A 54,336-nucleotide genomic window follows, 5' to 3' on the forward strand; every position below is an offset into this window, starting at 1 on the left:
CCCATTTATATAAATATTCTTATATATAAAAGTCCATAATCAGGGATGACAGCACTTTCTTATTTTAGAGACTTCCTCCAGCACACACATTCCACTTACAACACCATTATTACCCCACCAAATTTTCCAGTTTCTCTCCAAGTGAAAACATACCTTAGCTGAAAGCTCCACTGCCATCTGAGGAAGCAGCTCCAAGCTCCCAGCAGAGCCTCAGCTGCTGACCTCAATTGCATCTAGTGTGACCACTCCGGAAAGTCTTAGTTTTGGAATGCTATGTTTCTAAGATGGTGGCATCAAGGGGGGCCAGACAGTTTTATGACAATGCTTTACTCATCTTTGCAGGCAGCAGCTGAGGTGGAGCAGGCCCTGGGGCTTTGCCGGAGCAGGGACAAAAGGGACTCAGGGCTCCTAGGAGAGGGCAAGGAGCCCCTCTGCACAGGGCTCCTTGCAAAGCCACCTGGATGCTCCAGGGCTGTGAGGGATCAGAATTCACCCCAGGGCTCCCTGGGGAGCACTGGATTTAATGCCTCTGGCTGGGTCCAGCAGTGCCCTTGGAGCTGCATCCCCTGAAGGAGAAGTGCCTTTTTCCCTGGATGGTGCTGCCCTTCCCTTGGGCCCTGGCACCAGCACAGCCCCGCTTGCACCCAAACCCTGCAAATGAGCCCTCGTCCAAGGAGGAGTGTCCCCTCTCACTGAGCAGGTCAAACAAGGCACACAGCAGCTGCCACAGCCACACACTCCTCCCCAGAATCATTTACCTGGAAGACAGAAGTGCTTCTGCGGTGCCAGTGCAGCAGAGCACGTCAGCGAGGGCTTAGGGAAGAAACATCATCTCACTAGGAAACAGGGCTGCAGCAAACTCTGCGAGCTCTCCCCACCCAGGACAGGGGTGTGAGGGTGGGCTGGCCCCCAGCTGGGGTCTGTCAGCCCCTCACCTGCCCTCCAGCTGACCCAGTCCTCTGGAAGCAGCCAGGGCCAGACCCTGCTCACCTGCCAGGATGCTGCCGAGCTGTGGGGCACTGACTGGCCCCCCACACCCTCCACGGTCACTCTGTGTTTGCTGGGGGCCAGGCAAAGGGCAGGGTGACCACACAGGCTACCCCAAAAAACAGCCAGGGTCAATAAAATAAACTTTCCCAGGGAGCTGCTTCCCCCTCAACACACCTCTGTAATACAGAGCAGGCTGGGGAAACAACAACTTCTTCCACATGAAACCCCAAGTCCCCAGGGAGTCACTGCTACTCCAGTGCAAGAAAGAGAGCGGAGCCTCCACCTGCTGTTTGCCGTTTATTTTAGCAGAGAGGAAAATAACATGGACAAGAGGCATTTTGCATAACTTAACAGAAAACAACACTTTTCCTCCACTCTTTGCAGATCAACAGGCAAAAGCATTTCCTACACATGGCTATTTTTGGGTGCTAACAGTTTGGTGTATTGGTAAAATCATGGGCTTCCTCTAACACGCTGTGATAGTCGATCTGAAATCCAAAGCCAGACTCAGGCTTGGGGGCTCCTTTGCTGTTGAATGTAGCTCCTGTCAGTGCTGAGTGCCAGGTTCATCCCCACCACACTCCCAGGAGGGATTTTGCAGCCAGGGACTGGCTGGGGATCCAAGCAGCTCCAAGGCTCTCCCAACCCATGCCATGCCCTGACTGCTCTTGCCTGGCACAGCTGGAGAGGTGACCCAAAATGAAGGGGAATGTGGGCAGCACCAGCAGCCTCAGTCCAGGGCCAGTGAGGGAATCTTGCAGACGAAGGGGAAGGCTCTGCCACAGGCGTTGTCGTTCCAGGAGCGCAGTGCTACCCCCCAAAAAACAAGGCATTAGCTGAAAAAAGGCAAAAGGAGGGAACCCTGCACTGCCCTTGGGACCAGGACCCCCTGCCATTGTGGGAGGCTTTCTCTGGATGTGCTCCCATTTGTGCCACTCACAGTCATGCTTCCTTCCAGCATCCCCCTCCCCATCTGGGGGATGTGGGAGGGGAGGCCAGGCCCCAGCTTGGACTCGGTAGTGGAGGGGCAGCTGGAAATGCAGTCCTGTGCCCCCAAAATTATCAGCAGGCTGCCCGTGGACAGGACATTCAGGTACAGCTGGGGGGTCTGGACACACCTGGCTGGTGAAATGGGATTTTTGCACAGGCAGGGTCTTGTCCCACTTCAGGGAGATGCCCTGGCCCCAGCGTAGGAGACAAAAGCTGGCAAACCAATGAGTGTTTCCACGGGTTTCCCGTGTGGGAGGGGAAATGGGAAAATCTGACCTTCGACTAAATTTGGTAATTCTTCAAGGCAGCTGATGCTCCTGTCCTGCTGCTAATATGGGAGAGGGAGATGGGCTGGGAGCAGAGGGAAAATGAGTATGTGTGCATGTATGTACATGGTGAAAGGGAAAATACACGTTTTCACTGTAAAGAAAAAAGAAAATAATACTAAAAAATTAAAATGCAAATCCTCTGCCTGCCAGCAACCTCTTCAGAAAAGCAGGAGCCACGGTGGATTGAATTTATTGACATGCAAATAACACTGAGGGTGCCCTGGGCACTCACCGCTGCTGTGCCTGTACCAGATCTGCACGCAGTCCTCCTCCTCCGGGATGGAGTGGATCCCATCGTCAGGCTGGCTGCCATCCCAGTAGTGGTAGTCGTAGGAGGAGCCATCTGTCCACTCAAAGTGACCCTCCTGGCATGAGACCAGTGGAGAAAGGCCGTCTGCAGAGGGTGGGAGGCCTACTCCCATGTAGTCCCCACCCCATTCCCAGTGAAACACAGCCCAGGGACATGGGGAGAGACTGTCACCACTCAGCAAAGGCCAAACAGCTCCTTTGGGTTTTACAACTGGAAACTTGCCAAGAACAGCCCCAGATTTTGAAGTGCTCTCACCAGGGGAAGCCCAGAAATTAAATCTATGTATTTTTTAACACCCCCACCCAGTTCTGTGCTCCTTGTCCTCTTCATTTTCCATTCCTTTTCCAGTATCTACAAAAAATTTGCTGACAAGAGACTGTTCTCCTGATGGTCTCCATTTTTCTTTCTAACATATTAGACTATATATTTCCAACATGTCAGCTTTCAAAAGTCACAGAGTATCACAAGAGGGCAATGGAACTTGGTGATTTTTGACACTGAAGACCTTTTCAGTTTATTTGCTCTTCTTAGACCAGCAGAACAATACTCTTTCTGTTAATCCAGTAATAAAACGTGGTATGAATAATTACTGATTAATCTACTAATTCTAATAAGACTTCTCTTTTAAAAGCAGACTGGAATGGGTGAAATGACAACTTTCTCTCTGTGCTGCACCACAGACTCTGTGCCACCTCCTGATTAAAGAGGGTATAAGGGGCAAAGAAGAAAACACAGAGAGGTGAATTTTTCAAAGCCATTTCCCACATGACTACAGGGAGTTCCCACCTGCCGAAGGTCGTTGAGCCCCGTCCAGATGTCGGTGGGGATGCCGGGCACGCGGCTGTTCACCAGGTCGTACACAAAGACGTTTTCTTCCCAGCTGGCAAACAGAGCGATACAGGGCCATCAAGAGATGTGTCAGCAAATGGTCAGGCGTGTCCCTAAGCGTTCCCCCTACCACAGGACCCGGGGCCAAATGGGTCCCCCTCTTACTGCTGGCGATTACTTTCCTGGGTCTGTGCAAGAGGAGCGTAGTGTTGGTGAGAGCTGGGGGAGAGGGCATAGGGAAAAAGCCTGTGTAATTGTGTTGTACTTCTATCCCTTTTTCAAGAGTGAAAAACACAGTTCGAGGAAACTTAGGGAGTATTATGCCAGTTTTCCTGCCAGTCCAGAAATAGGCACTTATTTTCTATGTCGCCTTTGTGTGACCAGTGCACCAGACTTGACTGGGCCGCTGCTGCAGAGGGATTTGTAGGCTGGAACATGAGCCTGCAGCTCACACAGAGGTTGTGCTGAGGGAATGGGACTTTGCCCCCAATTTCCTCCCTCCCCAGGCTGTGTCAGTGTGGGATGACATGCTTCTGCACACCTCACCTGTGGATGGAGGCCAGCTTGGCTGATCTGATGCCAATGGAGAACTCGGCGCAGTAGAGGTCGGCTTCAGCCCAGGTTTTATTGACGGGGAAGTACCGGTAGCAGTGACCCTCGTACTCTGTCCAGAAGAGTGGGCAGGAGTAGGCGTGGACAGGCTCGGGCATGGCTGGGGGCAGAGCACAGGACATCCAGCAGCTGGTGGTGAGACAGCTTGGCCGGACAGCTGAGCAGGTGGTGGAGGCAGCAGTGCCCAGCCCTGCTCCCCCACCTCAGCCAGGCAAATAACCACCAAACGCATGCAGGGAAAACCCAACTGATGCAGGAGACGCGCAAAAGTTTGCAAAAGTCAAAACACATTTAGAACAAGTTGTGGGTTCCTCAATTCTAGCATTTGTCTAAACCAGGAAGGGCATTCCAAGCCAGTCTGACATCACTTTAGGTAGAGGATGCTTAAAATAAAGGCACCGACATTTGCTACTGGGAAAACCAAGATAAGGGTTCCTCTCTCCTCTATCAGCAGCAGCAGAGCCGCCGTGCTGGGATGGGGGCTGACAGCCAGGGCTGCAGGGCCATGGCCATGTTCTGCCCTCCTGCAAGGACAGCCTGCAGCTCCTCCCTCCAAGGAACCCCCCCATGCCCTGTGGCTGGGCTGGGATGCAGCCGTGCACGTAGGCACTGGATCCCAGCCCCAGGAGCAGCCGGCCAGGCGCGTGTGCCGCCGGCAGCGGTGCCAGCCTATCTGCCTCCCGCCAACAGATAAGAGCCGGGGCCACGCAGCTGCTCCTCCTCCCCTGCCGCTTGTCAGCACAGTGGGGAAGCTGCCCCAAAAGAGGCCGTTGTGGGGGCAGCACGTCCTTCTGCAGCCTTTGCAGTTGCCGCTGTCGCAACACGGCAGCGGCATTAACACCTTGCTCCAACCTCCTCCATGTCCTGCTCCCCCTCCTGTGGGGAGGATGCAGCACTCGGGAGCCTCAAATCTTGGGGCACATAGACTTAACTCTCTCAGCTGCTGGTTTGTGAATGTGGGGGAACTGCCAGCTCCCCCTGAGCCAGCTCCCACATCGCCACGGAGTCGTGGTCCGGGGTCAGGGCTGCTGTCGAAGCGAGTGGGGCAGTGGGCAGGGTGGGTGTGCAGGGGGTGCTGGCAGACGTCAGATGCCATCAGACTATCCAAGCAGGTAACAGGCTCAAGCCCAGAGAGGTCAGGGTGGTGCCTCCGGTACTGAGGGGCCGGGGGAATGGCTTTCCCCAAGGGTGGGAAGAGCAAAACCCTGCCAACAGCAGCAAGGGATGTGGCTGTGGCAAGGGAAGCAACAGTGTGGAGAAAAAGAGAGGCAAGGTGAATCCAAAGCAGCTGTTGTGAGCATTCATAGAGCCAAATCCCTCCCTGTGCCAGTGCTAGCAGCTCTGGGTGGTAATTTCATCTTTCATCAGCTCTTTCCACATGGGGATCTCTGAGTGCTCCACAAACAGCCGCCAGCCAGCCCACAGGTCCCTGCTGTCACACCCCCCCAGGAGACAAACCGCAAATGCAAAGTCTTTTTTTCCTCCTGAGCAAGGCCAAGTCAACTGCCAAGCCCTGTGGGGGTGTCACCCCATCAACCTGCCTTGGGACCCCCAGCCATCCCTGCAGAGGAGCTGAGACTGGGGGCAGCTCTGCACCCTACAGCAACAAACCCCTGAGGGGCTCAAGGGGCTCTCCCATCCTCATCAGCACTAATTATGGGCTATGGGGGAAAAAGATAAGGCCTGCTGAGCTGGAAGAGCTTTTGGGGAGAGTGGGTAAGATGCAGCCAGCTCTGTGGTGGTGCAGAGTTCAGCTCTGTGAGTCACACCTGGCCACACTTGCACTGGGAAAAACCTTAGAACAGCCCTAGGAAATGCAAATTATTTTACTGTAGCAATAGAGCTGGACCAGGAACTCCGAGAGCTGATGTGATTCCTGGGAGCCAAGCCCCCCTCCCCCCATGATGCTGGCCAGGGTTCCCTGTCTCCCCCAAAACCAAAGCAGAACAAGGGAAGAGGGTCAAACCTACAGTATGAGGCTTCAGCTTTACAACCAGGTCACAGGTGAGGCATGTACCCCCATTAAGGACAGGGCTGGGACCTGGTCCTGGCTTGCAGAAACTCCAGGTTACTGTTCCTTCCTGCCGAGGACAGCCTAGAGGTCTGTGCCAGACAGGCACCACCAGCTGCCCCAGCAACTGGGATTTTATTATAGTGCCTTGACAAAATCCTCACCTCTGTCAGCGTGGTGGCAAAATTCACAGGGCTTAACTCAGCAGCATCCCCAGCAAACGGAGCATTCACTCCTGAGTGCTAATTGCAGTGGGTGTCCCAGTGTCCTGGCTCAAGGCCAGCCCATGGGCACCCCAATTGCCAGGGAAAATCACCCTCATGTTTGTTCAGAGCAGCTGAAACCGAGTCAGAAACTGAGACAGTCCTTCTTTGTTATTCCATACTGGTTCCCATTAGGTAGCATTAATTTGACGAGCTTCAGTGAACCAGAGGTGCCTGAAGGAATTTAAGGTTAAATATACCAAAAAGGAAAATATGGGAGGTCAGCTTTTAATTAGCATCTTTTCTGTTAGGTCAGGATCAGAGGCTTTGGCTGTCTCTTTGGAGGAGAACTACTGGTCCCAGTTTTTCAGGCAGGAACAACCAGGGGAGCTGCTTTATTTGGAAGATTTGTAGCAGAAAGATCATAAGAAATCTGATGTAGGATTGTGAGTACAGGGGCTTACTCATGGCTCTCCAGGAAAGCCTCGCAACCCAAGCCAGCAGCTGTGTGTGGTATTTTCATCTAGAAGGGGACAGGGGAAGCATTTGGGGGCTTTTTAGACCCGATCCTCACTTTTAAGCACACCAGCAAAACATCACCCTGGCAGCATCAGCTCCTCCAAACTGGGCAGGAGCAGCACAGCCAGTGCCTGCAGGATGGCAGGTCAGTCCATCCCTTTGTCTCCAAATTCCTGGTGAAAAATGATGGCAAGAATCCTTTCTCCCTTTGCTTATTTACAGTGCAGCAGTTTTAAGGGCAGGACCATGTTTTAATGCAGCACCAGCAAAATAGATGTCCAGACTTGGCTGAGGATAAGATTCAGATCAAGCAGCTGTTACTAACTCAGAAAAGCTGGAAAACAAATATTTGGGGTCACAAATAAAGTTTTGTGCTCTCTGCATTTGTGTCAGTGCCAAATTGGAGCTTTTTTATTTATTTAGTGTAGAACCACCAGAAAAAACACTTATCAAAATCTTACAGAAGCTGGCACTGCTCTGCCAAAAAAGTTTCACTTCCCCAACTGGCCTATTTCCAACTAGAAATAATTAACTGAGAAAATCCTAGCCAGTTTCACAACGGTTTCTTTTCATTTCAGGATGCTACTGGGAAAAAACCTACCACCAGCTGCATGACTCCCCATGGACTCAGCTGGTGAAGAGCAGGTTTACCCCTGAAAACTTCATCCCAAGGAGCAATGCTGCCTCACTTCCAGGGATTTGTAGGTTTGAGATGCGAAATCTGGGGCTAGGACAAGGCTGGCAAGAGATGCCCAGGCAAGGAGGGCTCCTGAGGGGCTCCAGCTCTGTCAAAGAGTTTTGGACAGCAGACCAGCTCAGGTCAGTGCTGGCAGCAGATGCTCTTCTTGTTGCAGAGCATCAAAGAGCTCCATTTCATGAACAGCTGACAGCTTTCCTCAAACCTTAGAGGTGCTAGGAGACACCCCCCTTGGCACATCCATAAGCTAATGCTGCCATCTGACCTGAAAAGGCAAGTGAACCTCTTCAGCTCCTGGCAAGCAGCTGGGTTTGGAGAGTGTCCATCAATGCCCCACAGGCTCGTCTGAAATTAATGTCAACGGAGAAGAGCTGAGGAGATCCCAGTCATGTGGAAGTCTGGGTCCTTCCCAGGGCAGAGCCCCTCCACCGGGATCTGAGGGCTGTGGTAGTGAGAGTGAGGGATGGGCAGTGCTCCCGGCTGGCAGAGCTGGGGCTCAGCACCAGGACCCTGGTGCTCACCAACACCGAGCCACCTCTCACCAGCTCAGGCCACGGGGAGGGCCAGCAGCAGGGCTTTACCCAGGGCTGGCACTGCTGGAGCTCTGGGGAGTGAGAGGGGATGGGTGAGACAACAGGGCTGGGACAGGGGACCCCCAGAACCCACCCCCAGGATGACTTCAGCAGGAACTGCCTGTGGCTAAGCTGGGGTGAGCCAGATGTCCATCCCACCACATCCTCTTGTTATAAACATAGATTATAATATTGGCTTCTCGCAAAGTATAAAGGTAGGTACTATATAATGTTAGAAATGCTTTTTTGCTGTGTGGATGTAGTTTTCTCTCTTTTTAGCAAGAATGTTAGCAAGTGTGAGCAAGTAAGAGAACCTCCAACAGAGGATGAGGCCCGAGAAGCTGCTAATCAACACTTTGTCCAGAGAACAAAAGGGCCCAAAGGCTGCTCCGCCCGGAGAACGGGCAGCCAGGAGAGCCCAGAGCCGCTATCACCGCTCTGCCCGGGGAGCAAAGAGGCCCAAAGCTGCAATCAGCCCTGACTGTCTGGAGAATTGAGAGATCCACCCCACCATCGACTCTTACCTAGCGGGCCCAACCCCAAGAATCAAAAGAAATAAAACCACAAGGTTTTATAGCATGCTCTAAAAAGGCGGACCCAAGGAGTGGCCATGCAGAACAGCTCCGGGAAAAGTTTGAATATGAACAGAGAACAGACAGTAAAAATGGTATAAAAAGGACTCACCTCGAGCATCAGGTGTGCTCTTGGCAGAGCGCCACGGCACCCGGCCGTTATCCCTTTGCTTTATTTTATGTGTCTCTTATTGTGTTTTTATTAAACTTTTTAAATTCTCACAGGAGAGTGAACCTCGTTTTTCACACTATTGAGTAAACCCACAGAATAAGCATTTAAACAGGGGGGTTGGTGGGCAGGAGCATGTGGCAGGGGCTAAGACAGTGCTGCTGTGTGATGTTGGGGTGCCTCAACTCACCCACGGCTTTAGAAGCAAGTCCTCAAGCCCTGACATTATAGTCAGCATGGACAAACAATGCCACCTTCATGTTACTTGCAATATTTGTCTTTCATTAACAGATGAAAGAGCCTCACACTGAGCACCCACCTTCGAAGGAAGCGATGAGGAGGACTCTGGTCTCCGTGTATCTGGGGGTTGTTTGGAGCTGCAGGGGATGGTACGTCCACTGATGGACACGAATCTCATAACTGGGCAATAGTTTACACACCCAGAAGTGTTTTTAAGGCACATGTCACAAGTTTCCAAGTAAAATATTAAACATCAGTTGAAGCACATTGCAAGGGACATCCTCTCACACCGAGGGCTTCGCTTTTTCAAATTCTTTAATGAACCCAAGCTGGTTTTACCACTTCAAATCCTCTGCCAGGTATGTTTGGAGTTGTGAGGCTACAGCCAATACTGGCAGCAGCACGCCTGCAGCTGGCACTGACAGATAGGAGTTATCTTGCAGAGCTTTTCCCTCCTTAATTAGTTTTGGCAAAGCTCCCACAGATTAGGCGTCTGGCAGGAAAGCCAGGCTTGTATCGATCCCTTTTCTCACGATCTCACTGCACAGCACTTAAGGACTCCCTTTCCACTCACAGTTCCAATAAACCTAACAGGGTTCAAACAAACTTGGAGCAGCAACTCTCACTTGCACCAACGCCGTGAAAAAGTTTGGAAGAAACCTAAGTGACATACAGCAGCAGCTCGGAGCAAAGAAGGGGAATAAGGGAGAATCCCGTATTTGTTGCACACGCAGTTAAGTGTGAATAAACGAGGAGCCCCGATGGCCCTCGGCCTGTCCGGCGGGGCCGCATGGCCACAGCCCCGCACCCTTCGTGTGCGTGCCCGGCGCAGCGGCTCCGAGCCACGGCAGCGCCTGCTGCCAAAGACCACAGAGCTGACCCGACACACCGAAACAAAGCCAGCCCGGAGACCTTTGGCATCCCGAGGAGAAGGACCGCAGTTGCCCTTGGCACGTCCCCATGGTGAAGAAGAAAGCTGATTTCAAAGAAAGTCAGGGATTTCTGGAGCGGCCGGAGAAGGGGGAAGCCAGCTGCCGGCTCTGCGGGAGGCACACACGCTCCTTCCCCACGGCCACCATGGCCGACTAAATCCCCGCGGCCACCGCCGAGCACCCACCTTGGCTGATCTTGATGTTGGTCTGGGGGAAGGCCTGGGCGGCCAGCAGGGCGGCGGCCAGCAGCGCGCACACCGCCCGCTGCCCGCTGCCCATGGCCGGAGCGCCGGGCACCGCCTGCGCTGCCGGCTCCGCCGCGGGGCCCGTCGGGCGCGGGGGTCGCGCCGGGCTCGGGGGTCCCGTCGGGCGTGCGGGTTCCGGGGAGGTCCGGCCGGCGCTGGGGTCGCGTTCGGGCCGGGCCCCGCGGGTTCTGGGGCGGCGGCCGGGCGGGGCGGATATAGGGGCCGCGCTGCCCCCTCCCCCGAGCGGCGGCTCCTCCGCAGCCCGCCCCCGGCCCCGCTCAGCGCATCCCCGAGGGGGCCCGCACCCGGGGCGCTGCCCCAGGCCGCCCCCGGCCCCGCTCAGCGCATCCCCGAGGGGGCCCGCACCCGGGGCGCTGCCCCAGCCCGCCCCCGGCCCCGCTCAGCGCATCCCCGAGGGGCCGGGGCTCCGTGCGCTGCCCGCAGCCCGGCTCGGGCGGACGCTGCTCGCCCAGAGCTGCTGTCACCCCCCGGGGCCGCAGGCCAGCACGGACATCATCCCTGCTCGCCCCGCCAGGTGCATCCCGAGGGGGTTCAGTGTCCCCATCCCGCAGCGCCCCTCGGGTGCGGGCGGAGGAGGCCGGGGCAGCCCCTCAGGCCGGGGGTGACAGCCGGGACCCCGCTGCGGGCAGGGCCCGGGCAGGGCGGCGGCGAAGGGCGAGGGCCGTGCTGGCACCGGGGAGCGGCGGCCGCGGCAGGGAGGGCACCTGGGGAGGGAGGCAGGGGAGAGGCTCCGGAGCTGCAGGGCAGTGGGGGCAGTGGGGTTTGACACGTCCGAGCCCCTTGAGTGGTGCTTTTTTTTTGGTTTGGTTTCGTTTCGGGGGGGTGGGGTTTGTTGGGTTTTTCCCTGTGTTTGGTTTGGGGTTTTTTTCCCAGAGCAAAGCAATGCTCTGACACACTTCAACAGCCTGGAGCAGGGAACCCCCAGCTGTGCCCGGGGCTCCCAGGCTGCTTCAGGAATTCACTCCGTGCCCATCTGCCAGGTCCGTGCTGGGTCCACGCCGTCACGTAACAGCAGAAAACCTGACATGATACAGCACTCTGTACCAATCCAGCACGTCTCCTTCCTGTGGTCAGCATTTTGTTAGACATTAACTTCAGATTTTTAAAAATACTGTATAAAGTCCTCTTATATCTGTTGCGCTCGTAAGGGAAATAGTACAGGCACAAATACTATAGAATTTTGTGGTCCTGCTCCATTTCCAATTTATGCCTCAAATCAGGGCTGAAGGAACTGCTTAGGATCACTCTCAATGCTGTTCCCTTTTTATTCTTAGCTACAGATTAAAATTTTCAGCATTTTCAACCCATTTTTAGAGATTCAAGTATAAACAATTTGGGGTGACACCAAGCTTTCAGTACAGTAAAACATCCAGACTTACTCCAGAGACAGTAACTCATTCAATCAACTTTTCTATATTAAGTTTTCTTTGTATTAAATAAAGCCTTCTAAGAACATCCCCCCGCCCCCTCCCATACATTGATCTGAAATTATTAGGCTCAAGGAAAAGCTGACTGCTACAAAAGACCACTAAAAATGAAGGAGCTGGGATTATTAGAAGTCAAGGCATGCCTCCTCCCTTCTTTCCTGTGTGCCATCCTGAGATAAAGCCAGCGTTATAAACAACTTTCAGCAAACTATGGAACAAAAATCTTTGAGCATATTAATCTACTCCCAAAGCACAAATACTCATGTTAAAGAGGGAGCAGAGATCCTGAATAATTTTTATCCTGGTTTCTAACAGCCAGACTCATGGCAGCAGCATCCCCCCCAGCACAGCTGAGTCCCCCGTGCTGCCCCTGAGCCCCAGCCCTGAGCCTGGCACAGCAGCTGGGCACCAGCTTCGCTCCCAGCACTGGGACAGCACAAGCACGTTGTGCACGCAGTGCCAGCTGGAGCTGCAGCTGCACTTTGGGTTACCTTCCAACTCCACCAAACATGAGATGTGCTTCACCTGCTGGGTGCAGCCCCAGGAGCACGGCCACAGTCCATCCCTCCTGCTCCTCTCCCTCCCACGCTGTGTTCTGTTCGCTCTGCAGGCCAGCAGCTCCCCAGTATGCTTCTGTTCTGCTCTCACTGACCTTTCCTCTGGGCTCCATCACCAGTTTTTGGCATCCTGTGAACACAACTGTTCCTCCCTGTGGAACAGACACCTCATGACTTCAAGGACAGACTCAGGCAAGAGTGCCTTCTGTTCACATTTTGTCCCCAGTGTTGAGCAAAGCATGTGGCTGGGCTCAGGCCAGCTCTCACGGATGTCCTGAGCTCATTCTGCTGTCCACAGGCCCCACATGGAAGAATATTAATGTCAACCACAGAAATTGCTGAAACCACAGCCCCTTGCCTGAGCCTTCTTGAGTTACAGGAAGAGTTCAGCCTCCTACAGCACGTGTTTGCCCAGGACTCCCTGTGACTTTTTGATGAGACAAACCAGGAGGAAGCCAGAGAAGAGAGATTTGCCATCGACTTTGCTGCAGGACAGAGAGGAAATTGCACCTTGCAGAGAGGCAGGTTAGAATCGATAGCCAGCACACCCCAGTATGCTGGGAAAGAGAACGCCCAGCCCTGCAGGCACCACTGCCCCGCTGCTGTGTGCTGCTCACACAGAGCAGCTGTGCTGGAGAGCAGCAGGGAGCCAGGTGCCATGGCCAAAGTGCTGAAGGGATGCTGATACCGGAGCTACAACACACACCTTCCCTGGAGCAGGAGCACCTGGACAGCAGCAGGGATTATTGACCCACACACTGACACCTGCCAAAACAAGCACTGAGCTTTTCTGGTTTGTGGTTTTTTTGGTGTGGTTGGGTTTTCTGTTTTGTTTTGCTTTTTAAGACTCACCTGTCCCTAACTGTAGCAGCTAAATAACAAATGGGTGAAATAGGCATATGTATTTTTTTCTTCCTCTTTAAAAATCAAAATATTAAAAGCACAGGAGGTAGTGGGGTTTCCTTTTGGGCTTCATTTAATAAAAAGAGGAGGGAGATGAGTGCTGCCCATCCTGCCACATGCCAGCTCTGGAGTTTCACAGGTCCAACCCACAGGGTGCTGGGTGGGCTTGGGCTGGGAACCACCATGGCCAGACCAAGGCATCCAGCTCGCTCTCCAGACCAACCTCCAGCAGCAGGTGCCCAGTTTCTCTCAAACTGCTCCCAGTTCACCTGCAGTGAGTAACAATGGGGTAACTGCCAACACTTTGGCTTTTTTTCTGCCATAAGCATAACTGAAGGAGCTCAACACAAAGGTGAATTCAACAAGTATCACCCCAATCTCTCTGGCACAATTAAATAGAATTTTATTTTCAATAAATATACAATCTGCATCATACCAGACAACACACTGTGGAAAAATAAAATGTGCAGAAGCAACCAACAGGACAGCTTGACTGTAGCTAAGTTCACTTGGTGACCTGAAGAACTACCTGGGTAAACACACACAACACAGAAAGAGCCACTGCAGTCTGTGAGAGAATTAAAATTGTGTTTTCTGGGTCTTCTTAACCGCCAAAGTCCCTGGAGCAGGTTTCTTTTGCACAGCACAGGTTTGAAAGGACACGAGCTGGTTTTCCCAGTACAAATGCTATTGGAAATGTCGATTTTGCTATATCATCACTGAATCTACTACGCACACAGACTGCTATCGAGACTGGCAGGTCACCGCTGCCGGGACACGGGATCCGTCCGACGCGGGGCCACACGCGTGTCCCGGCACACAAACGCACACACTAACAGCAGCTTAACTCTGTTAAAACTAGTACAAGGACAAAACTGGACTCAGAATCGATTTCACCACAGGTTCTACCATTTAAAAAAATATTCTAGCCTAATTACCACGTTCACCAATGAGAGCACACGGGTACTTTATATCTCCGAGAGGATGAGCCATGGATTTGGACTGGAAGGACAGCAGAGGCAGCTCCCAGCTCCTCCGCCCACTCCGTGCTCACCACGGCACGTCCACGCGCAGCCCGTGCCGCCCGGCGCCGCGCTCCTCCCGCGGGGCGCAAACAGCTCAGCGGTGCCGGGGGCAAGCAGCCAGAGCTCCGGCCCCAGGGGAACAGCCAGGACCCAGCGGGACGTGGGTCACCGAGGCCAGCACGGCCGGCTGGGCGCTGGCAGCCGCGTTAATCCGACGGAGCTGCCGCGGGGTGCGTGTAGGGTGTGAGGTGGGGTGTTTCAGTCGTTGGTTTATTTTTTATCTCGTCCGCCCGCTCGCTCTGGCTGCCGTCGGTTTCCCACCTCATGTCACCTCCAGGGAGGCGGGCGAGACGCGGTCGCACTCCTCGCGGGAGCGCAGGCTGTGCCACTGCTCCACGGCCGTGCGGTGCGCGTTCAGCATGCGGCGCCAGTGGTTGGACTCGGGCGCGCCTGTCGAGTACTGCCCGATCACAATTCTCCCAATGAAGTCGTTGCTGCTCTTCACGTTGTGCCCGTACACTGGGGAGAGCAGAAACAGAGAGGGGTCAAGGCAAAAGCACCGCTCGTCCACCCAGAGCCCTGCCCCGGGAACCCGAATGTCCTACAAACGTCCACCCACACCCGGTGCCAGATGCCAGCATTTTTGGTATGTAACTCGGCATCCGAAAAATGTTAAACAGGGGCTTGGAAGGAATAAAATAAGCTGTACTACAGCCAAATACAATTCAAATAAATAAGACACAAATGCACAGTTACCACGGTATTTAGCATGAATAGGTAAAGTAGAATCATAAAATGATTTGGGTTGGAAGGGACCACAAAGATCATCCTGTTCCAACCCCTCTGCCACAGGCAGGGACACCTTTCACTAGAGCAGGTTGCTCAAAGTCCTGTCCAGCCTGGCCTTGAAGGAGAATTGCATCATGTAAAGAAGTGCCAAAAGCTCTACCTGGGCATCATGAAATCACAAAAGCAGCCCAGCAGCCTGACCCTGGGGAAATGCAGATGATCTCAAACTGTCCTCCTCCACATGCACATCACACAAACCACTCCAGTGCTAATCAACAGCCTTCCCTGCTCAGAGACAGGAATTACACATGTCCAGGCTGTCAGGAGGATGTTTACACAGAAACTATTTGCCATAATTATCACTGCAGCTACTTGTTAAATGTCCAGGAAAGCAACTGAGGGAGAGACATCAACCCAACACCCTGTCCTTTGGATTAGCCCAGTCTCCTGGAACAAAAGGTTGCAGCCAGCAGCAAACCCTAATGAAGGGCCTGATCGCGGGAAAGGCTGAACGCTCCCACCAGACAGGAGCAGGAGCACTTTGTGTGTTGCAAACTGAAGCCCTGCCTCATTACAAAGTTGAAACGAAGTCTTTGCAAGCTGAAGCCAGGATATCCACAGGCACTGCCCGGAATATTAAGGATTAAAAAATCTCCTCAGGAAAGAGAGGGATTTTTAAGGACAAATGTCTACAGGAGCTCCAAATCCAGCTGGGCTTGTGCAGCAAGAGCATGTTCAGCCTGGCATAGAGCCCCTGCCAGCAGCACCAGCTCTCCAGGGCTGCTGAAAACCAGCACTGGCAGCAAAACCACGTCTGAGATCCCCATGGCATCACCCCGATGCTGTGCACAGCCTCACAGGCAGGCAGGACACCGGGCACAACGTGCTCAGCCTCACTTTTGAGCACACACCTTTGTCAAGGCTGTGCATTTCCTATTATAACACACACCCCCCAGCTGATTAGCATTACTTTAACCTGTCCCTCTGCCATCTCCACACTCTGCAAAGGCTGGTTCCTCACCTCTGTACCAGTCTGGGATCTTGCTCTGGGTGACTCAGGCACCACCTGCCAGCGCAATCCTAAAATCAAGCAGTGCCAGGTTACATCTCACTTTATCCCTTCTGACAGCTCTGCCACGCACAGTTTATGGGCAGAGATGCTTCTGCTCACCAAATTACCCGTGGGTATTTTAGGTGACAGCAAACCTTCAAATGCCCAAGTAATTTGTTCAAATAATTGCTCTGAAAACCTACCCTGCAGCTCAGAGCCCTGTAAGTCTATCTTCAAACGACACTTAGAAATGATTTGGGGTTCACCACCCCAGCAGGAAGACTGCACCTCTTCTGCCTGCCACCATCAGTTATCTAGGGCTGGTGCCATCAGGACGTGTTGTCAAGGGGCCAGGCTGGTGTTTTTTGGGAAGGCCACCTTCTGAGGAGGCAGTGAGGAATTCTAAGCCATCCGTCTCCAAGTAGTACACAGCTTGTCAGGGTTATTAACGAGTTCTCCTACAAGGCAATGGATCACGAGTGTAGCTAGCTATACTAAATGTTTCGCTATGATTTATTAGCCTACAGAAATCAAATACTGTGATGAAACCACGTAAAAATACCCCAAAACCAAAATTTTCAACAAGGTGTTTTTTCCCTTTTTTTTGTTTTGTTTTTGGGGGGGGGGTTTGTTTGTTTTTGGGGTTTTTTTTGTTTTCACTCTTTTTTTCCAGAATTAAAGAAGATGAAGCCTAATCCTGGGAGACAGTACCAAGTAAATTTAAACCAAGAAGTCTTGCAGGCCATCAATTAATCACAGGATAAATTAACAGTGGAGAAGTACCCCAGGCATACTGATTCTTCAAAAATACTCCATGACAGGACTGTAAAACAAGCAGGTGTGCTATCTAAGGGCACCTGTTATTCTACTGTTGATCCAAGTATTTTGAATTCTTGTAATGCAATTTGCTAATCTCATTGTGTCAGGTAATTAGCATGCTGAGTCCTTTGGGGTATTAATGGGCTAATTATACAAGCATTGTTGCTTCTATCATTAACTACTGTAGATAGCACAGAGACTTATTGCTGAAGAACAGGGAAGACATTTTCCAAGGCCAAATGCTTACTCACACACAGACCGTAAGAGGTAGCACTAGACTGACCTCAGGTCTACAAACTCACAGCTTCACCACAGCTCTCAAAAGCTGAGAGGTCTTTATGTACCAAAAATTCAGCTTTACCCGTCAGTTCAGAAGCCCTTTAAACTCAAGGACATGCCTCTCTGGGAGGCTAACTGCTGTGTTCCACTGCTAAACACCAGGATTTGCTGAGCAATCTGCTGGTGGCTGAGTTGCACCAAGCTCTGGAACGGGCCTTAGCCAAGAAGGGGCTGGAGCTGGCATTCTTTGCTCACACTCAGGAGCATTTTCCCTGTCGCTGCCACCAGTACTTCCAAGACCAGCTTGGAAAAGAGAACTGGAGGAGCCCACAGGCCCAGGTGAGCAGCTGGAAGCAGAGACTGGTGCTCGCCTCGCCCGGGGCTCCCGTGCTGACACAGAGAGGGGGAGCAGCTCCCCGGTCCTGCGGCTGCAGCGAGCGCTTCTCGAATAGGGGAGGAAGCCTTTCCTCGAGCACCACCAAGCACAGCCACTGCTGCACCGTTTGCACTCAGGTCTGACAGTCAGCCTGCTCCACAGCCCTGCAGAGCAGTACCAGCACTCCTCAGTACAGACCCAGACCCCTGGGGACCCTCACGGACCCACCGGGACTGCGGGTGCTCAGGCACCACCCCACAACCACAGCTGCCCAAGGCACTCCGCTGCGGGGCTGGCCCTGCCCTGGTGCAAGGTGACCTCCTGGTGCAGCAGTGCCCGTGGGGAGACCCGGGAGCCCCTCGGAGCAGGAAAGCCCCGCAGGAGAGCTGGGGCAGCAGGAGCAGACAGGAGCCTGTGCCAGAGCCCTCTGCTTCTGCACACAGACGCACACAGTGGCACACGTACCACGGCTGCATTCCCACCTGCACGGAGCCAGTTCCACACAAACCCACACCTTCAGCCGTGGGAGGGGGTTAAAAGCTCCTGCTCTTTCCTTCCAGCTCGTTCCACAACAGGCGAAGGTGGAGAAGCTCCATGGGCAGCAGTAGAGCACTGTGCCACACACTGAGTCCAGGTGTCTCTACAAGTGGACTGAGCTGTGTTCCCTGATGTATGAACATCTCCTGACAGAGTCTGAAAGGAGCTCATAGTAAATTTCAGATTGAATTTGCCCTTGGCCACAAAAACAGCGACTCCATGGAGCTGCTCCACAGCAGAAAATTAAGTAATTAACATTTGGGATTTTCAGACTGACCCAGACTCTGGTTATGAACAGGTAGATGCTGCTTTCCATTTAAGAAGCGTATTTTCCTGACAGAAACTACACCCCTGAGCTCATGAGCTCTTTTTCCACCGTTGCAGTAATTTACACAATAGCAACATCCATTTCTAGGCAAACACAGAGCAAAAAGCAATTAAAGAAGCAGAGGTGAAACCAATTCATTCTGCAGCTGCTCTTCACTGAGGGACACATTTGGAAACAGAAAGGCTTCTTAAAAAGACATTCTTTATAATAGAAATGCTGAAATACAGAAGAAAATTGTGTTCACTTATGTCCATTAAAAGGGTCAAATTCTTGAGGACAAGGTACATGAGGTAAATAAAACATTTCCATGTGATGGGCTTATTGATGCTGTGCTCCTAAATGATCCATATCCAACAGATGGGGGCCTGGGTGCCACATGAAATGTTTCTTTGGGGTAGGGTCCCCTGTACCCCACAGGGGTCCTGCACAGGGGGGAAGGCTGAGACCCCCAGGCTGGCTGCCTGTCCCTGCAGGGCTGGGGGCATGGCCATGCCAGGCACTGCACAGCCCAGAGCTGCTGCCCAGCAGGGCAGCACCTTCCAGGGGATGCAGTGGGCCTTGGAGCTCCAACACCTGGCTCTGGGGACAGCTCCAGCCTGAGCTCTCCCTGTCTCCTACCAACCTCAGTCACGTGGAATCACTTTTTGCCGGTCATCTCTTTCCCATGTCACTATGAAATTAAGCCATGGGGCTGCCTGGGTGGCATCTGCCCTGGCACCAGATGCAGCCAAAATGCCTTTTACTTTTCCCTCTCCTTTGCCTCTACACTGAGGCTTGCACACTGAGTAGCTGTGCAGAGCACGACCGCACATCACTGTCATCCATGAGTTATGTGCAACAGTAAAATTGAAGCTGGGATTTCAGAGACTAACTCATCCTTTGATTGAACACACTAGCATCCTTGGAACGACCAGAGAGGAGCACTAACTCAGACAATTTCCTTAAGCCAGCTTGAAGGTTATCAGTATCATTTACGGGATGGGGACAAGCTTGAGCCTTGCAGCTGGGGCCACGAAACATCTGCATCTGCTGCAAACGCTGTGCCAGGTGTGCTGAGCAGTTACTCAGCAGTTCCTGAGCGGTTCAGGCTGCGCTGCACCTCCCCGCACGGCCACAGAGCGCCTCTGCTGCTGCCTCTCCGGGAGGAACAGCAGGGCAATCTCAGCGTTCTGCAATAGCAGAGAGCTCCACCACAAATCATTAACTCCTCTTCAGTCACCTACACCGTCACCTGCAACGCAGTTAGAACCATTTAACTCAGAGAAAAGAAAAATTTGCAAGAACATGCCCAAGGCTGTACACAGGCAAGTGAGGGGCAGAGGCCCCCTGAGGACACAGGTCTAATGGGACCGTGTGGTCAGCCTGGCAGAAGCACAACCCTGTTGGCACTGACCATCAACACTTCCTGCACTTCCCATTCAGCCTCAGCACTTGGCGAGGTCTCAGAAAGTGCTCCCTTCACATACCTGCCCGCTCAGGCAGGCAGTGCCTCACCCCAGCCTGGGCAGGCAGGAGCCAGTGGCCAGGAGCCAGTGGCCAGGAGCCAGTGGCCAGCACTGCCTCAGCCAGTGAGGCTGAGCTGCCAGGCTAAGTAGGACTGAAAACTGCCTCTGAACTGCTTGACATCAATATTAAAAGGCTGTTTAGCACAAAGAGGAGCTACGAGGAGCAGCAGCAGCCGGGCTAATGATGCACACTGAGAAGGTCACAGGCACGGCCCAAATCCTGCCCCTTGCTCCTCGAGCATGGCCGGTCATATTTAGTGGAGAGGAGAGAAAAGCACGGGAGAAGATGCCGTGGTTTCCCCTTTATCAGTTTAATCTCCATCAGGCTCTGATGTGCACGCTGAACTCTCCTTCCTTCCAGCCTTTCCTCTGTGTGACCGCTCCCTGCAGCGGCTGCACCTGCCCAGCTCCAGAGGGAACTGGAACTGCTGGGGTACACGGCCATGCACAGACCCAGCTCCAGCTGCTGCTCCATGGGAAGGTGCCACCACACCAGGAGACTCTCAGAAACCTCTACAAGGGCAGCCCCTGTGCTCTGCCTGGGGCAGCCAGGGAAGGGGACCCTGCACGTGCACCCCAAACCCGGCGTCTCCCGAGTCAGGGTCTGCTCTCAGACAGGGAGAGGAAAGTCCTGCAGCAGACAGCCGGGATCCAGGGTGCAGGGAAAGTGCCAATGAGCGAGTGTGCCTTGCAGAGATCTCGAGGGAATGCAGGGATGACACCTCATGAAATTACCTCATCAGGAGAAACTGGAATTATGGGCTGGATGCATCTATCACAACAGCCCAGAGGATACTGAAAAGGAGTATCTATGGCTGGCTTTTCCCACCTCCAATCCCTCTTTTTTGAAAATTGCATCTTAATTCTCTGCACTATGAGCCCCAGATCCAACAAGGCACACAGATGACCTCGTGCACATTTACACACCTCACAGGGAGAGGCTCCAGCACCAGTGCCATGCAGCACCTGCACAGGCAGGCAGGGACAGCCACGCAGGGGAGGCAGCCTCTGCCTGCACCATCATCCATCTCCTGTGACAGCCACGGGGCCAGGCACAGGCATTCCACTTCCAGACACTGCCCTGCCACCCACAGCAGCTCCCGCCACCGAGACTTTTCTTCATTTGATACACAGGCAGATTATGGCCCTGCAAGACGTTTGAACAATTCCTTTCACTACAGCGTGAGCCAAACAAGATGAAGGGCTGAGGGCAGGAGAGCCATGGCACTGCTTTAATCAAGGTGCTTGGCAAAAGGAGCAAGCACCCATCATCAGCCTGGAGAAAGGAGGGTTTGCTCTTTTCTTTAGGGGAGAAAGATTCCCAAAAAATTCCAGAGAACTCCAGGACAGGCAGTTTCTGCCACATCTGCTGCAGTACATTTATTAACTAAGTCAGGCCACTTGATGATGAATTTAATTTTGCCTTCTAAGCAAGCAACAGATCGGATCAGGAAGCATCAGCATCTTGTTGCTCTCACCCTGATTAACGGCATCTCACTCCTCCTCGTTAAAGCAGTCAGTCTGCTGCAAAAAGCCAAATCCATCCCCAGAGCATCTTCCCTGAGTGACCCCAAAACAGGGCTGGGCCTGCAGGACCCCACTCAGCATCTCCACCTGCTCCGGGCTGACCAACAGCACCTGCCATGGGGACCAGGAGTCACAGAGGGGGACTGAGAATGGAGAGCAGTGGGGCCCTTCCTCCTCCCAGAGGGGATTTGCACATCGTACCCGCTGTGAGGAGGCTCTGCCAGGCAGGCTGGGCTCCAGGGCTCGCCCCTGCCAGCACATCTCCCCGAGCCCCTCTCCCAGGGTCCTCACAGGACCTGCTGGGCCCCCTCGAGTGGCCACCGGCCCTGGAGCAAGGGCTGGCAGGGCAGGAGGCACCAGCCAGGAGCTCACTGCTCCCCCAGACCTGGGCATGGACCATATGGTGTCTGCTGCATAAATGAATGAAGAGTTTTATAATGCCAGACACAAAGGCCAAATTCTGATCCAAGTTAAACAGGTATAAATCCCCAGAAAACACTGTGCTGACATCAGTGGGTTTTTCCATTTTTTCTCATTTGGCTAAGATAGGATTACACAGGTTTAACCAGGGATTAGATTTTGCTTCTCAGCTCCAGATATGGGAAATACACAGACAGTCCAATACTTCCAAAAGACACAAGATGACAAGAAACAATTTTCTAGCAATGAGTTGCCTAATTATCTGTCCATCTAAGAGATGTTACGGTGCCCAACCTGATAGTATTTCAAAACAGAAACCACTTCCTCCTCCTTCATTCCAGCATGGGAAAAAAACAGTTTAATTTGACTCATATATTAGAGAAGATTTCTTCCCTATATCTGTCTGCAAAAGACAAAGTGCCTGAATGTTTGTTGGGTTTTCTTGTGGGAAAGCAAAAGCAATAGGAGAAAGGAGAGATGAGCAAGTCAAAATGTAGATGTGTGATGTCTCCAGACACAAGGTGGTTTCCAGCCCTGCAAACAGCATCTAGAGATGATGCTGGTATCTCAAGGTCACACTTCCACAAAGCCAGGGAGACCAAAATTCAGATATATTTCTGAAGAAGCCTCAGGAAAAAAAACTTTATCAACCTTCAACCTGCTCAGCTAATTGGGACATTTGGAAATCAGTCTGTTAATTAAAAAAATACCACTGAAAAGCCTCACTATCTCTGCATCCTGTTGAAACAGGCAGCATTGCTTCAAAAAGAAAACATTTCAGTGAAAGCAACCCAAACCCAGAACTACACCATTATCAATATTTTGATACCAACAATTACTTTTTTTTCCCCTTTAGAAATACAAACATCATTAAATGGTCCCCACACTTTCCTAAAGGCCAGGGGGAAATGAGCCAACAGAGGAACCAGGTATATTGCTATTGAACAGCAATCTGTTACTTTAATCAAGGACTGCCTATTAACTGGAAGTTAATTAGAGCTCCGGGATAAAGCATTAAAGTTATCCAGGGGTCTGAAGACACGTGCTGTTACAGCACTTGGGGCATGGAGGTGGCTGATGGCATTGCCACGGCCCCTCTGCTGTAGCCAGGTACAGGTCTGCAAAGTCTCAACACTCTCTCAGAACAAAAATATGCCAAAAAAAGAAATAAAATGGAAAAACTGGTTCTAAGTCTTTACAGAAAACAGAGACATTGTCCATTTTTAAAACACACTGAAAAGTGAAGAGAATCACAAAATTCTACCAGGAGACAGAGTGCCCCTGAGCTGCACCCTCAGCCAGGACTGACTGGGAAGTTCTCACCAGTGAAGGTCCCACACGAATCAAGGCCAATCTCCCCATCAGCAAGCACACCCTGGCCCAGCCTGCTTCCCTCTCCCAGGCAGAGCATCCTGCCCTGCAGAGCCATGGCCACCCTCCACACAGGAAGGGAGCAGTGGGATGAGCCCCAGCCCTGCTCTCCACCAGACACCACCAGCCCCAGCTCTGCCCCAGCTCCAGCTACTCTCTCAGCCAGGTCAGAAGGCAAAGCAGAGCTTCCCCTCTACAATTGCACAGACAGTACCCAGAGCATGAAGATGATTTCTCCCTCTTTGGGGACTCTGCTTGTGTCACAAGCCCTAAAGATCCTGCCATGCAAACATGTCCAAGAGCTCATTTAAATGGAGAAAGACACACAGTCACCACAAGGACCTTGGGGAGACAAATATCCCCTCACTGTGAGTACTGAAGGTTGTCTTTTTCATGGTAAGTGATGAAAAGATGCTAAGGAGTCCCCAAGACACAGTTTGCCCTGGAGTGCTGGTGGTTTTTATTGGGCCATCTGGGCTTTACTGCAGTGCAAACAGCATTACTGACTATTGTTATTAACAACGTTATAATCATTAACAAAATACTGCAGTGCTCAGGTTTCAGGTGTTGTCTGCCTTCCTGCTGCCCAGGCCCAGCTTTCTGATGGTTAGGCTGAGATTTGGAGGACAGCCCAAAATCCCTCAGTGGGGAGAGCCCAGCGTCTCCGGGTGCCCAGCATCCGGCCCTCCCAAGCACAGAACCTGCACTTGCATCTCAAATATTCTTTTTTCCTCTTGGAAACGACCTTGGGCAGCAGCTGCTGTCAGGGCAAACTCCACCTTCCCCCCTTGCCATCAGCCAGAGTAACACCTTTGTTCACAGGTGCACAGGGTTAGGAGAACAGCCTGCCTTTCAGAGCCTGCCCCATTTCTCTGCAGGAGCTGAGCCCATGACTTGCCTGCACTCCAGCAGAATTTGGCACATGGGGCATTGTGTCAGGTTGCCAAAAAAACCCCAGAAAGTGGAAAAAAGAACCACTCAAACCAGTGCATTTCTTTTACATTATGTATATGGCTGCTCATTACCCAGACAACATGTTTGATGAAGTAAATGAAAATCAAACATCCTCTCCACCAGCTGTTGTCTCACTCGTCATCTTTTTTTTTTTGGTCAGGACATTAGACTTGTTATGAGTATCAGTGGCTTTCCTGGTTTCAGCCTCTTTTGGGGAGAAGCTGTGAACAGACAACACTTGCCTTTTCCTGGAGAGGACATTTCAACCAGAGCTCATCCCACCTCATTTCAGGCACTGACCTGGGACATGGGACTCAGTGACAGCTCCAGTAAGCATCTGAGGAAGGAGCAGAGGGAAAGGCAGGAAGACAGCTTGTACAGGTGTCCTGCACCAGGGTGGAAGGAGAAGCATTTTGGTCTGTAAATGCCAATAATTTACAGTATTGACTCCTTGTATGCCTAAGGAGGAGGAAAGACCAAAGAAGCAGCCCAATCACCCCCTCCTCCAATCCTGGCTAACGCAGAGCTCTCCCTGTGCACATCCTCTTGGAGGCACGCAGGGCCCCTCTCCAAACCCAGCTGTGCTTCAGCCCTGAGTTTGTTCTGGAGTTCAGCTCTCCAGAGCACCACCAGGAAAGCAGGGATGGTGCTTTACCATGTCCTCAATGTTTGCACACACAACCCTTGCTAAATCACAGCAAAACAGTGGAGAAACCCGTACCAGAATGCACTAAACACAGCTTGATTCAAGATGCACAGGAGAAAAACACACAGGGGGGAAAACAAAATTAATCTTACTTTGTCTGGATAGGGCCTTACTTTGCAGTGTGGTACCAGCCCCACTGGGAGCCAGGAGCCCCAGCTGATGGGAACTGGCAGAGTTCCAGGGCTTTCCAGTGAAGCCAAGCCAATGTAAAGACAGCTGCAGACTGGGTCCAAAATATGAAGCCACAATAAAGGTTCCTTTAAATTATTGAAGACATACTCACTTCTGGCTCCCATGAATGCTTTCACAGCTCTCTCTCTCTCCATTCAAAGCATCATCACCCACCCTTCAAGCAGGATTATTTTGCTTTTCAATTGGACTTTGACTCAACAGCAAATTTAATTAACTGACCTAATGGACTAGAGCTGTGGATTAGAAGAGAAAAGAAATAAAAAACAATTCCAAAGGAAACACACAACAGAAAGAACCACCACTGCAGCAAAAAAGAACCCCAAAGCACCTAAGTTAAAAAACCAACAAAACAAAACTACACCCCTGCCATGGAGAGATGCAAAACAGAGATCCTCACAGTGCAAGATAATCAAGAACAAATGCTTGGCAGTTTGGGTATCTTTTAACAGAAGATCCCAAAGCCCTTCATGAGTCCTTAAGCTGCGTAATACTGTTAGGTGCCAAGGATCTCTGTGGGGAACACCACAACCCCCTTCCCAGAACTTCAGATACTCCTTTAAGCAGAACCCCACAGATGCACACAGGAATAAAACATGTCTCCACCAACCTCAGGAGCAGATCTGTCACTTGGACGAGCACTGAATGTGGCTCAGCATCCTCACCAGCAGCACCACGTCCCCTGAGCCAGAGTCCTCATGACAAACAGTGCAGGCACTGAGCCAGCAGAAGGCTGTGCACACATGACCAGCAGCCCTGGCTCCAGCTCTCTGTTGGCTACACAAACCACACATCTCACACCAGAGCGTCCCAGGCACAGCAGAAGCAGCAGCCCAGGGAGCCCAGGCTGCACCTCACCCTTCAGTCCAAGGGCAGCAGGGCAGCCTGGCCCCACTGCTCCTCCCAAAGCTCTGCACGTTCCTTCCCAGCTTTGGAGCTGCTGGGGACATTTCTGGCCTGGGATTATTCATTGCAACGTTCAAAGCAAGCAGTGTGTCACTCAGAAAATGCAGCCCTGCTTGCGAGGCTCAGCGCTGAAATCTGACTGGGTGATGGATCAGCCAACCTCCCATTGGCTCATTTGGGAATACATCCCTTTGCACAGAAGAAAAAAATACTCAGAGACCCACTCATTAACCCTAAGCTCATTCACTGTGGTGAGGAGCAGCGTGCTCCCCTCACCCTCCCAACTGCACAGAGCTGCTTCTCTGTTTGCCTTCTCAGCTTCCAGCAGGAAGAGGGGAAAACAGAGTCACAAGATCACCTGATGGAAGCTTCCAAGAACAAATTCATCACTGCACATGCAAGGTACAGTCAGGGTGACATGCATGCAAAGCAGTGATTAATTACAGGTGTTTTGCTGAGGAAATTTCTGAGCACGAAGGGCAAAATTTAAATTGCTGATCAGCATCACTTTTTGTTATAACATGTTTGAAAACAAACTGATGGGTTGGAATAAGCCTCCTTGAACCAGCTTTGACACCTGTATCTTCCATATAAAAAGTAAAATTAAAAAATCCTTCCATCATCCTTTCAGAAGCAGAACCCTTTCTCTTCATCAAAAAAAAAAAGGTGGGTAATGGGTGGAAAGTTGTCCAAAAAAGTGTTTGTGAAGCGTGAGAGCCCAAGGTGGCAGAAGAGTGTGGGTCCCAGCACCCAGCCCCTCTGAGCCTGCTCCTGATGGTGCCCGAGCTCCACAGCTCCACAGGGTGGGTGAAGTCATGGTGTGGGAGGGAACCCCACCCTTCCCGGGGTCCCTGCAGCCCTGCTCAAGACTTTTATGGTGGAAAACAGCAGAGAAAGCCACCAGCCTCAGCAGGTCCCTGGCCCAGGACTGTAGCCCAAGCAGGGAGCACCCCTGTGCTCTGCCACTCCTGCTCCCAGCAGCGAGGCTCTGCTGCCTGTCTTCATGCCTCAGGAACAAAAACAGGAGATTCAGAAACTGCTTGTAAATAAAAATTCCTGTCCCAGCCAAGCATCTCCAGAGGTGAGCTCTGGGACTGCTCGTGGCCCCCAGGCTCTGTGGTCTGTATCTGGGTCCATGCAGGGCTTGGCACTGAGTCCCAGCCCTTTAGAAACAAAGGCATGAGCAAACCCTGCTCACGGAACGGGTGAGGTCAACGTGGAACACCTCTAGCTGCATCCTCTCACCAGCAAACCACGTCAAGTACCACAAGTGCCTGGGCTCAGGGATCATTCACTGCTGTCCTCTCATTCCTCTCAGGTTTGACTTTATGCCCAGGCTGGTTGCCACTGAGAAGGGCAATAACTGCTCCACCTCTTCCTCTGCACAGAAGCACTTCAAAGGGGACCAGCTAAGCACAGGACCGACTCCCAGCCAATTCAGCTGTTGGGTGGCAGTGCTGGGGACAGCTTCTGCAGAGGACAGAGTGCTGATAAAGCTTCCCTGGAGACCCCAGTGACGGCCACCCCGTGTAGGGTGGGACAAGCAGTGTCCTGCACAGGCTCACCTGCACACCCACAGCTGCTGCTTTGTTCACCTCAGAGCCAACCACGACCGTGCCAGGCCAGTACCACCACCACAGTTACCTGTGAACACCAGGCTGGCATTCTCCAGCTCTTCCTGGGGAACCTTGAAGCTGAAGGACTCATTGTAGAAGGGATCTATCGTGCCCCGCATGCAGGAGGTCTTCTTGGTTTTTGTTAATTTTAATCCGTGAACAAGCTGAATTTTCACAAAGGGATCTGGCAAAAAGCACAAAGCACAGGCTCTGTGTTACGGGGATCGTGATGCAGCACCCCTGCTCATGAGGGCTGGGCACCACAGGGATGGACTGTGCTGGGAAGTAGCCTTTGGAAATGCCTGGGGACTTGTACCCCCCTCTGCACCCACAGATTTGCAGCGGGGACAAAAGTCAGGCAGCTGGGTTAAAAACAAAACCACAGTTAATGCCAGCCTTGACAGAGACCAAGCATGCTGTTCTTTTTGGAAAATGCCAATGTTCTGGCAGCAGCAGAGGCTGGGGCAGGGAGCATGGGAAAACCCCCTGAGGACATGGGCACGAAGCAGTTCCCAGCCAGAGTGCCTGGAGCCAGCAGGGAGCAATGCCCACGGGCTGCCTTACAGAACACAGCACAGGGAGATCAAAGCCCCTGGCTCCTCACCTCAGCCTGGCTCAGAGATTTTGACATTAAATTTGGCAAACCCTCCACTGTGTCTCAGGGTAAGTGTTCCAAATTAATTTATTGTTGGCTATACATATAAGATGGACATCCAGAGCCTTGTATTAATGGGAACTGAGCACCAAATCCCCCTGGGTCCCCCCAAAATTGCAGCCTCACTGATCTGCTTTAAAGGCACATATTCTCTGTGCATGAGTAATGTGAGAAATGCACTGCCCTTTACCTGAACCTTGGCTCATGTCTGTCTGAAGAAGCTGTTTTGCTCTAATGATGTCCACGTTCAGTCTTCCTGCACTTGGTAGGTAGTTTAGTGACAATAGCAGCTCTCCCAGCTCCACTTCATTCTGCAGGGAAAAGAGAATGTGGAAATTTAGAACAGAGCTCGGAGGGGAAGAGAAGGGAGAGAAATTAAATAAATCCCATTTGTCTAAGTGCCTGAAAAATGAATTTTAGTCACGCTCTGAACTGCAACTAAGAACCATCTGGTGGTACCTCGTGCTAAGCAGAAACAGGAAAGAAACTATCCCCAAATGAAGATCTTTCTGTAATCACGGATCCCTCACCAGCTTCCCAGCAGCCATGCAAAGAGGACCTGTAAGGAGGCAGAGGTACAAGGTCAGTAGCTTCCAGCAGCTCCATTTTTAATGGTTCCAGGTAGTTCTGATCTTAGCAATGTGCAGAACACAGACCCAGTGGAGAAGACATTCTCCTTCCTCCCCAGCCCCCATGGACCACAGCAGCCACTTGGGAAGTTCAGGCATGCAGGGGTTAATGCATCCCTGGGTCACAGCAAGGCAGTTCAGAGGAGACCATCCCTTGCCACCAGAGACTGTGGCACAGCATAACTGTGCCCTTGCTGCTCACCAGCCTGCACCATGGCCACAGCTCCACACCAACATAGCTGTTCAGCCGTGATTTCTGTTCCTTTTACTTAATCATGCTTAAAACTAGTAATTAAAGAGCTGGAGAGCTCACATTGCTGCTCCTCAGATGTGAGTGTTTAAAATAACCTCTCCCCCCTTGCATGACCTGGCTCTGAGAGGCTCTTACTGTCAGATGCAAAATACACACACTGAGCTACTCTGCAGGAGTGCAGAGCTAGAGCTTCATCTCAACAGTCAAACAGTCCAAAGCCAACCTAGATCAGGTGTCAGAGCCCATTCCCAAGAGGAGAAGGAGCTGCAGTGGTACTGCAATCCTAACAAAAGGCTGAAGTATCTTTACTGATGCTCCAAATACTAGATTACAGGAACCAGAGACTAAAGCGCTGGGTAGACAGTGAAGGAAAAGGCTCTCAGAAGAGTCACAGCCTGAACTAACCCAAAGAACCAGGTTCATCAGCAGATGGGCCAGCACATGAGGCACAATCCCTGGCAAACACATCAGTGGCTCGGGGAAACTGAGGCTGGGGCTGCAGGGAAACCCAACCAGGAAAAGCATCTGATTTCTTACCCCGATTCCTTTTGTGACAGCATCTCGTGGGTCACACTGTGGGGCAGTATTGTGACTACACAGCGCCCACACTCACATCTACCACATGCATTTTCTTTTGTTTCTACAGTATTTTTGCTTCACTGAGAAGGCACCTCTCTTCCATCAACCTGGGCCAGCTCCCACATCACAGTGCTGCTCCACATATGATGTTTTAAGTTCTTTCCATCAGAAAGCCACTGCCCAACACAAGCCTGACCCAATATGCACACAATACTCACAATTCTGGCGAGGCCAACCCATACCTGCACACACTGTGCTGCCCTGTGGTTGCACAGCATAAGGATCTAAGAGACTCACATCTAAGGTGGTCTAAACACCATCTAATTAATTTAAGCTATCATCTTTCATTTGATTTTGCCCAGAAATGCTCCTCTCAGGTCTGCAGCTCTAACAGCCTGCAGACACGTTTATCATCAGGAACAGTCAGTGACTTTTAATGCAGTTACCAGGACAGGATGGAAGCATCACAGTGCCCACACCACCACCCTCAGCAGGAGCCACATGAGGTGGCCCTCAACCACAGCTCATTTTTTTAACATATCAATGACATTTTTAACAGACCCAGTCCTACTTCCACTTGCATTCACTGCCAGTCAGGTTCCATTCAGGCTTAAATTCCTAGAAATTCAGGTGCATTTGGACAGTGCAAATTGGGAAACTGATAAGTGATTTTATTACCTGCTGGGGAGAGACAAACAGCTCCAGCTGCAAATATCAAACTTCTGACACAGCCAGGTGGCAGGCTGGCATGGGGCAGTGATGCAGGACCTTTCCAATCACTTCAGGCTTACAGTGGTGAAAATCCACATTAACATTTGGGATAATTACTTCTGGAGCTGTCCATTGATGGAAGCTGCTGACCTTATCCAAGAACTGCAGGCAATAAGGCATTTCCCTGGGCCAGAGAAGAGCCATGAAGCTCACCAAGGGAAGGCAGATCTCCATGCTTCCAGTTTATTTGCATTTACATTCCATTTAAAAGAAAAAAAAGCCCGGTGTTGTGCACTGAGTGTCAGGCTGGATCTGTAACACCCACTGAGGCACTGGCAGGAGAACCATGTCCCATCACCCCTGCAGAGATTATGGAAGGAGCCACTGTAGTGTAACCATCACACTGCTGCCTAACCCACCCAGCCTTCCACAAGTAAAGGCAGGACCTAATTTTCTGCAGGGCCTAACCTAAAAGGGATATCGGCACCTCCAGAAAAATATTTCTGGCTATTTGAGTAAGGAGAGCTGTAAAATGCTATATTCTATAAGTGTGATCCACCAAAGGCAGCAGGCAGACTGTCAGCAGCTTTAATCAGTCTCAGATCAAGCCTGATCTCCCGAATCTCAAAGCACCTTCTGCCCCTTCATGCTTCTGAAGAGCGCCCACATTTGTGTTAATTATTTTGGAGGAAGGATCACACAGCCCCTGCCTCCAAGGCCACGGCAGGATGGGTGTGCTCAGAGGCAGCAGGGCAGGCAGGGCACGGGCAGCGCTCGCAGCAGCACCGGGAGGTGTCTGCAGGAGGAAGCCCGGATTCCCGGACAGCTCACCTCCCCGGACAAGTGACTCAGCCTTCTCAGGGCACTGAATGCCAGCAGCCAGCTGCCTCTGGTACTACAAACGCATTCCTTCCAGCTTAGCCACGAGGATCTGGGAAACGTGCTTCAAATGCTGCCCGGTGCCTCAGGAGATGTCAAACGCCCAGGAAAATGAATCGGTGGCTGACAGGCACCACACGTCAGGCTGGCACTGCCCCGCCGTGCCGTGCTGCACCACGCTCGCCAGCTTCCTCCTGGCCTTCAGTCACCTGCCATAATCAGCAAACAAGCAACGAATTCACGGGCTGCTCCGAGAAGCAGGAGGTGCAAGGCAGGAGGCTTTAGCTCCCTGTGCTTTTGCCAACAAGCTCATGCCATGGCTCCCTTCGCTGATGTGACAGTGCTGCCCACCCACAGCTTGGAAACGCTCTGTGCTGCCAGAACCAGCGAGCCCCGAGCCCAGCCCCTCGTGCAGAGGCACCCTGTGCAGAGGCATCCTGTGCAGAGGCATCCTGTGCAGGCACAGCAGCATCGCCCTTGCTCTGTCTCACACCAGAGCATCCCCAGAGCTCAGGCTGAGAAGAGGGGATGCGAGTTCCTGCACAGGAGGTGCCATCGGCACCCTGCTCACCGGAGGGCAAGAAGTGCCTGCATTCTACACTTCCCAGGTCTTTTCATCAGGAAACTACAGCGCTGTTGGGTTTGCCTCCAATGTTTGGCTCACGGCAGCAGCGTGCAGAGGTGCCCCTGCTAAGGCATCAGTGCAGCTGCCATTATTATGCTGATGACGCTTCGTGCCCAGATCCCAGATGACCCTGGAAAAGCAATTTCCTGTTTGATGAGATGCCGGAGTGACACCAAGTCTGGGATGTCTGAGACTCTCCTGAAGCTCTGATTAACATTTCACTCCTGGCTGTATTACACTGCCAGGTTGGATTTGCAGCCTTGGGCTTGCCTGCGATCCAGAACCTTCTCCAGTTACTGCCTGGGCTGAACCCAGAAATTTTGAACCAGAATTTTTTCTGCTCTATGTCATCTCTGAAACACAAAGAGGCTCCCTCAAAGGAAGATGAGCTTTTAATTAATACCATTTGCACATCTTGCTTGGACCAGGTAATTCCTTCCTCACAGCTTCCCCCCGACTGTTCCTTGTGCATTGCTACAACACCAGCAAAATTCTGCTGAAACCCTTCCCAACAGGAACCAGAGCACATTACATCACCACAGACATCTATGCATCGCTCCTAATGAAGTTTCAGATTGATTTTCCTCCTCAAGGTTATCTGTGTTGGTACCTCCAGGCACATTAGAAAACTGATGGTTTAGAACAGTTTGCTCTAACAGGCTTTCTGCAGCATCCTGTGACACAGCCATTGTTTTGGGAGGGTTGAGCTATTAAGGACCAGAACCTGAGAAAAAATACCCTTACCAATGAATAGGAGCAGTGTTTCCTACATAACAGACACCAACTGGATGTATGATGGAGAGAGTCACAAAATCCCTTCTGAAGTCTCACTGTCTTTGCATCAGTTTGGATGGCCATGAGAAAACCTCTATTGTGCAAAAAGCCTTGGGAAGAAGATACCCTATGGAGAGGCCCTGAACACCACCAGCCTCTCCTCTGGGCTCCTCCTCAGCAAAATACACCCCACAGCATCCCAGTCCTCTGCAGGAAGGGCAAAGAGTGAACAGAACTGGGGGGAAGTGATGACGTGACCAAGAACACAGATAAGGATAAAGAGAAAACAATCAAGAAGAAAAATTTTTCAGTGCTGCAGCTTTAAAGACAGGAAAGGGGGAAAAAAAACACTGAAATGGAACTGGGGAAAAATAAACATGCAGAGTGAAAGAAAAGAAGATAGTAGAACAACACAAGACAAAATATGAAAACAAACCACAGGTTAATTGCTAAAAATGTTGTTATCATGATGGACAAGCATCCATCACAGCATCCCAACACAGTTCCAACTCCAGTGACCTGCAGGGTGGGTGTATCCTGCCCTCTGCCAGGCTTTCCCCAGGGCATCTCCTCCACTGGCCACAGGTAAATCCCTTCCAGGGTGGTTTTAACATCCTGCTGCTGAGCAAACACGGCCCCATGTAACCATCTCGTACCATCCTGAACATCACAACTGACAGGTCGTTCTAGTGCACTCATAGTATGAAGTTAAAAAAGCAAGTCCAATCCATACTCCCTCTACTATAAAAATGACTTAATTTGAGGGAAGAAGGAATTTCATGCTATTTACCCACCACAACTAGACAGGTTTTTTTCCTTTTGCAGAATGATCTCCAAGCTCTCATTACTGCTGGTCTAAAACATTTATTCCTGCCCACTCAAATCTGCCAAAAGAGAAATGAATCATATGTCAATAAAACTTGGGGTCCTGAACATGTGCTTCAGAATTAGTTTTAGTGGTGAAATATGTGAATCTGAGCCCAGCTACAGCAAGGCCTGCCAACTTCATTCATGGTAATTAAGCGAAGCCACACACATTTCAGGGGATATTTAAGGAGTGCAGAGTGTTCCTACGGGGACTGGACTCAAGAGCCTTTCCATGAGCAGCTACCACGCTTTAGAAAGGCATTAATTACCCTGCAAGAGAAAGCCTCCCAGAACTACCAAGGATGAAGGATTTGGCAATACCTGACATTTTCTATAAGGAATAAGTCCTTCTGCTTAGCTGCTGGCTCTGATGATGCATCGGGTGGCAGCTCCCTCGTGCCTCCGCTTTGGGCTCGATCCCCCTGAGCACCGAGAGTGTGATCCAAGCTCAGAAAGTGCTGATGGGCAGGTACAATCTTCTGCCTGAGGCTTGGCACTCAGGAGTTGGTTGCACTGGTTCCTCAGGCTGAGAGGACAGCCTGCTGCTCACCTGTACTCAGGTTCTCTGGCCACCCACTGCTGCTGGCAGCAGGACAGAGCTGCACGGCCGCCTCGTTACACCCAGGCAAAGTGCTCTGCTTGCTCACTCACGAGCAGCCCCGTGAGCTGGTAATGAAGATACTCCTCCAGTAAAGAGGAGCTCTACATCCCATCCACAGGCCTAAGGAGCTGATCTTAGTCCAGCTCGCAGTGGAGCCAACAGAGCTGTTGGCTGTAGAAGCTGGACCATGCCTCACCTGGGAGAAGCTCGCTGTCCCTGCTGACACTGCACACACCAAAAGATTCCTGGCTTTCCCCACCTTTTGCAGCTCACTGGGGCTGGCACAGCCCTGTACTAGGGCAGGGTTCCAGCTTTGGGATGAGGGAACTCAGTGTGATGGCAGGACAAGGACTCGGCCCCTGACTTTATCAGCACACTCTGTGGCTTCCAGGTGGAGCCAGCAAGTGCAAAACAGACGTTCATCTTAACTCTTGCCATTTGGCCACTTTCTCTGCTCTGCCACAAAGCCTCCCACTCCCACCAGTCTGAAGAGAAAACTTCTCCACAGCTCCTGCCATCTGGATTCACTTTCCTCCACCTCTCTCCAGCTCATGATGTTTCTGCCTATAAATTCCAGTCTGGAAAAAAAAAAAAAAATTCACGTATTTTGTGTCTTTCATCTTCACATATCACGTCTATGACTGCCTGTGCTTCTCTCCCTCCTGTTACTGCTTATCCAAGCACCTGCTTCAGCCTTTTCTCCTGTGGCTGTGGGGTGCTGCCAGCTGCTGCTCCGTGTCACAGCCCCGGGGCAGCCAACCCAGACTGGCAAATTTTCCTCGACTAATGATCAGAACTGCACCACAGCACCACAGCAGTTTGTGCTGCTCACCAGGATCCAAGGACACCTTCTGCAAAATAAAATGCAACTGCACATAGGTATTTTTTTGCTCCCGTCTGTCACCATCTCTCAACACAAAGCACACTTCAGCAGGCTCAGGTTCAATCCAAGAAGAAACCGATAAAGGCTGTCTGTCCCTCAGCTAATCAAGCAAAAAAGTGAGAAGTATAAAAAAAATTGTCAACATGTCAAATCTATCATTCCACAGGCAGAAGGTTCCAACTAGTGATAAAAAAAACCTCAGAAATTTCCAGCACAAATATCACTGTTATCGAAAGACATTAAAATGTATTTTTTCAAAGCAATCAGCTCTATTGCTTTACTTCTTCCAGGATTTATCTTGACCCTTTGATCAATGAATTTAATCATCACTAGGATGAAACATGCCTTACTCAATGAACTTAAAAAATTTTATTATTGAGAAAATATGGGAAGATGATGCCAAGCATCATCCCTGGATGTCCTGTACAAGCATTGTTGCTCCCTTTACAGTTGCAGTCTGCCCATTGAGGTAAAAACAGCAAAATGGTATGAAAGGACCACTCTACTGATCAAAGTGTGGAGGACTTTTTGCTTAAGTTTTTCCATATGATAGCAAGGGGATAAATGCAAAAGGCTTCTAAGCCTGCCCATTCAAATGGAGTTTTGTCCTTCTCCTTCCTTTTATAAATATCAGAAATGCCAACTTCTGCATAAATAATTTATCTTGAATGCTAGTGAAGCAGACAGCACTGCTGAAAACAGCAGCAGCTTTCAATGAAACTTTGGAGAGGGGAAAAGGAAGAGCTGGCTCCGAGCTTGGCACACAAAGGCAGAGATGATCTTTTCTAATCAAGGTCTGTATTAGCTGTGGAATGAGTCCATGTAACTCATAAAGAGATGCAAAATACAGAGAAGTATTTATCATGCAGAAGTGGGGAGTGGGGAGAGAAGCAAAACTGCACGGTGGGAGTCACAGGGGGATAATGGGATGCAGAGAGGAGGGCTCTGCCCTCAGATACACAACACAGAGTCCATGATGAGCTGCTAATACCAAAAAGGAAAAGGAAAAAAATATTGTTGCAGGCATTTGTAAATGAACATTTGGGGGAGAAGCTCTGACAGTGAGAGGGTGCCAGGGACATGGTTTAGTGGTGGCCTTGGCAGTGCTGGCTTAAGGGTTAGACTTGATGATCTTAAGGTCTTTTCTGACCTAAACAATTCCTTGATTTTCCTTACAAATCACTTTGTAAGAACTGTCCCCTTGCCCCCCACTGCCTCTTCACTGAGCCAAGCAGATCCCACTGACACAAAGACATGTCCTACATAAACACATGTTCTGGGTCCCCATGATTTTGACTTGTGCACAACTTTAAAAACTTTCCCTTCTTGCCTGAACACTGTTCAAGCTAATCCCACAATGCTCCTACTCCTGTTACAGGAAATCCAGCTGGATAATCCTGCAGTTACCTGGAGCACTGATCTTCCTCCCCCTTAGGCAATGCAGCAGGTCTGAGCAAGAGAAAACAGTGCTCCCAGCCCCTCTGCACACCCAGAGGGGGCCAAGCAGAGTCAGAGCCCCAGCTGGCTTCACTTACAAACACTGCCTGGGGTATTTCCCTTCTGCAAGTGTCTGGTCATAGATTTCCACTCCAAACCAGACTCTTGGACCCACAGTGTAAAACAGCAGTGAGGCCAATGATTTACTGCTCATTTCATCCAATATCTCTGGCTATGGCACCCTTTCGTGAACACCTAAAAATCAAAGAAAAAGTGAACCATCCAACAGGGTTTAATTCAGCAAAGACTCCTTGGAAATTGCAGTTGCAGAGCTGGAAAGGAACTGGGAGAGGCAAGCTAATTACACCAACCTCGTGTGACACTCCTGTCCTCAGTACAAACATTGGAGATGCTGCTCACACTATGTTCTTCTCTTGGTTCTCCACAGGGTTCTGTGCCTCCAGCTATGTGGGTGATACCACTAGTGGCAAATTTGGTAGGTAAGCACCATTCCTGGCAGCACAGCTCAGATCTTTCCACTGAACAGCCCTTTACCTGGCTGGCAAGGAGGTGGCCCTTCCCTGAGAACAGGGGTGAAAGCACACAGACCCTCTGCATGCCCTCCTCCCATCCCATCGGATGGCTGACATGCCCAAAATGCATGCAACATTCCACTTGCATTAGACAAATGTTTGTGGCAAATTTAGTTCCTTCGGGGATCTGATGAAAATAAACCTATCACTCCTGTGCAGGTTTTTGCTCATGCATTATGCCACAAGTCTGTTTAGATTTCATCTTCTACCTGTTTTGTTGAATCAAATCATTACTGAACCAGCACCAGTGGCTCCCCTCATGTCCTCCGAGCACAGGAATGACCTGGGCAGGACAGTCACTGCATTCCTGAGAATGGATGCAGGTCACTGCAGTGATGAGAAGCACCTTCCCAAAGGTGCAGACTTCCAGAGCAGTCGTGAGTTGTTCTCATTTAAGCTGCCATAGGATCTTTGGTCATGACTATTAAAGACAGCTCCTCTACCTCACACTGTTAGTTATGAAACCAGTCGTAGGCCCACATTATTCCAACCCAGCAGATGCTGTGTTAACAAGATGACAATTACTAATTAGAAACAGCATTACTTGCCAACAGGCAAAGGAACCACACACACACACAAAAACCCAAAACAGCAAGAAAAACTGTGGCAATAATCTGATAAATTCTGTTACCTGAGAACTAGGCACAAGAGCTTTCCACCAGTGTCCACCTTTCACAAGGTCTACATCGCTCAAGGGCATTGACACTTTGCCAATAACACAATGGCGTGAGAATTTGTCAAAATCCACTACAGTTAAAAGCAGAGTTCTTCTCTGGGCTTCTAAAAAGGGGATTTCAAATGTGTACCTCTCCTCAAACACCGGGTTCTGCGTTTTGCGTTTCACTCCGGTCTGCTTGGAGTTCTTCTGATCGGGAAGAAGGCAGATCTTCACGTAGGGGTTGGAGTGAGCCATGTCTTGCCTCGAGCCGTCGTAAGAAATTGGAGGAGGCAGATCTTTAGCCTCGATGACTCGCACTATTAGATAATTATGCAACAGATCATACTGAGTGCTAAAGTGCAGCATGCCCAGCTGGTACTTGGACAAGATCTCCTCGTCTGTCAAGGAGTCCATATCATCGCTATTTGAGTCAAGAGAGTACAGCCTTGGTTCAAATTTTCTAAAATAGTCATCTGGGGTGTAGGTTTTTCGCAGGATAGTTGGCTGAACTGTTTCTTTCTTAGCTCCTATTATTCCAAACTCGATGGGTTTGATGTCAACTAGCGGAGAACTTGGCCTCCTCGAGTCCAGACCTGAATGAGAGAAACACACAAATCTGATTGTTAGAAAGTCCACTAAAGCAATTACAGGCGTGCATCAGCTTTGGGTGCTTCTCTGGGTACAGCTGTTCTGTGTCTGTGCAATGCCAGCACAGTGGGGCTTTTCTCCCTTGCACTGCCAACAGTTAAAGCACCCTCAGCTACGCTGAAGCACAAGCTCACCTACACCTTTCCCTCCCTGTCCATTCTCACGTGCAATTACCACGCTTATGCTTCAGCAAGAAAAACAGGGCTGGCCCCTTCCACTGTGCTCCTGCAAAACAGGATGAGATCTTAATCAATGTACCTTCAACTTGACTCGGTTCCCTGTCTAAAAGATGAAAGAGCAAGCACTACAGTTTGATTTTCTCCCCCACAAGAATTACATTAATGCTGGAAGGATGACCTTACTTGAAATCCGCCGCGTGAGGCTGTAAGTGGACCGTGATGTATCTGACGACGACCGCCTTCTGTCAGGGGAAACATCCTGAAGAGTGGGAGGCAGCTCGCTGATTGTATTATCAGAGTCTCCATCTTTGTCCTCATTTTGGCTGCTTATCCTGTTACAATGAGAGACCTTTGGATGATTCAACCCAGTACAAGGAGTATATACAGAATAGCAACGTGTTCTGGCATTCCAGGGCTAACCTTGGGTGCTCGTCCCTCAGTGCTGTGGGGAATCTCCTGATCTACCTGGCAAGCAAAAGGCTGAGCAACTGACTTCAGACCTATGCAAAAAGCAGATTCTTCATCTTTCTGCCTGTCTTTCAAGCAGACTTTTATCAGTATTAGAGCACGACACAGGCCACTAAGACACATACAACTCAGATGTTGATCAGAAATATTATACTTCTCTCTGAGGGGAAAAAAAAGAAAAAACAAAACCCCACAAACCTCCAACTGTAGCTTCCTACTGTAATTCACAGCTACACTTTGGAAGCACAGACTTCACTAGGAAAGAACCAGCACAGAAAAACCACCATGCTCAGATATCCCAAACCTACCACACACCTCCTGGTAAAATATTGCAGGTTTGCCAGTAAAGTTTCAAAACTTGATCTCATAAACACAATTCATTATTTGCTACTTATTGGAATGCCTTTTTAAATAACTGGCTGCTTTTTATCCACTTCTATAAACCAGATGTGATTCTCACCAGACAATAATTTTACTGCCCAGGGGTCTTGGTGGGAGCAGGGAAGTTCGCAGGATCTAAATGGCAAAGCAAGTTTTGTAGCATCTTTGAGAAGACTCCACAGAAGGCTGCCATCATAGAGAAGTCCACATGCAACTCCCCTTTCAGTTTGCTCAAATGTATAGGTGTACACACAAGTTGCTTTTAAATAAAACAACATTCTGGTTGAAAACCCCAAGATGTCACAGCTGCAGCAGCTCCTGAAAGAAGTGGGGATCTCCCAGCTTTGACTGAAAGAAAGGCAGGAGCAGACAGCAACAACTACAGGAGGGAAGGTCTGCAGCTGCGTGCTCAGAGGGGAGCGCTGCCCATGGAAATGCAATCACACAATGGGGACGTGACGTGCGGTGCATCCTGCAAAGCAGCCAATCCACGAGGCAGAAAATAGCAGCAGATCACGAGGAAAGCAGCAGCACAAAATGAGCAAAGCAAAGGGGAATTCTCTGTGAATTTTGCTTCCAATCCACCCTTTCTGTGTGCACAGCTCAGCTGGGTATAAATGAAATATATTGAATCATTTTCACTAGTAACTGATGACTGGAGTAGAGCAACTGATATATTCTGCAAAAAGCAGTAAACTTGCAGAAAAGCCCAACAAGCATTAAAAAAACAAACCAACCCCAAAAACCAACTGGAAATTCTTATCCAAGCCCACAAAGTCCACAGCAGGATCCATGCAAATCTCACCAATTCAGACTCACACGACTCATCCACACTAAACAAAAAAATTCTGTTAATAATCAGAACCAAACCCTCTGCTAAAGGGGCACACAGTATCTGCACAGCTCTGCAGCCCATTAAAGGCAGTCCCAACCATACAGTTTGATATATAATCAGTACTTGGAACACAAATAGCTTTTTCATGCCTAAATGCAGGTCCACACAATCACAGGTGGCATTTGGATATGCCTGTGTTTGAGAAGCAAATGCACAGAACGAGGCAGGGTGAAAAGGGAATCAGGAAGAGAGGCATTAAGGATGTTCTACAATGGGTAAACGTAATAGTGAGTTAATAACATACAGATGACCTTTAGTAAGGAAATTGCTACTGAGCCACAGTAATTTTTCCTCAAATAAACTTTGGCTCTGGTTAAAGCCGCTCTGTTTCTGTTTAATCCGAACCTTTGGAAGGAGGAGTCACGTCCTGATTTCAATTCAGTCTCACAGTGGGCACTGTTTATCTTTGGGGTTTGTGTAGGATATTCCATAACAGGCAGCTCCAACATACATCATTCCCAGACCATTTCTGCAAGGACCAGGATGCAAGTGCTCCTCATGAAATAAGAGAAGTTACCATGCACTCAGGTCAATGCAACTGGACTCACGGCAGGAATGGGTTTTTTTAATCTAAGTTGCCACTGCAAAAAATTCAGAAAGTGAGAAAAATCCATATTCTTTCAAGAGCAAGGGCTTAAACTTGCAGTTTTATCATCCACTCCTGAATTTCCAGGACAATGAAGTGTCTCAGAGCTGCCAAAGGGAAAACCTAGGGCCAGAAAATAAAGGATGGGTCATTAACCACGGGCATTTAGATGTTTGCTCTTCACCAATGAGGACCATAAAAACGGGTTTTCCCTGGGGCATGGGTAGGAAGGTGAGGAAGGAACAAACTGCGTTCTACATTACACCAATGTGTCAGGCCCATGAAGAAGAGGCAAGATGGAAAGATCCCAGCTGAAAACTTAGATCTATTTTTAAAACACTTTCAGGCTGCAAGCAGGGAATACAATAAATTGATTTGTTCCCAAATTCAATGCATGCATCTAAATGCAAAATATGGTGATGTCAAACCTGTTTTTCATTGTAGGGGTTTCCACTAAATACAAAAACCTCCTTTTCAAAAATAAGAGAAAAAAAAAATAAATAATGAGGGGTCAACTGGCATACACAGATCCCTGAGCACTTAAAAACATACCCATTAAACATCTTAACACCAAGTCCAAACTCTTACTCTGCTCACACATCTAACTCCAGAGACCATTCCCTATGTCCCAAAATGATATAGAGATATAAAAACATAAGATCAACACAGTGAAAACAGAATTCTTCTTTGGTTTCTGAACTCTGAGTCAACGTGGGATTATTTCCACCTTAAACATGCACACACCAAAGGCTTGTCTCTCCCATTCATCAGCAAACAAAATATACCAAATCTGGCTCTTGCCTTTTACTTTCTTTTCCACTTCATCTTCCAGCCCCTTGTTCCTCTACAGCCTCACTTTCTCCCCCTTTCCTCTCAGTCACATCCCCTTGGGTCCTCTATTTCTCCCTATCTCCTCTGTTCTCTTTGTCCTCCTCACTTAAATAATTTCTGTGCCCCCTCACCATTTTCCAACAAAACCACCCTGGAACCACAAAGCACTGTCACACTCCCTGGCACCACTCTGGGTCCACGCCAGCTCAAGAGGAGCCCGCAGCATTTTCAAGCAAGCAAAGCCTCATCTGCAGCTTGTCCATCAGCATGTGTTAACAGGCATCCCTAGAGACCACAGGTTTGCAGCTGCCACAGGAGATGGTGACTTCACTGATCCTAAGGCACGGCAGCGTCCAGGTCTCCCAGCAAAGCAAAGCTCCTTCCCTCCTGTGTCCTCCTCTTTGGTGCCTGCTGCCCCTCTCAGGCTTTACCTCTGGGAACTCCCCTTCTCTCAGCACTAGAGCAGAACAGGGAGACCCTAACTGCACCAAACCACCCGGAGCTGGATGGAAAGATGGATACATGGCCTGGCCTGGGGTCCCAGGGACCTTCCCAGGGCTGTCAGCATCCACAGGTGAAGCCTAAAGCACAACAGGGTTGGAGAACTGGGTTGTTTTTCTCCAGAGCATGTTGTCCTCTGCTTATGGCCATTGCAAGAAGTTACTGTAGGGGCTTTCAGATGGAGCAGGACCAGGGGGAAACAATACAGGCTGGAGAGAGCATTTCATGAGTCCAAAGGTCTCCATGTTCTCTGCCTGTGGCAAAGTCCAACTCATCTGCAAAGCCACCATACACCTGAGACTTGAGACAGTAAGAACAGGGCTTCAGTGCTCACATTGCCCCTTTAGCCACACAGAAGAACCCAAGAGTCAAAAACTACACCCTGGTACAATCATTGCACACCTCAAAACACAGTGGCTGTCCCTTCAGCTACTCAGCACACCAGATAAGCTCTGAATCGTCCTCTTGCCACAAGCCCTGCTACTTGTTCCCAAGATGTAACTGCTCCTGCACCAATCCCTCCACATCCAATACTGCAGCCTCATCACTGTGCTCTCCTGTGCGTGATGCTTTCCTATTTAGCATTGATTTTGTTTCCATTCCCCATTAATTGCAGGTGAATCCATTTGTGACCATATATCAGACTCTTAAATACACTGCTCCACACTTTAAAACCACTCTAACACATCTTGAACAGCTCTACTTTTATTGCTTCAGTATTAATTACCATCCTGTTCTACCTGAATTCAAAAGAGTACGTGGACAAGACTGTGATTTAAACATGAGAAAATTTATTTCATACAACACCAAGACATGAACCTTCCAGAGCTGACACAGAATAACAGCACATACTCACAGGAGTAGATAAAATTACCTGAGTGTCTCAGTGCCCAGGGACCAAAGCCTGAACATCGTATGATGCACTGAATAGGCCTCTCCTGTGCCACAAGTTCTGGACACACTGAAGCCGTGTCCATCAAATGGTCTGCTCCACAAAGACAGCCCAGCCCAGCTGACAAGGCAGCCACTGAAACACCAGAGAGCTCTGCTGCCTTCTGGGTTTCACTAATTCCTCCATGGGGTCACCCCCGTGCTGCAGATTCCTGACTGAGAGGAGGAAGACTTCACTGACTTCCTTTGCAATGGATTTGCAAATATACTAACCAAAGCTCCAGATAAAACTTGGTGCTGTGGTTCTTTAATGATTTGAGAAGAAATTCTGAAGAGTGCTATGGAGATCAAGTCCTGCTAAATGAAACTTTAAATGAATTTCCCCTTCAGAGCACGTAGGAGCTATGCTTTTTCATCTGCCTATGTGATAACCACCTTCATGCTAGGATAAGAAAGTATTTGGAAACAACCTCATCAGCATTTCAGCCAAGTTGAAGTGCTCCAATTCCAAAATGAACTGGTCCATTTGAAGAGGGAAGAGGACTGAAGATGAAAGGCATCTTTAGAGAAGGGGGCACAGCTAAACCAGTTATCAGCTTGCTATGCCAGCTTACAAAACAACTTCTGTCTTACACATCAGAAAAGGTTTTTACAAAGACTGACCTTGCTATTTAAGTTAACAGAGCTGCCCTTTCTCACCATGCCAGGAGAAGCCTGCATTCCCACCCTCATTCGTTCCCTCATTCCTCCTGCTCTCTAACTGGCACCCTCTGAATGTCCCATTGCAATTCATATCAACACTCTCACCATAGCTGAGCAGTCCTATTCCTTGGTTAAAACTAGGAAATCATGCATCTAAACTTACAGCCAGGCTGGAGTTTGAGCAGGAAAAGGTCCCAGGATTTCAACTTCATCTTCATTTGTTTGACAACAGCTACAGTCGAAACACTTCTGACAACAATTTCTGCAAGTCCACCGGCACAGCAAGAGATCCGAGATTCGAGCGAGCAAACCCTGGAGCCATTGGAAACCAAAGTACAAGATTACAACCCATCAACAGCTATTGAGAAAAAACATTCAGCTGTATTTGTGTTTGTGTTTCTGCAACAGAACATTAAGAACTATATTTATTTCATCTATACCAACAGACAAGTGCTGTGCAGTTACCAGCCCAACGCCACTGATGCCATAACAAGGCAGGAAAATAAGCATTCTCTGCAGGTATTTTCCCCTCTAGTGGCAATGTATTATTATGTAGGTTGGCAAGAGGGTGATTTACAAAGCACTATGGCACAGCAATATGCTGGAGTGGAAACATGTGTATTCCTCCACACACATCAACAATCTAATAGATCAGCAAACACACAACAGAAGGAATTAAACCAGAAGGTAAGTGAAAGCTTTGATTTAACCCAGCGAGGATCTATTTAATTAACACAGCGATGTGAACGCACTTCATCCCTGTAGATGTACCAGTAATATCTGTACAACCCATACACACAGAGCATTACAGCCCAACAAACTCACCACTAAAATGGATTAGCCAGAGCACACTATCCTCATGCTTCCCCTCTACTACGATGATTAATTTAATGAAGAACTTTCAATGGTATTTTTTAGAAGAATAGTTGACCCAGAAAAGTCTTGAATTTCTTAGGTTTCCGTGGTGGCTCTGGCAGCACCACTTTTAACAGTGTCAGCTCCCCAACTGAGTGGGCAGCACCCTGTGGCCCCATTTCCATGCCAGACCCACAGCCTTACCCCCACACTTCAAAGCTCTGCTTTGAGAGGAGCAGAGAGCCAAACCTCAGCTCATTTCCCACCCACAGCAGCCCCAGCTTCACGAGAGGGCTCATTAAGCAGCACAAGGGCACTGCTCTGTGGGCACAGAGCGAGACACACAGCTGCAAGGGCACAGCACCTGCACCCAGGGTCACACCGCTTTACAGCTGTATGTGACCTTGCAATGTTCCTGAGAAACTGAAGAAATAAAGTGTATGAGAGATTCTCCACGGTTATCTCCCCAAAATACTCGAGACATTTGCAGTATTCGTGAGTGCAGACCATGTGGAGGGGTTTCCTCAGAGGAACCTGATCTGCAGAGAAGACTTCACAGGAACAGGGCTTTTTGCTACAGTAAAACACACATTTTTTTCCATAAACAAAATCTGGGCATTGCAAGCCAAAAAATTACCAGCCCAAAATGCAGTGCATTACTTATATCTAGGACATCAGTAAAGAGTCAGAAAATACGACACAATCCTCTCAGGATGGAGCGAGGAGACAGAGCGGGGAGTGAATCATCAGATTAACTCACCTCATTTATTGGTTCCAACTGTCCTTTTAGACATCCAGGGTGAAGCAAAGGGGAACAAAATGAAAAAGACAAAAACAAGTTAGCAATGCTCAAACAACTTTAAATTTTCTGCCATGACATGCCCCAGCCTGGGATGAGTTTGAATTTCTGGCAAGACAGTACCTCGTAGATGTTAGAGGAAGAAGAGGTCTGACTGGGCATCAGCTTCTGCCATTTCCAGTCCTTCCCCACAAAGCTCCCTCTGCTCCTCCTTTCCCAGGAGCAAAACTCCCAAACCCATTTTGAAGCATGAAAATCCTGCTCCTTGCTCATGGGTATCACATGCAACCACTTATTTTGTTTTCTTTAGTAACCTGCCTCTAACTGCAGCAACTACTTACTGCTGACAGCAAACCACATCCAAATTTTTGGGTGGAAAAAAAGGCTTTTCTCCATATTCAGCCTGTATCAATGCAGTTCCAATGCCAACTCATTAAGGCAACATTTCTAGGAAGGGGTGCAGACTGAATACTCTCCATTACACACACATCACTGGGCTCCTTCAGCCTCATCCTCAGATGTCACTTGAAGAACACAGAAGACAGAAGTTAAAGGCTGAAGTCCCACACTCCCATTCAAAAATCTGCACTGCAGCCACCTCCCCCAAGCCACAGAGAAAATCTACAGCAAAGAGAGAAGGCATCACAAACCAGTTTTTCATTCACAAAGCCACCCCTAGAACATTATCCTTGACCCATTATCCTACTCTTCCAAATGCAGAAATTGGTTCCTAGCTTTATGCTCATGACAGGACAAGAGCAGCCTTTTCTAAAGAAGCTGGGATGCAGACGTTGTCTTTAGTTCCAAGAACTCTCCCATGGACCATGTTTTGGTGCAAGCCCTCCTGTGAAACTTCTTGGAAGCCAGTGCTTCTCAAAAAGGCCACCACTTGTTAGAAGCAGTTAAAAGACTAGAAGAGCTGCAGCGCAACGAGACAAGACACTGACTACAGATACCCATGGGCCAACTGTTTAAGAAAATTCTGAGTGGTTAAAAGGGCTTTATAATTCCTTATTAATGCAAAGTTGCAGCCAAAGCGACAGTGTTTTAGCAGAGCTGCAAGGAGGATATTTAAACTGCTCTGAAACAAAGCGTCTGGATCGGTGCCACGCGATTGAACGCCGAGCACGTCATGAGAAGAGAGGGCTTTTCCAAATGGCCCACAGGGACACACGGCAGGCTCACGTCAAGCAGCCCTCCTGGTCACCATCCATCACAGGCATGTGAGCCCACCCCCGTGTGCCACCGGCCCCGAGGGCACACGCAGCCATCCCACAGTCCGGTGACAGAGCGAGCCTGTGACCACCCACAAACGGGAGGGCAGGGATAAGAACTGAGTGTTATAGCGCTGAAGAGGTAAACAAGTCAACAGCGCCATACAGGGCTGAAATGCGGGGGCCCATGAAAGGAAAGCAAACACGACCACCTGTTCAGCTTGCACCCGGCACGAGGGTCAGGGCTGGGCAAGGGCAGGGCTCCAGGGAAGGCTGCCCCAGAGGCTCTGGGGGATCCCCGGGAGCACGGCTGCTGCGATGCGCTCAGCAACCCCTGGAGAAGGGCTCAGCCTCCAGGGTCGGGGAGGCACCATCAGCTCTGCCACGTCATCCCAACTGGCCGAGCAGACAACAACCCAGATGGGAGTCTCCAGCCACGAGGGAGCCCTCATCAAGGGCGAGGTTGGGGGCTGGGCTCCATCTCCACAACCTGTTGCAGGGCCCCCGGGTGGGGGTTTCCTGCTCCAAGATAGCACAGCCGCCAATCCCAGCCAGTTCCACAGACCAGTGGCAACAAACCACCGTGGCAGGATCCCCAAGGATGCTGCAGCAGGGTGGGGTCCTCAGTGGTCACAGACCGTGTTTTGCCCCCGCAGTTACACCCCAGGAAAGGCTCACAAGCTCCATCGGCAGTGGACACCGCAGCCTGAGGACAGTGCGGTTCCCTCAGCCACACATCCCCCACCATCGCACCATGATTGAGACGCCGGTGTGGGGAAAACGGGATGTTGCTGCTGTCTTGGTCCTCACCCGGGTACCCCCCCCCTTGTACCCACGGTTCCCGACGGCCGTGCTGCTGAAGGCCTGCCCGGCCCCCCTCGGGACCCCGCCGACCCGGGGGCGTCGGGAGCCCCGAGAGCCCCGACCCCGCAGGACACCTCGGGCGGGTCCAGCCGCGGCTGTTCCAGCCCGACGCCCGGGGCAGCTCCCTCGGCATCGGCATCCCCATCCCCCGAGCGGGAGGGGACCGCGGGGGCACGGCGGGGCGGGCGGAGGGCGACACGGCCCCGCGGGACGGCGGGCACGGGCGGCGTCTCTAGCGGGGTCTCTAGCGGGGTCTCTAGCGGGGTCTCTAGCGGGGTCTGCACCAGCGCCCGCCCGGCTGGAGATGCCCCCCCCCCGCTCGGGTCCATCGCGAACTGGGCGGCTGCACTCGGGGTAAGGGCTGGGAAGCGGGCGGCTCGGGGGTCGCTCAGGGTCTGAACAAGCCCGGCAAAAATTCAGCTCCACCATGCTGGGAGAGCCCATCCGTCACCGCGCAGCCCGGGGCTCCCCGCAGCCCAGGGCGCCAGTGCCCCCCGCCCCGGACCGTGCCCAGGCCGGGGCGGCCCATCGCATCTCAGTCTGCCCGCGGGGTTCAGCATCCTCCTCCCTCCAAGAAGTCCTTGTTGTGCGGGATCGGGACGGGCTCTCACGTCCCCGGGGCCATCCCGCTCCCCCAGTAAAGAGAGGCCCGAGGGCTGCTCGCCAACCCCGCGGGCATCCTCTTCTGCCTCAGTGTCTCGCTAGCAACAGCTGCCGGCCCCGCTCCTGCCCCGGCCCCGCCTGGCCCCTCGCCGGGGGCTGCTGTCGCCGCCGGGAACTCCTCCCCAGAAGTTAACCCGAAGTTGAGCACCCGCACCGGGCGCGGAGCACGGGGGGACCCACCGCGGCACCGCACCCGTCCCGCGGACCCCCGGGGACCCCCCCCCCGTCCCCCGGGGATCACCCCCGGCCCGCCGCGCCGCTCCCCGCTCCGCACGCACCTGGATGTACGCCATGGCTCCGCGGGGCTCCGCGGGGCTCCGCGGGCGCGCACGGCACCTCCCGCCGCGCGGCCCCACCCGCGCCGCAGCGCGGCACCGCCCCGGGCGGGGGGACGGGGGCGGCCCCCGGGCAGCGGCGGCTCCGCGGCCGCGCAGGCACCGGCAGCGCGGGGACCCCGCCGCCCCCGCGGGCGATGGGGCGGGTGGCGGGCGCGGGGCCGGCGCTCCGAGCGGGCGGGCAGCTCCCGCCCGGCCCTGCCCTGCCCGCGGAGCCTCCGCGGGCCCGCAACAGGTCCGCCGCAGCGCGGGCGAACACTGACCTCCAGAGGGCCCGGCGCGGAAATTCAGGGATGCGAAGCCCTCCTGGCCCCCGGGACGCGGCGCGGGAGGTGCCGCTGGCGGCGAGGCACGGCTGGGCAGGTGCGAGCGGTGGCCGTGGCTGATAAAGCGATTTCACAGCAGCGCTTTCCCGAGAAGAGTTCGCTGGATGAGGAGACGCACCTGAGTTTCAAGACAGATGCAGCTGTTTTGTGAGCTTGGATGAACAAAGTCAAAGCGTACAAACTCACACTTTCCCCAGCCGAGATGAGGAGCTGGAGCGAGCAGAGAGCTTGTGACCCACAGACCTCAGTGAGCATCGTGTCCCTGCGCTGATGTGTTGGGTCCAGCCAGAGGCAGGGTGGGAGGGAACGCCGTCCAGCAATGGGCAAATCCCACCACGTGGGTGGTTGGACCTGGAGAAGGAGCAAAACACTCTTGAGGTCAAACTCTTGGAAGGGAAAGCACAGGAAAAGTGGAGCTTTTTGGCCGTTCTCTTGATCACTTGGTGCCACCCAAATTGGAGGCTCCCCAGCATCCTGGTGCAAACAAAGGCTTCTGCCCTCGGTTTTGGAGGAAGCTCTCAGGCTATGCTTCTGGCACCTTCCTGGTACATCGATTCACCCTAAACCTTGGGTAGAGGCAGAGAGGCAGCAGCCACATCTCAGCCCAGCCGGACGGTCAGGGCACCTCCCTGACTCACAGCAGCTCTGACTCACCACATCTCAGTTTACTGTGGTGAACGGTGCAAACATCTGCTCTGGAGAAGGGGACACTGCAGGTTCAGATATTGGCCAGCCTAAGAACATTGGTGACTGCTGCTCCTTGTGGTAAGGAAGGAGCATCTGGGGCAGGATGTCTTTGGAAAGCTCTTGCATTACTGATCTCGTTTAATGGCCCATTTAAGTTCTCATTGAATTCAATGAAAAACTGCCGCTGACTTCCGTGGGAAGGGCCATACTCTGAATTTAAAAAAAAATGAACTTCCTTTTTCCCCAGGGAGAGCAGCTACTGCTTTAGAAGAATAATTATCACAGTGGAGATAAGCAAGTAAAAGCCTGTATTGCTTACTTGTCTCAGGCAGTTTTGAGCATATGATTAAGTGGTGGTACAAGTTATTTGTCAATTTTTGCTCTGCAATTCTTTTTAATTCCACTTCTTTCTGAGTGCCAGTGTTTAAAATGTCAACCTTTACTTTGAATATTGTTGCTCTTTTCACCACTGCCTTGATGCAGCTTGCAATAACCAAACACACAGATTTTCTTTTTTTTTTTTTCTTTTTTTCATGTTGCAATATAGTGGAGAGAGGCTTAAGCTTTCAGGCAGTTTTTTTGACTCCTTAAAGGCAGAATGCTGTGAGTCACAAAACTGTGGCAGGCACTACGCAAACATTATGTGCATGTTTGTACTTATTTCTTTGAAAACTTTTAGGGAAGAGAAAGATCAAATGCTGCATCACTTCACAGTGACTTTTTTTGGCTGACACATGTAAGAATTACAAGCCAAAAAAGAAGAGCAAAAGAATGGGGGGTCGCCAATACTATTGATTTTTGCATGAAAGGAATGCCCTCTTTTCCCCTTCACATGCTGCAGTAGCAGCTTGTAGCACAAAGCCATGAGATACATCTGCTCCCCTTGCACACTCACACATATCCGTGCATTTAAGTGCCTTTTACACCATGGCATGAAGGCTTTTAGATGATGTTCTCCCAGCACACACATTCACTAAGCAAGCACAGCTCTAACCCAAGGAATATGATGGATTCAAAACAGTAGACAGGTGGTTATTGTAAAATCTAATTTCAAATCTGCATATGGCTGATGCTCTGATTAAGCTCTGCTTCTACAGCACTCAGAATAAACAGATCCATTTGACATGATGACAACATAACCTTTGGATGTCCTTTGCTGTGCACGCTCTGTGTCTGATAAGACACATTCCATACTTCCCACATGTAATGGCTCTGATGCAGATGGCGAGGCTTGCAAATGCAGAATTTTTAAGCAGAAAACAAGGAAATGAATCCTGCTTTTGCAGAACATGATTTTATGGCAGATTTCTATTCTTACTAATACACACTGGGAATAACATCAGCTACATCCAAAGCACGCACTCGAATCATTACAACCAGCCCAGCAAGTAGCAAAATCTACCTCCAGCACAGCAAATCAGTTCAGCAGCTTCTCAAACAAACCAAACCAGGGATGTTGGTATTCAAAATGCCATGCCATGCCCAAACCCACCCAAAGACTTTCAGCTTCTTCGTGCCTTAAAGTTAAGAGAGAAAAGCATCACTCTGAAAAAGTAAAGAAAGCAAAGGAAGGCAATCTGATGGCTATTTCAAGGCATTTTCATTTAAATCCTCCTAAAGCAATTGACAGTGCTTTCTGCTGCAAGGGGGAAGCAAGAAGAAGAGAGGCTATACAAGGTAAGGTGAGGTGTCTTCCTCTGCTGTTCTTTTGCCAAGTCCTTATTATCACCACTTGAGCCTGCTGGAATAGCCAGCTACCACTCTGCCTAAAAATAAGCTTCTTATCTCCAGATGTTTTTATAAATGACAAGCCACTGTAGCTGGTGCTTCCCCACTGCTGTTGGCAGCTGATAAAGGTCCAGATTCTCTTGTTGTTACAGAATTGACTCAATTTCCTTGCAGCAGAGTCCCTCCAATAATGGTATCTGCAATTAACTTTGCAGAAGCACCTTTAGTAACATGTTTGTCTCTTTACAGGCTTCTTGGAAATGCAGTTTCTCTCCCTCTGTGATTTTCAGGCTTTTTTCTGCCTTGAGTTTGTACCCTGAAGAGGCAAGGCCAGGAGATTTTATTCAAGAAGTTCTGGGCAACCAGGAGCAGGGCTGTTCCCTACAACCTGTACCCAGGAGAGGCCATAGGGACCTGTATTTATTCTAGCTCTATGGCTGACTCAGTGTCAGGGGCAGTGTCAGGGGATGCCTGAAGTGAGCTGAGCTCTGCTTCCTGCTGATGGCAGAGCTGCAAGCTCAGCCCTGCCGGCTGCCTCCCAGGCTCACGTGCTGTTCCCTTCAATCCTTTCTCCCAGATTCCCACCAGGCATCATGCCCAGACAGCTCAGTTTGGAGTGAGGAAGGTCATCCCTTCTCCTAGATCATCCCTGGTGTACTTCAGGGGTCAGCAAGAAGCCTGAGCTCCAGCACCTCCATCCCAGGCTCTGCTCCCTGGAGGCATGAGAGAGTCACAGCAACTGATCTTGTGCCAGCGATGATGCAGTTTCCAGCAGGAACTGGGCTGACATCAGCGTGACAGACACAGATTCCAGCTAGTGACAAAAGGGGAAGATGCTACAACCCATTTCTATGACTCACCCAGCCTTTGGTCTCAGCTGCCTCTAAATCAGCCCATCAACACCACGGACACCTGAGCATCTGCGTGGTTTGAAGTCAAGATACCATTGCCCAGGCTTCTGCATCGCCAGTGGCCAGCTGCCCTTCAGATTTCATTGCATTTCCCTCTTTCTTCTCTGCAATTTTCCTAAGCTCTTATCCCTTTCTGGTTGGCATTACCTTCCCTGGGCTCCCCCTCTTGTCACATCTCCTGGACCCAACTCAAGCCCATAGCCAGGAGGAACCAGCTGGTGCTGTGCCCTGGAAAACTCTCCTCTGCTTCACTTCACAAACAGCCTCTGCTGATGCTGCACCTTGCAGCACATCTGGGTTATTAACTGGCCACCTGGCAGCTCCCTAATTGGCAATATCAGTAAAAGCACATTTTTCTCTTTTCTTAAGTCCCCAGATAAAGCAGTTAAATTTGATCTAAGATCCTCACATCCTTGTTGCCTCATATAATTTGTAATGGCCTTGCCTATGCCATAAAAAATAACAGCAACTCTTTTTTGCACTCACACACTTTCTAGTTTCTCTTTAACATACACTCTGGCAGGGAACTGAATGACACAGCATAATCTGCTAAAGCTTTTTCTATAGTAAACAGAGATAAAAACCACAGCCAAAGGGCACGCAGGCTCCGAGGAAGCAAGCACCGTGTGTTATCGTACCAAGCACTCCGATCCAAGCTCCTGCTCAAAGGAAAGCTGTCCCGGAGGGAGCTCTCACGCCCGGTGAGGTCCTGCTCCTCTGCAGCTCTGGTGTGGCACAGCAGAGCCCTCGGTGCCTTCGCACAGGTCACCCGTGCGAACCCAGTGTCATCAGCAGGACGTGCTGAAGGGGCACGGTGACTGCCAGGTCGGATGTGTAAACATGAATTTGAGGTGGTGTTCTTCCAACACCTCGTTCGGCGGTAACGACCTCTGTGAGCTGTGACTCAGTGGCTCAGGGTCCCCCTGGCCCGGCGCAGCCTCAGCAGTGGGAGAGAGCCTGCAGAAGGCACAGCGCCACTGAGACTCTTCTGCTTTGGAACTCACTCCCCGCACTGAGGCCAAAAAAGCTTGGATGCGGCAAGCTTTGGGTCAGGCTAAAAAGCCTAGAGTATTTTCAGACTTCCAAGGAGAGAACATTGTATTTATAGGGAAGTTAGTTCTTCAGTTGCTTTTGTAATTCATTTTGTTTATGACTGGTTTATTCAAGCTGTAGGGATGAGGAGTTAGCTGCTAGATTTCTTTTCCAGGCTCACATTTCTAACTGTTTGCAGACATAGGACAGAGCTATTTTTGTAATATAAATCATTACAGAGAGAATATCTCACAGTCCCCACTGGAGCAAATTCCTAAGGAAGTGAGCTCTATTTTGGAAGTAAATTTCTACTTCGTGTTTGTTTTAATTTAATGAGAAATGAGCAACATCAGTCTGAAGCCAAGCAGTGTCCCCATTTCTCGGGAAGAGAAACTCAGTGGAATCAGAGTCACTTCTACCATGAGGAGCTGGGTGGGAGCTGCAGATGTGGCTTCCCAAGCCCTGGGGGATTGAATGTGATCCTGGCAAAGGGGCTGAACAAATGGGGACAGAACTCAGCCTTCAAAGTGACACAGCTTCAGAAATAAAGGTACTCAAGATACTTTCAGTGCCCACCTTAAAAAGTAAGATATTATCTTCTAAAAAGGCCAGAGTGTGGGATTTTTTAGAATAAGGCAAACTCTGTCTCAACATCATCTCTCTGAGACTCAGGGACAGAATTGTAAAATAAATGCTGAGAGCTCTGGTTGTGTGACAGACTCATGGATGACTTATTTTAGAAGAGTCAGTCCCATCCCCTGGAAGTTGTTTGAATTACTGTGCTGTGACTCTTCCCATCTGATTCACACTAATTTGGCAAGTCACAATTCCTATTCATAGGAGCATCAAAACCTAGAAAGTGGACAGGGAAGGAATTGGAATTTACAGGTTTCTCCTTTCCAGCAGTGGCTTAAAGATGTAAATTAACACAGAAACAGATGTGGCCAAGCACACTTTCTTCTACTGAGCCTTGGGCTATGCAGCTGTGAAACATAGGAAAAGTTATCCAAAACCATTTAAATATAGCTCGTAAGAGAAAAGCTTTTAAATTATGAAACAAATTAACAAAACAGAAAAAGAGAGATTGCTTAAAGCTTTTGGAAAAAACCCATACCAACAGCAGCAAAACCCACTTCCGAGCTGCAAAGGAACAGCTACAAGAACATGCTCT

The 54,336-nt window shown here is 50.5% G+C and overlaps 2 protein-coding genes across 3 annotated transcripts; both read right to left on the bottom strand.

Moving 5' to 3' along the window:
* Positions 1 to 1,274: 1,274 nt before the first annotated feature.
* Positions 1,275 to 10,265, bottom strand: CLEC19A (C-type lectin domain containing 19A). 2 transcript variants are annotated; one of them, XM_048321400.1, is made up of 5 exons: positions 10,160 to 10,265; positions 3,994 to 4,159; positions 3,406 to 3,499; positions 2,542 to 2,674; positions 1,275 to 1,800 (listed from the first exon to the last, which is right to left on the bottom strand). In XM_048321400.1, exons 1-5 carry the CDS (start codon positions 10,251 to 10,253, stop codon positions 1,721 to 1,723), a joined length of 567 nt encoding a protein of 188 aa, XP_048177357.1. In that variant the 5' UTR covers positions 10,254 to 10,265; the 3' UTR covers positions 1,275 to 1,720. The 2 variants fall into 2 exon arrangements, with proteins under 2 accessions (XP_048177357.1, XP_048177358.1); XM_048321401.1 differs by lacking the exon at positions 10,160 to 10,265 and adding an exon at positions 9,122 to 9,376.
* Positions 10,266 to 13,506: 3,241 nt separating this feature from the next.
* On the bottom strand, positions 13,507 to 48,491 carry SYT17 (synaptotagmin 17). Its single transcript, XM_048321134.1, has 8 exons — positions 48,425 to 48,491; positions 45,367 to 45,384; positions 43,915 to 44,063; positions 38,680 to 38,828; positions 37,643 to 38,262; positions 28,371 to 28,491; positions 27,554 to 27,709; positions 13,507 to 14,671 (listed from the first exon to the last, which is right to left on the bottom strand). The coding sequence occupies exons 1-8, from the start codon at positions 48,437 to 48,439 to the stop codon at positions 14,475 to 14,477; spliced, it is 1,425 nt and encodes a 474-aa protein (XP_048177091.1). The 5' UTR covers positions 48,440 to 48,491; the 3' UTR covers positions 13,507 to 14,474.
* Positions 48,492 to 54,336: the final 5,845 nt, after the last annotated feature.

Source organism: Corvus hawaiiensis, chromosome 16 (genome assembly GCF_020740725.1).
Source record: "Corvus hawaiiensis isolate bCorHaw1 chromosome 16, bCorHaw1.pri.cur, whole genome shotgun sequence".
Taxonomy (NCBI): domain Eukaryota; kingdom Metazoa; phylum Chordata; class Aves; order Passeriformes; family Corvidae; genus Corvus; species Corvus hawaiiensis.

Bases quoted from the DNA above. Each gene is read 5' to 3' on its own strand.
- CLEC19A (XM_048321400.1), bottom strand. From the start codon at position 10,253: ATGGGCAGCGGGCAGCGGGCGGTGTGCGCGCTGCTGGCCGCCGCCCTG. The intron at 4,160-10,159 runs GTGGGTGCTCGG...CTCTGCCCCCAG, and splicing joins CAACATCAAGATCAGCCAAG to CCATGCCCGAGCCTGTCCAC. The intron at 3,500-3,993 runs GTGAGGTGTGCA...TCTGTTTGCCAG, and splicing joins AAGCTGGCCTCCATCCACAG to CTGGGAAGAAAACGTCTTTG.
- SYT17 (XM_048321134.1), bottom strand. The intron at 38,263-38,679 runs GTAAGGTCATCC...TCTCTCATTCAG, and splicing joins CCTCACGCGGCGGATTTCAA to GTCTGGACTCGAGGAGGCCA. The intron at 28,492-37,642 runs GTAACAGAATTT...TTTTCCCTGCAG, and splicing joins CTCTTGTGCCTAGTTCTCAG to AATGAAGTGGAGCTGGGAGA.